Here is a 72,089-nt window from a genome sequence, read left to right as displayed (position 1 = left end):
ATGCAACCTCATCTTTATACACCTGGGCCACTATGCACTAGTCAAGTCCAATTACCTTCTGGTAATTAACTTACACATATTTCTGTGTAAACACTGTTCTTCTGCCTGGAATGCAAATCTTCCCTCCACATTTTATGGCTTATTACTCTCCCTGCCTCTGAACTAGTGTCGCTACTGTGGGAAAGGGTTCTTAAAGCATTCCAAGCCAGTCTTTATCAAACTAGGTTAGTCCTTTAAATTCACTTTGTATCTAATTCATGTGTTTGGGAGGCAAGAACTATGTCTTCTGTTACATGATAAATGTTCAAAAGTTCATTGGATAAAAATAAATTATTTATAGATACTAGGCAAAGGACTACTTGTACTATAAACATTTTAAAATTTTTAATTTATGAAAAACAAAGCTAGTTAAATTATCCCCCATTTTACAGATCAAGGTGTATAGACATAAGTAACTTGCTACTAAGGAAAGAAGCTGGAGTATGAATCCAGTTCTTCAGAATTCCATATCCTTTTGGGAAAATGTTGATACTCTCCTCTTCTGTAGTTTAAATGAAGATTTTTCACTCCAACTACCTGAATTTTTCGAACTGCCTAAGGAAAGGACAAACACTCACTAATGAATTGTGTGAGAAGTCACTTTATACAGAGATCCAAGACAGATTACTGAAGAATAATGAAAAATTTCCTGTACTAAAGAGCCATGAAAAATCCTGGAAGAATTTGCTTCCCTAAAGGCAAGAACATGGTCCATTTGCACTTCCCAAACAGATAGATTAAGGATTTTAGAGCCTGGTTAGAGCCTACTAGCGGTGCTGTTTTTCCTTCAAAGACTATTCCTCAGCATTTTAACTCCTTTAAAACTCAGAGTATTGCTTCCTAAATGATAGCACATATTCACATTCTTCGATAATACTTATTCTGATACACAAGAAAATATTAAGGTCTATGTTCATCCTACCCCATCGCGGCCAACATGGCTGACCCGAGTTCGATTTTTCTGCCCCTCTCGGAGAGCCCAGCAAGCTACCGAGAGTATCTCGCCCGCACGGCAGAGCCTGGCAAGCTCCCCGTGACGTATTCGATATGCCAGACACAGTAACAACAAAGTCTCCAATGGAGACGTTACTGGGCCCGCTCGAGCAAACCATCCCCATCATGCCCAAATATTTTTCTGCTTGTCTTTTCAATCTAATACTAATGTTAAGCTCCATTCTAGAAAAAAAGTCACAATTAAATTATAAATATATTTTAAGTGGGTGATATTTTAGTTTCTGACCTGACTGACTTTTTGCTATTTTGGGAAGATCAAATAGACGTTGCTCACCATGAACTCAATTCTACTATGAGATACTGTTCTGGTTATCACCAGTAAGGATGTCAGTGACCTACACTTTGCATCTGAAAGGACAGAGTGGAAACAGATGCTTTTTTTGCATACATTCCTCTTCATTTAACCCCTTCCTACATTTTTAAACCAGAAATATCTAAAACATATGATTGATGAGGTGAGTTATTCAGTTCTTACATTTTCTCAGTTTGAGAAACCTCCACTCATATAAACTAATTTTTGTACCCATATAAACAAATTTCTGCCATGTATCTCTTAGTTTAAGTCACCAATGGTCGGTTGGAATAAAGAATGATATTTGTTATTAGCCTACCTTCCAAGATTGATTTAAATGTAAACCTATCAGAAATTTAAAAAAAAATAATTCTTATTTGCACATACCAGTGTCATGAAAGTATTAAAAAGCCTATCAAAAGACCATTGCATCATTTTACCTAATAAACATAACCAAAATAATCAGCTATTTCTATAAATAGTTTAACTAGAAAAGATATTTGAAAGCTCATTCTTTGAAAACACTTTTCAGAAAAACCTTTTGCAAAATAGAAGCAATATATTCATTTTTTAGATGCAGGTATCTGTCGATCTGACATCATGCTTGACAAAGGGACATGTGCATTATAAGCCACATCTCCCATTATTTATCTCTGTACTCTGGCACACAGTAAATGCTCCCCAGAAGTTTGATAAATGAATGAATTAAGATAAAGCAGTTATTATAGATGCTCCTTCATCTTCATTAGAGCCTTCGTCTGGAATCTCCAAGATCCCCTGAAAGTTTCTTGGGTCAGATATTCATAAGTCAGATGCCTCACTCTGAAGTCCACAACACAACCAGTTTATTCCTGACCTTGGTCCCTCCTCTTCCCTTCCACAGTCATTTTCTCCCCATTGTCTAGACCAGAGAGATGAGGAAGGAAGAAAGAAGCAAAAGATATGGCAGACAGTCATTTATCTTCTACCATAGTATATGGTGAGTGGGGAAGAGAAAAGTCATTCTGACAAACTACCCAAATCCTTCTAAATTCTAGAGTGCTTTTTCCAGTGCATTGATTTTTGGTGAGTGGGTGGGGAAATTCTGTTAGCTGCTAAAGCAACAGGATATCTCCAAAAACCATGTATCCCAGCACATTGAAACTTTTAAGATCTTTGGACAAAGGAAAATAAAAGAAACATTTTTCAAACTGGCTGTGACAGGAACAAAAAACATATTTATTAAATCCAATGGTAAATTAAATACAATGCAGTGCCCCTGAATCGTGCAGCTGGTACAAGACAGGGAAATAAGTTTTGGTGGACTGCCAGAAAATTTCCACAAATGGGCACTGACCCACAGACTACAGGTTAAAGAATAGGAGCATATTATAACCTGGCCAATGAAATTCTAATAAGTTATCAGGGAAAATGAGACTCAAAAGAATAGGCATTCAAAATGCTAGCCCCATTGATGAAGATAAAAGTTCACCCAGTGCAGAAATTTAGGCTCAGGTTAGATGAGGAATTCTCACCCAAAGGTATATTTTCAAGGGACATTACATTGGATAGAAATATTTTTGGCTGTCACAGCTCAAATGGAGAAGTTGGCATACTATAGGCCAGCGGTGCTGCCAAACACCTGACAGAGCAGGGGATAGCCCCTTGTCACATTAAAAACAATGCAGTACAAAAATGTCAATAGTTCTGAGACTGCCAAACTCTGGGATAAACTAAAGCTTGTCTTCAGAAATTCTGGTCTAGTCATTCATTCATAAAGTTAAGGTGGGCATTTATAAAACATTATATAAAATATATAAAACAAGGAAGGATAAAGCAATAAACTATCAGAAAGTCAGCACAAAGAATTCAATGACACAAATAACTACATAGGAAAATTGAGAGTTCTCCATATCAGAGGTAAAAATTTCAAGCAGAATCAAATCACTCATTCAACAAATATTTACTGAAAAACTGCGAACCATGTTCTTAAAGGACTGTGTGTATGTTTATTCACAGCCAGGCCAGGGAACAAGGAATCACCACAACTGCCCTGTGTTTTGTTTCAGTAACATGAAATATTGAGCTTGAAGTATGGCAACTACAGAGAACTCATCCCTTTACCTGTTAGTTTATAATTTCTTAGTTAAATGCTCTACACAAGCCATCCCTTGCTAACTCAAGGGGTCTATGTAACAAATTTTAAAAAATTCTTACTAAATGTAAGGATTACAAACTTTGCTTGCTTGGAGCAAAATTTGTTAATATTGCTGATCAGTTGAAAATACTGAGCAAAGAAAATTTCTCCCCTGTTCACAATTATCTCATTTATATTACCTGCCTAATGCAAAACCCAAGAATCAAGACATGAATGAATACTTGGTCATTACAGTGATGCATGCCTCTAAAAAATCATTTTATTTATACCTCTATAATATCCTCAAAATTAATTTCTTCTGCTTGAATAAAAATGGAAAATAGCCATGTACTGCCCTAAAATGTCTACAGCTATATTAATAAAACGTTAACTTCTCTAAATTTAAACTTTAAAACCAATTAACTCATCAAATTGTCATTGTTACCTAAAACATTCTAATAAAAACAAAATATCTTGAATAAAAAAGAATCTTTACAAAAAACAGAACATAGAGAGCTGATTTTATTCCTATTATAACAACCATGGTATCACTCTCTCCTAATATTTACTATACCAATTAAGAGAGTATTTGAGATTATTACTAGTTGCAAGGAACTTATTTTCTATATTACCTTTCCCCTTTAATAAAATTATATTTATAAGCAATACTATTATCAATATGAAATAGCCTGTTCCTCATAGCCCCCTATATCACAAACCTTGGATGACCTTTCCCCTTTAATAAAAGTATATTTATAAGCAATACTATTATCAATATGAAATAGCCTGTTCCTCATAGCTCCCTATGTCACAAACCTTGGTGAGGATTTCTACCAAGTACAGGGACTAACTTAAGAATTACCAAGCTAAATTACGACTTCAGGAGTTAAACAGATAGCTTCATGAAGACTACAACTGTCTACACTTAATAAGAAATCAGAAAATTAGAAATAAGAAACGGAACATATCTAACAGAAAGCAACCATAAGAGAAATGGCTTCCATTCTTATTTTTCTGTGCCCAATGTTTTTTAGTTGAAAAGGGAATGTGATTCTTTGTAATACTTCAATAACCCAAAGTCAATTTATCAGATATAATTTTAATCAAAAGGAGGAGATTGAGGACATATAGATAACCTTTCAAAGATTTGTAAGAGTAAAGTCACCACAGTTATTTAAAAGTAAGGGCATTAAAACAAAACATTAAAATCATGTTTCTTTCCTACAACAGCTTTAAAAAAATAACCAGTAAACGATTAGCATACCCCTGAGTTTTGGCTTAAAATCAAGGGCTTTAGGAAAATACTCAAGATATCTCTTGAAGTATTTTTCAAGATATCTCTTGAGTATTTTTAGAGCTGAATATAATTAAATAACAAAAGCCTTAACCCCCCTCCCCACCACGACCAATAAAGTATGTTCCAATTTCAAGCAATGAAAGGTAAAAACATATCTCAAAATCATTAAACTGTTAGTCTTTATTAAAAATAGAATAAAGCAATAACCATTTCTCAACAAACAAAAGTGGCAAACGGCAATCTCTTTATTATGTCAAAAAGTGATGGGTCCACCTAAATTATGGTCACAGTTATTGGTATCCAGAGTTTGCTGTAGTCAACTTCTCTGTTCCAAAGAGAGATAAAGAGACATCCACCAAATTAGTCCTGTCCAACACAGGTAATGTCTGTATTCTCCACAACAGCACTGCCAAAAACCATTGGCTAGGGTCTACTGGCAAACAAAAGTTTCAGCTGCTCCACCTGGCACCAACTATCTATCTGCCAGAATGCAAATGCTGGTATCTAGACTGATGCAAAGACAATCCCTCCACCAGAGAGAGACCTAGGTCAAATGTTATAAGCGACTTCTAAAAACATAGGCTTTGAGAAGTATCCTCCATAATCAGGGTCTAGCAGAAACCAGGAAGAGCTAAAATCCAGGTCAACTAAGTCTGCAGTCTCCTACCAAAGCCAATTGAGCTCAGATAGGATTCAAAGTAACACTTTCGTATCTGCAGAGAAGCCACACAGGGCAGGACATACCGAGTTTCTCATTGTGTTGCCTTAAGTGCAAGCATGTGGACAAAAGCAGAGCTACAACTATGGAAGAGAGAGGGGCTCCCAATATGAGTAAGAAATTCCCAAAGATCTTAAGGAAGTCAGTCTCCAGGCTTTTGCCAATGCTTCTGCTTCTGCTTCTGCTTCTCCTTCTCCTCCTCCTCCTCCTCCTCCTCCTCCTCCTCCTCCTCCTCCTCCTCCTCCTTCTTCTCCTCCTTCTTCTTGCATTAGGAGTCACATCTTTGTGCTCATAAATTACTCCCAGCAGTACTGGTGGGACCATATGGGTTGCCAGGGATCAAACCAGGTAGGTCCCATGCAAGGCAAGTGCCCTACCCACTGTACTATCACTTCAGCTTTGGAACTGACTTCTTCATCTGTTCCAAATTTCTATTGAGACACCATAATTTACAATGCTGTTAATGATAGGGTTTCTCGTGCATCCATCCATCCAACATCACACCCATCAACTTTCCTCCACCCAAGTTCCAAGGACCTCACCCCCACACCTCCCCAACATCTGCCCAAGGTAAACTCAGTTCTGTTGATCAACGCTCAGGTTCTGTTGCCTCTGTCCAGGCATCTTTAAGTTTCAGACCTGGATCTGTATCAGTGGACAAGACAGTGATGGGGACAGCCTGACTCCCCCACTTCCCAGAGGTTACTGTGGCAAAAGTACAAGAGACTAAGAGGCAGACAAGAGACATTAGGAGTGTGTTGTGGGTTCTTACTTTTGTAGCTCGCTGCCCAGGGCTGGTAGCCATAGTAGCCAGTGATGCGCAGGATCCTCTCCTCAATGGATGTGAGCCCCGCTGGTCCACTGGTGAGATCCTCCACGGACCGTGACCATTTCAGATCCTCTTTAATCGCCTCGTCCACCACCAGGTACTTGAGCTGCCGGAGCTGGGGGCTGATGTCAGACAGTCTCCGGGGACTAACATCCGGTGACCTCCTCATGCCACTGAGGCCGCGAGCAGATGAGTGGAGAGGGGTCCAGAACAGAGAAGGGAGAGATTAGGGAGTTGCGGATCCCAAACAGAACCAAAGGTCGGCCGGGCTTTCCCAGGGGCAGGTGCTAGGGCCAGGCCGGCGCGATTCCCCTCTAGCCGTCTACCCACCTCCACCCCAGAGCCCTCAGCAGCCCGGTCCGGACTCTGGTGGCCCGCTCTGGGACGCTCTGGGACAGGACAGGATGGGGCGAAAGGAAGAGAGAATGCCTTAAACTTCGGGAGCTTCGCAGGCGCGCGCCGCCCCTCCCTAGCCCAGATGCCTGCCAAGGGCCAAAGCCGAGCCCAGCCGGCCCGCTCGCTCCCCGGCGCACCCACGCCCGCTACTCACATGGTGATGCTTTTGCCCCTGGGTGTGCCGCCGGGAAACTCTCGGATCCCCATAGACAGCGGCAGAGTGAGGCCGGGAGCTCCCAGACTTGAGGCTGGAGGACCACGGGCCCGAGCCGCCTGCAGCCGCTAAGACCCGACTGGGCTTTGGGCGCGGTGCCCACCGAGGGTCCACCCAGGAGCCGGTGGCGCGGTGCAGCCTCCGCTCGCCCGCGAGGTGCGTTGGTCCGCGAGCACCTCCCGGGCGAGCGGCTCAGCTCGGGCGCGGCACCCCAGCCCGGCTCCAGCCGGCGCCAGGCGCTCGCCGCAGCCAGCGGGCAGAAAGGGGCAGGGCAGGCACCGCGCCCCTCGCGTGTCGCCGCCGGTCCCTCCGCCGCCGCCCCAGCTGTCTTCGGGCGCGGAGCCTGGAGCCCGGGAGAACACTGGGAGCTGCGTGCGCTCCGGAGGCACCTGGGCCGGCGGGATGTGCCCAGCCCCGAAGCGCAGGGGCCAGGAGGGGGCGCTGCTGGCCTTTGTCTATTACAGGCGTGTGCGCTCGGGTCCGAAGCTGGCTCAAGGCTCCTGAGCTCTGCCTGGCGACCCTGGGGTCGGGGCCTGATCCGTGACCAGCTCTGCTAGGACTTGCCAAACCGTGAGGTTCCGTGCTTGGTGGCTGAATTCTGTTTTTCAGCCTCTATCTCTGTCGCAGGCCGTCTCTTCTTTCTCCAGCTCTTGCACTCTCCTCCTCTTCCCTTTTCTCTCTCTTTCTCCTTCTCCTCTCTCTCCCTCTTCATTCTAAAATCTTGAGGCAAATACTCAGAAATAAACCTAGCTACACGTTCCCAAAAGCATGCCCAGAATGCTAAATACATAGAAATAGATGGAAGTGAACTGACTAGTGAATCTATCACTCTGTGCACAATTTTTAGTCAAGTCAGGGCCACAGAACTTAGATTTATCTGCAAAATGCAATTATAAATCTGCTCTCTGTCCTTCAGTTGGTCATTTTTTCAAAATATCTAATCGCGTGTTATTTTTCGGTTACAAAACTGCATGTTTTGTAACAGAGCAATAGTACAGCAGAGAGGGTGTTTGCTCTGCGTGTGGCCGAGGAATCCCTTTCACTGCCTATGGGCCCTGAGCACAAAGCCAGAAGTAAACTCTGAGCACTGCGGAGTGTGACCCAAAACAAAAACAAAAAAGCTACATGTAACATACATATAAGGAAATTTTTAAAATGTGAACAAAAAAATCATCCAGAAACATTACATTGAATCATAAGTGGATTCTGTTTACTATTTAACTGCAAAATATGTTTCTCATGAAAGCAGAATGAAAGTGTAAATATTAATTTATGTTTTGCTTTATATATCAGGGCTGGAGTGATAGCACAGCAGTAGGGCGTTTGCCTTGCAGCCAGCCCCGCCGAGCCGGGTTCGATTCCTCCGCTGCTCTTGGAGAGCCTGGCAAGCTACCAAGACTATCTTGCCAGCACGGCAAAGCCTGGCAAGCTACCTGTGAAGTATTCAATATGCCAAACACAGTAACAACAAATCTCAAAATGGAGACGTTACCGGGCCCACTCAAGCAAATTGATGAACAACGGGAGGACAGTGTTTGTTTTGTTTTTGTTTTATATATCAAAGTTTTGTTTTGCCAGAGAGAACTACAAATGAGAATAATTTCCTCAAATTAATAGAATGACTGCACTCATGAATATAAAGTAACATAATAGGAAACAAACATCTAAGAATAGTATAGATTAGCACCTGGAGGATCGCTCCATCGCTTGGAAGCCTGTCTCATGTGCTGGGAAAAAGGCAGCTGGGATAGAGAAGGGACCACTAAGTAAATTATGCTCGGAGGATTCTCTTGGGGTGGGAAATGTGTGCTGAAAAGAGACTATGGATTAAACATGATGGCTGCTTGTTACCTGTATTGCAAACCATAACACACCTAAAAGGAGAGTGTAAGTAAGAGGGAATGTTCCTACCACAGAGGCAGCGGTTGGGAAGGGGTGGGGGTGGCAGGAGGGATACTGGGAACATTGGTCTTAAAGAATGAGCATTGGTGGAAAAATGGGTACTTGATCATTATATGACTGAAGTATAATCATGAAATTTTATAAGTCTGTAACTGTATCTCATGGTGATTCATCCAAAAAAAAATTATGGAGCCAGAGAGTACAGCAGCTTAGGCACTTGCTACACAGCAAAACCAGGTTTGATCACCAGCACTGAGAACCCAAGCACTACCAGGAGTGATCCCTGAGCACAGAACCAAAAATTAACTATGCCCTGAGCACTGCCATATGTGCCCTCTGCTTCAAAAAACTTATTTTAATAAAGAAAGTCTACATTGGTGGTGGGAAATGTACACTAGTGAACATTGTATGCCTAAAACTCAATCATGAACAACTTTAACTGTGTATCTCATGGTGATTCAATTTAAAAAATTAAATTTTTAAAAGTCTGAAAATAGCTAGAACTTACATCTCACTTGATGCATGGCAAAACTGCTCTTCCTCTCATTCCTTTTCACTATCTCAGCACAGCTCTAGATTCTGCAATTAGATAAGAAGAGACAAAGGCATACTTATCGGAAATAAAGAAATTAAACTTTGCTCACAAATGACATGATCATTTATGCAGAAAACACAAAAAAATGACTGAAATTATCTACATTAATTTGAAACAAATATCAATTATAAAATGTTGCAGAATTAAAAGTTAACACAGAAAAGTGAATCAACATCCTCTATAAGGGAATAAACAAATATAATTGAAATTTTAAATAATACACTTACATTAGGACAAAAATTACATACTTAGCTATGAATATAATAAAACATTAAAAATTTATGAGGGAAAGTATAAAACTGATTTAATTTATCACTAAATAAATCATACAATAATTCATGTGCTTGGATAGGAGAATACAATATTGTGAAGATTCCATCTTCTTCAAATTTGATGCACAGATATGGTGTAATCCTACTTAAAAATCTCAGAAAGTTATTTTGTGAATATCAAGAAACATTTCCTAAACTTTTTATGGAGAGGCAAAAGGCACAGAACAGCCAAAACTTATTAAAGGAAAAAAAAACAAACCAGATTGAAGCACTGACACAACTCAACATCAAGACATACTATCAAGCTACAATGAGCACTATATTAAAGTACTGGTGGGAAAATAAACAAATAGATAAGCGGACCAAAATTAGCACAGAACAGACCTCCACAAATATAACCATGCATTTTTGACAAAAGAGCAAAATCAATTCAATGAAGAAAGTACGGTGTTTTCAACAAATGGAATTGGCTCAACTGAACATCTTTTTTTTTTTTTTGCTTTTTTGGGTCACACCAGGCGATGCTCAGGGGTTCTCCTGGCTCATGCACTCAGGAATTGCACCTGGCGGTGCTCAGGGGACTATCTGGGGTGCTGGGAATCGAACCGGTGTTGGCCATGTTGGCTGCGTGCAAGGCAAACGCCCTACCGGCTGTGCTGTCACTCCAGCACCTTTTTTTCCTATTTTTTTTCTTTATTGAATCACCATGCGGTACAGTTACAAAGCATTCATGTTTGAGTTTCAGTCATACAATGATCAAACACCCATCCCTCCACCAGTGCATATTTTCCACCACCAATGTCCCAGTATCCCCCCACCCCATGCTAGCCCCTCTCCCTGCCCCTATGGCAGACAATTTCCCCCATACTTTCTCTACTCTTGGGCATTATGGTTTGCTCAAATTTTCCCACCACCATTGAGGTCTGCCTGGCAAGTGCAGATGATAGATAATTCATTTTCTATTGTTCACCATGAGTATCATGACAGGTCGCTTGGCCACGAAAGTGGTCACGTGCTTCTGGGATTCTAAAATTGTAAATGGTTGGGGTTGAGAGACATCTCTGTGAGGATCTAATCCATTTTAAAATTCTTTTGGTAGTCTCTGGGTCAAGGCCGTTATGCGATGAGCTGGCTCCCAAGGTAAATAGTGGGCGTGACAGTCAGGACTCCAAGTGGATGGGGAGATGGGGAGGGACAGCCCATCACCACTGCCACGATGTGGCCTGGGGCCTTAGTCTTTGAACCTGCATACCTGTTTTTTGTTTAGTTTAGTTTTGTTTTGTTTTGCTTTTTGGGTCACTCGCGGTGATGCACAGGAGTTACTCCTGGCTCTGCACTCAGGAATTACTCCTGGCGGTGCTTGGGGGACCATATGGGATGCTGGGAATTGAACCCCATGGGCCGCATACAAGGCAAATGTCCTACCCACTGTGCTATTGCTTCAGCCCCATACCTGGGTTTTCATTCAAAGCTTCTGACTGTCAAGGTTTCATCTGGAGTGGGTGAAGAGGGCACACCCACTCCATCAGAGGTGCCCTGGTGAAATTGGCTCTGTACATGGTTAGAAGATCTCTGGCAAGTCACTGTCTTCCAGGATTCACTGCTACATCACTGGATCAAGGCCACTTATGTGTTGAGATGGCGCCCCAAGGCAGATTGTGGGTGTGAGAGCTAGAACCCTCATGGGCAGGGAGAGGGAGAGGGATGGCTCGTCTCTGCTGCTGCCATGTGGCCTGGAGTCAACAGAACATCTTTATGTAAAACAGATCATCCTAAGCTTAACTATATAATGCAAATTCTAAAACTTTTAGAAAATAATGCAAGAGGAAAATATAGACAATCTTGAATTTTGTGATGAATTTTAGATATATCATCAAAGACACCATCCTAAAAAGACAAAAATTCAGTAGATTGAACTTCATTAAAATCAAAAGCTTCTGATATTCAAAAAAAGAGAGAGAGAGAAAGAAAGAAAGAAGGAAGGAAGGAAGGAAGAAAGAAAGAAAAAAAGAAAGAAAGAAAGAAAGAAAGAAAGAAAGAGAAAAGAACAAATACCCCAGAGAATGAAATGGTAAATCAAAGACTAATAACAACAACACAAAGTGCATAAAACATATCTGATAAAAGTCCTTTAAAAATCTTTTTTAAAAAAATCTCCTAAAATTCCACACTAAAAATATCAACAGATCAATTAACAATTGGCAGAAATTGGGCCCCAGAGATAATATAGGGGCTGAAGTACATGCCTTGCGTGAGGTTAACAAATGTTCATTCCCCACCAAGATGCTCTCAGAGCACTGAATACTCAAGCTCTTATATTGACCCATTCAACTAATTTGGCTAAGAATTATGGGAGGCAGGACTGGGCTGCCTGAACACTGCTTGAAATACCTCTCAAATTTGCAAAATATTTAAGTAGCTATGATACAAAATATGATTCATAAGTTGTCAATAGCATATTAAATAGATATTTCATAAAATATAATTACAAATGATTACAAGTTTATGAAATTATGCTCAGCATCACAGACCACTAAGAACTAGGAATCAAAACAATGAATGAGAGACAAACCTAAAAGAACAGAAACAAATCCAAAACACTGACCATGACTAAATGCTGATGAGGATATAGAGCAACAGGAACTCCTAAATCGCTAATAGAAATAGAAATTGGTACAGACACTTTGAAAAACTTTGAATATGGTTTAGTAGTTGTCTTCTTCTTGGTCTTAATTCAAACTGAGTTGAAAATTTGTATCTATGCAAAAACACATCCTGCACATATGAGCTTTATTCATAACTGCCTAAATATGAGAGCAACAAAGATGTTCTTTATCAGTTGAAAATCAATAAGCTGTGATACATCCATATAATTGGTACCATGGTGTTAATTCAAGTAATAATACAAATTAATAAACCATCAACCCCAAGAAGACATAAAGGAAAATTTGATATATATTGAATGTCTTTCAGAAAGTTTGTTTACTTCATTATTCTAATGATATAATACTGTAAAAGAGACAAAATTATGATTATAATAAAATGTAGTACGAGCAGTTTCAGGGAATGATTGAGTAATAAGATAGAATTAATGTGTGAGCACAGTGAATTTTCAGAAACTTGAAACTAATCTAAAAGTAGCACTGTAGCACTGTAGCACTGTCCTCCCACTGTTCATCGATTTGCTCAAGCGGGCCCAATAACATTGTGATACTTGTTACTGTGTTTGGCATATCGAATACCATCACGGGTAGCTTGCCAGGCTTTGCCATGCAGGCAAGATACTCTCAGTCGCTCACCAGGCTCTCCGAGAGGAGCAGAGGAATCAAACTCAGCTTCAATATCATGGAGGGCTTTGCAAACTTTGTCTTCAATGTACCTTATGGATTCCGGTCTGATGTTGAGGTCTTTGATTCATTTTGATCTTACTTTTGTACATGGCGTTAAACAGAGATCTAAGCCCAGTTTTTTGCATGTAGTCGTCCAGTTTTGCCAGCACCATGAAGCCTTTGTTTAAAAGGCTTTCCTTACTCCACTTTGCATTTCTTGCTCCTTTAACAAAGATTAGATGATCACATGTTTGAGGGGAGATGTCAGTATATTCAACCCTGTTTCATAGGTCCGCAGCTCTGCATTTGTTCCAGTACCATGCTGTTTTAATAATTACTGCTTTGTCGTAGGGTTTGAGGTTCGGGAGGTTAATTCCTCCCATTTTCATTTTCCCAAGAATTGCTTTAGCTATTGGGGGGGGGGCTTATTGTTCCATATAAATTTCAGAACTGTTTGCTCCATTTCCTTGAAGAATGTCATGGGTATCCTAATAGGGATCGCATTGAATTTGTACAGTACTTTGGGAAGTATTGCCATTTTGACAATATTAATTCTCCCAATCCATGAATAGGGGATATTTTTCCATTTCCACGCATCCTTTTTTATTTCCAGAAGCAGCATTTGGTAGTTTTCTTTGTACAGGTTCTTTACTTCCTTAGTTAAACTAATTTCAAGGTAGTTGATTTTCTGGCATACAATTGTGAACAGGATTGTTTACTTCATGTCAATTTCTTCTCTCTCACTCTTTGCATAGGGGAAAGCCATGGACTTTTGGGTATTGATTTTATAGCCTGAAACTTCACTATACAAGTCTATCGTTTCTAGGAATTTCTTGGTAGAGGTTTTAGGTTCTCTAAGTATAGTATCATATCATCTGTGAATAGTGAGAGCTTGATTTCTTCCTTTCCTATTTGGATGCCCTTAATCTCTTTTTCTTGCCTAATCGTTATTGCTAATATTTCCAGTACTATGCTGAATAGTAGTGGAAACAGTGGGCATCCTTGTCTCGTCCCTGATCTTAGCGGGAAGGCTCTCAGTTTTTCCCCACTGATGATGATGTTTGCTGTAGCTTGTGGTAGATGGCTTTAACTATATTGAGGAAATTCACCGCTATCCCCAATTTGGCGAAGGTTTTCATCATAAACGGGTGCTGGATCTTGTCAAATGCTTTCTCTGCATCTATTGGTATGATCATATGATTTTTATCTTTTATTTTGTTGATATGATGGATTATGTTCATTGATTTACGAATGTTAAACCATCCTTGCATCCCTGGGATGAATCCCACTTGGTCATGGTGTATGATCTTTTTGATGAGTAGTTGAATTCTATTTGCTAGTATTTTGTTGAGAATCTTTGCATCCGTGTTCATCAGGGATATAGGTCTGTAGTTTTCTTTTTTGTGGTGTCTTTGTTTCCTTTTGGTATTAGGGAGATATGGGCCTCATAGAAACTGTTTGGGAGGATTTCTGTTTTTTTTTGATTTCCTGAAAAAGCTTGCAGTCTTCTGCCACCATGCCTGGCTGTTTCTCGCCTGGGCCCCTTGGAGGGGAGCGGGTTGAGCTTTCCTCCCTGCCCCGACCAGGGCTCCGGCAGCCGAAGACCTCCAGGACCAGCCACCACCATGCTGAGACCACTCTCCGCACACATGAAGGTACTGGCAGAGGGACAAATCCACGCGGGTTCCGGGGCCGAGATCTCCAAGCCTACTCGGATTGGAGTCGAGCATCCTCCACCCAGATCCTCCAAATTCCAGTAGGCGGGGGTCACACCCACCACCTGGCCCCCTGGCGCCGTGTAATCCCATCAACGGCCAAGACTCAGAGACTATAAAATCCAGCTCCCGGACGAGAACAGTGCAGTCTTCTGCCCCCATAAATTCCCATAAATTCTGGTAGCTCGTGCCTTCATTCTCATTTATTTCCAGGTACCTTTTGATTTTGTCCTTGACTTCCTTCCTGACCAACTCATTGTTCAGCAGTGAGTTGTTTAGTTTCCAGGTGTTTGATTTGGTTCTCCGTGTCTGTGTGTGATTCACTTCTGTCCTCAGTGCATCGTGGTCTGAAAAGATTGTTGATACTATTTCTATCTTCCTGATTCTATTGAGGTATGTTTTGTGGCCTAGCACATGGTCTATTTTGGAAAATGTTCCGTGTGCACTGGAGAAGAATGTGTATTCTTTCTTTTTGGGTGTAAAGCCCTGTATGGGTCTATAAGTCCTTTCTCTTCTTTGATTAATAATTTGTGTCAGGGCACAAATATACCATAGTAATGCTTAATGTTGACTATGATGGAAGGTTGTTTGTGCATCTGGAGGTCAGAATTATTTTGAAACTCTCTGTACCTTTCCCTTCAATTTTGTTGTGAACCTAAAATTATTCTTAAAAATATGCTATTTTAAAAATAATATTACACAGTTCACCCACGTCACAATTTTGTTTTCAAAATGTTCTTTTTTACTGACTATATTATGATTTTTATGGTTAATTAACAATCATTGTCTAAAATAAAAGTGTAAGGGTTAAGATGCTTTCCTTGCAAGCAACTGATTCCCAGCTTTATCTGTGGCAAAACATATGGTCTCCTGAACATAGCCACAAGTGATTCATGAGCACAGAGTCAGAAATGAACCCTGACGATAGCTAGGTGTGGTCCCCAAACAAGCAAAAAACAAACAAACAAAAAAACCCATTAAATAGTAAGTGCACTGTCCTGTAGCACTGTCCTCCCATTTTTTCATTGATTTGTTCGAGTGGGCACCAGTAACGTCATCATTATGAGACTTGTTGTTACTCTTTTTGGCATATAGAATACATCACGGGGAGCGTGCCAGGCTCTGCCCTGCAGGCGGAATACTTGGTAGCTTTCCCAGCTCTCTGAGAGGGGGGGAGGAATCAAACCCAGGTCGGCCTCGTGCAAGGCAAACACCCTATCTACTGTGCTATCGCTCCAGCCCAAATAGTAAAATGTAACAAAATATATGTGTTGAGATAAAATAATAACTTCCAAAAGTAATTAGTTACAACAAATTTTTAACCCTCCGTTGTGAAGAACCTTAGTGATAAGTCACTTTCCTTTCATTTCTATCTCAGTTCTTAATTGATTCTTTTTCCCCTTAAATCTGAAATAGAATCATCTTTTTCTTTTTATTTTTTATTAGTGAAACACCATGAGGTACAGTTGTAGATTTACAAATTTTTGTGCTTGGATTTCGGTTATACCATAATCAAATACCCATCCCTCCACCAGTGCCCATTTTCCACCACCATGGATAATATCCCTCCCCCCATCACCCATCCCCCCCTGACACTGTGGCAGGGCATTCCCTTTTGTTCTCTCTCTCCTTTTGGGTGTTGTGATCAGCAAAAGAGGCATTGAGTGGCAAACACGTTCAGTCCAGTCTACTTTCAACCTGCATCTCCCCTCCTGGGAGGATCCTCCAAACACTCTTTATTTGGTACTCCCTTATCTATATGAACTGTCCTTTCCCCTAGAATACCCGACTGGCCTCTAAGCTATGGAGTAATCCCCCTGGTGTTGATCTCAGCTATTCTTGGGTATTAATCTCCTATTTTGTTATTTTATATCCCCCAGATGAATGCAATCTTTCTATGTCTATCCCACTCTTTCTGACTCATTTCGCTTAGCATGATACTTTCCATATTGTACCACTTGTATGTAAATTTCATGACTTCATCTTTTCTAACAGCTACATAGTACTCCATTGTGGAGATGTACCAAAGTTTCTTTAACCAGTCATCTGTTCTTGGGCACTCAGGTTTCTTCCAGTTTCTGGCTATTGTAAAGAGTGCTGCAATGAACAAACAACTGCAGATGTCACTTCAACTACACATTTTTGCCTCTCTGGGATATATTCCCAGGAGTGGTATTGCTGGGTCAAATGGGAGCTCAATTTCTAAATTTTTGAGGAACGTCCATTCTGTTTTCCAAAAGGGCTGAACCAGTCGGCATTCCCACCAACAGTGAAGGAGTGTCCCTTTCTCGCCACATCTGCGCCAGCAATGATTGCTTTTGTTCTTTTGAATGTGGGCCAATCTCTGAGGTGTGAGATGGTATCTCATTGTGGTTTTGATCTGCATCTCCCTGATGATTAATGATGTAGAGCATTTTCTCATGTGCTTTTGCCATTCAGATTTCTTCTTAGAGAAAGTTTCTGTTCATTTCATTGCCCCATTTTTGGATGGGGTTGGATGTTTTCTGCTTGTGGAGTTTGACCAGTATTTTGTATATCCTGGATATCAACCCCTTTTCAGATGTGTATTCGGCGAATATCCTTTCCCATTCTGTAGACTGTCTTTGTATTTTGGTCACTGTTTCTTTGGAGGTGCAGAAGCTTCTTAGTTTAAGATAGTCCCATTTATCTATCTCTGTTTTCACTTGCTCGGCCAGTGGCATGGCATCTTTGAAAATATCATTAGCCTCAATGTCATGGAGGGTTTTGCCAACTTTGTCTTCAATGTACCTTATGGTTTCTGGTCTGATGTTGAGGCTTTAATCCATTTTGATCTTACCTTTGTACATGGTGTTAGGCAGAGTTCTGAGACCATTTTTTTGGCACATAGATGTCCAGTGATGCCAGCACAATTTGTTAAAGAGGCTCTCCTTACTCTACATTTCTTGCGCCTTTATCAAAGATCGGATGATCATATGATTGAGGGGAGATGCCAGTGTATTCAACTTTGTTCCATTGGTCTGCAGTTCTGCCTTTGTTCCAGTACCATGCTGTTTTGATTATTGCCGCTGTGTAGTAAAGTTTGAAGTTAGGGAGGTTGATTCCTCCCATTTTCTTTTCCCCAAGAATTGCTTTAGGTATTCGTGGGGGCTTATTGTTCCATATAAATTTAAGGAGTGTTTGCTCCATTTCTTTGAAGAATGTCATGGGTATCCTTATAGGGATTGCATTGAATTTATACAATGCTTTCGGTAGTATTGCCATTTTGACAATGTTAAGTCTCCCGACCCATGAGCAGGGGATATCTTTCCATTTCCTCATGTCCTCTTTTATTTCCTGAAGTAGCGTTTTGTAGTTTTCTTTGTACAGGTCCTTTACTTCCTTAGTTAAGCTGATTCCTAGGTACTTGATTTTCTGGGGCACAATTGTGAACGGGATTGATTTTTTCATGTAGCTTTCCTCTCTCTCACTGTTTGCGTATAGAAAAAGCCATGGACTTCTGGGTATTGATTTTATAGCCTGCAACTTTACTATACAAGTCTATTGTTTCTAGGAGTTTTTTGGTGGAGGTTATTGGGTTCTCTAAGTAGAGTATCATATCATCTGCGAATAGTCAGAGCTTGATTTCTTCCTTTCCTACCTGGATGCCCTTAATATCTTTTTCTTGCCTAATCGCTGTTGCAAGTACTTCCAGTAAAATATTGAACAGCAGTGGATAGAGTGGGCATCCTTGTCTCGACCCTGACCTTAGGGGGAAGGCTCTCAGTTTTTCCCCATTGAGGATGATGTTTGCTGTAGGTTTGTGGTAGATGGCTTTAACTATATTGAGGAAAGTCCCCTCTATCCCCATTTTGTCTAGGGTTTTCATCATGAATGGGTGCTGGATCTTGTCAAATGCTTTCTCTGCATTTATTGATATGATCATATAATTTTTATGTTTTCTTTTGTTGATATGATGGATTATGTTGATTGATTTCCGAATGTTAATCCTTCCTTGCATCCCTGGGATGAATCCTACTTGGTCATGGTGTATGATCTTTTTGATGAGTAGTTGGATTCTATTTGCTAGTAGTTTGTTGAAGATCATTGCATCCATGTTCATCAGGGATATCGGCCTGTAGTTCTCTTTCTTTGTGTTATCTCTTTCTGCTTTTGGTATCAGTGTGATATTTGCTTCGTAGAAACTGTTCGGAAGTGTATTTGATATTTCAATTTAGTGGAAAAGCTTAAAGAGGATTGGGAGTAAGTCTTCTTTAAAGATTTTGGAAGAATTCACTAGTGAATCCATCTGGGCCAGGGCTTTTGTTCTTGGGGAGACTTTTTATTACCATTTCAATTTCCTTGATGGTGATAGGTCTGTTCAGGTATTCCAGGTCTTATTGGTTCAGCCTTGGGAGTCTGTAGGAGTCTAGGAATTTATCCATTTCCTCGGGGTTTTGATGTTCCGTGGCATAAAGCTTCTCAAAGTATTCCGTGAGGATCCTTTGAATTTCTGTAGTTTCTGTTGTAATGACCCCCTTTTCATTTCTGACTCGGTTTATTAGGGTTTTCTCCTTCCCTTTCTTTGTGTGTTTTGCTAGGGGCTTATCGATCTTGTTAATTTTCTTGAAGAACCAACTCTTAGTTTCATTGATCTTTTGGATTATTTTTTGGGTTTCCATCTCGTTAATCTCTGCTCTGAGTTTTATTATTTCCTTCCTCCTGTTAGAGTTGTGCTCCTTTTGTTGGTCCTTCTCCAAGTTCTTAAGCTGTGCGGTTAGTTTATTTATGTGGGCTCGCTCCTCCTTTCTGAGGAATGCTTGTAGAGCTATAAACTTTGCTCTTAACACAGCTTTTGCTGTGTCACATAAGTTTTGGTAACTCGTGTTCTCATTTTCACTCGTTTCTAGGAATCTTTTGATTTCCTCTTTAATTTCCTGTCTAAGCCACTCGTTGTTCAATAGCGCACTGTTTAATTTCCAGGTGTTTGATTTATTTTTCTGTTTTTGTGTGTGATTTACTTCTAATTTCAGCGCATTATGGTCTGAGAAGATTGTTGATAAAATCTCTATCTTCTTAATTTTATGAAGGCATGTTTTGTGGCTCAGCATGTGGTCTATCTTGGAGAATGTTCCATGTATGCTTGAGAAGAATGTGTATTCAGCTTTTTGTGGATGAATTATACTGTATATGTCTACTAAGTCCCTTTCTCCCATTGTTTCCCTCAGATGAAGTATGTCCTTGCTAAGCTTGAGTCTGGTTGATCTATCAAGAGGTGACAAAGCAGTGTTGAAGTCTCCCACTAGTATTGTGTTGCTATTGTTGCTATTGATGTCTTTTTCCAAATCTATGAGTAGTTGTTTTAAGTACTTTGCTGGTCTCTCATTAGGTGCATATACATTTATTATTGTAAGTTCTTCCTGTTGTACTAATCCTTTGATCAATAGGAAATGGCCTTCACTGTCTCTTTTGACCTTCTTCACTCTGAAATCGATGTGGTCTGATATTAGGATGGCTACCCCAGCTTTTTTCTGGGAGCTGTTTGCCTGTAGGATTGTTTTCCAGCCTTTGACTCTGAGTCTGTGTTTGCTTTGACTATTGAGATGTGTTTCTTGCAGGCAGCAGAATGTTGGGTTCAATTTTCTAATCCATCCTGCCACTCTGTGTCTTTTAATTGGTGCGTTTAGCCCATTGACATTGAGAGAGATTATTGTTATGGGATTTTGTCCCATTGTTCTGTTGAAATTTGGTACATTTGAGGGGCCTGTCTTGCCTTAAAGTAGCCCATTTAGTTGTACTTGTAACCATGGTTTTGCGTCTATGAAGTTCCTGAGCTGTTGTTTGTCTGTGAAACTGTGTGTTGTTCCTTCTATTATGAATGAGAGTCTCGCTGGGTAAAGTATTTTTGGAGAGGCATTTATTTAATTGAGTTTTTTCACTATGTCCCACCACTGTTTTCGGGCCCTGAGGGTTTCATCAGAAAAATCAGCTGTGAATTTTAAGGATGCTCCTTTGTAAGAGATTTCTTTCTTGGATTTTGCTGCTTTCAGAATTTTGTCTCTAAAGTTTTGGTCATTTTGATCAGGATGTGTCTTCGGGTATTTTTATTCGGATTTCTTCAAGCTGGTACCCTTCAGGCCTCCTGGATAGGGTGGGGGGGGAGGTCGATGGACTGCTGGGCCGGTCCCGGAGCTGGACACGCGGCAGGGCCTCCGTGCTGTCTTTCAGTGGGGATCGGTGGGTGGCACGCGACTGGGGTCAGGGGCGGGTCTCGACTGGACTCCTCCAACCCACCTGGATGTGGGGGGGCCGATGGACTGCTGGGCCGGTCCCAGAGCTTGACGCGTGGCAGGGCCTCTGTGCTGTCCTTCCGTGGGGATCGGTGGGTGGCACACGGCTGGGGTCAGGAGCGGGTCTCGGCTGGGCTCCTCCAACCCACCTGGATGGGGGGGGGGGGGGGACAATGGACTGCTGGGTCGATCCCGGAGCTGGTCGCTTCCGTGGGGATCCTCTGAAATAGAATCATCTTAAGATGATCTTTGACTGCCATAAAGAATACTTTCATTGGACCATTTTCAGAAGACCACCTGATGTCAGTGTCAATCACAAGAGTTCCTTAAATTGCTAATTTTGAATCATCATCTCTGAGTATAGGCATGAGGACTCTTAGCAAGTCCCAGTGTGGACTTTATATACTATTGGAGAAACACTGACGTAAATAATGACTGAGTTTGTTAACTCAGAATCCACCCTGCTTTTACAGACACATTTATTGAACCCAAGGAAATGTCTGAACAACCATAGGAGAACAAATTTCTCTTTCTACTTAATCAACACTTTATGACCACTCTAAACCTGGATATGGTCTTTAGATTTTCTGAAACTTAGTTTCCACATCTCTATAAGGGCTGTGACCTAGTTAGATTACTGTGAAGATAAAATATACATCTAAATACTTATAAATTTATAAGATACATCTAAATACTTGGAAGATGGAATAGCCTAATGTCAATACTTAATAGACATGAATTATTATTATAAAGAATGGTAATGATTGAATTTATTTTTTGATCACCATATTAAGCTGCTGACTCACATCTAGTAGATTGATGTTGTGTAAAATCACAGCATAATGTTTACATGTAAGTTGTTAAGCCACATCACTCATTATCTCATTAAAAAAATAGATGATATCATGAAGTTTAGAGTTAGGTATGGAAGGTGAAATACTGGCTGCTTTATTCACCAGTTATATAATTTTGGAAAGTTATTCAATTCCAAGTGCATTGTTTTAACCAACCTCAAGAACATATAAAGACTAAAATAAAGTGTATTAAGAATTTACCAAGGAATAAAATCTGTTTGCTGTTAAATAAATACTAGCCCTAAAAATTATTGTCCCAGTATGGGGATGGATGACAGGCACTGGTGGAGGGATGGGCACTTGATCATTGTATAACTGAAACCCAAGCACAAAATTTGTAAGCCTATAACTGTACCTCATGGTTTTTCACTAATAAAAAAAAGAAAAAAAATTATTGTCATATTTATAAAACGTTTCCCTTGTCAGATGTAGTCATTGCTTTAATTATATAAATATCTAAATTTGTATTTGTAGCATAGTCTAATTTAGATAAATATTAGATGGGAGAGAGAGGGAGAAAGAGAAAGAGAGTCAGAGAGAGAGGAGAGAGAGAGAGAGATGATGATGAGATCAGGAACAAAGCACGACTTCTTCAGAGGGGGGATAATAGAGAGTTAATATGTGAGTGATCCCCAAGATGGAGTTTATCTTTATAAAGATTTTATAGGATTTTTTCAAAATTGTCCCCATTCAGGAGGTTGTCTTCCCTCCTTCCCTTTTTATTGACTCACCACGAGATACAGCTACAAAGCTTTCATGTTTGAGTTTCAGTCATAGAATGATCAAACACCTATCCCTAAACCAGTGCACATTTTCCACCAAATCTCATCCATCACGGTGGAGTCTTGAAAGGACCGTGACTGCAAGTCACAAGCAGTTTATATAGGTTTCAAGGTTGAGCAAGTACTACAATAACAGTGATCAAGCAACAGTACTCAGCGATTCATCAGTATTTGATAACAGTCAGTTTGTGGTTGTTCCAAAAAATGGACATAACCAGTCAGATGATCTAGCAGTTCTTTGGGCAGGTTACTCAACTGGAAATTTACCAGAAATTGCATTTCATTTTCTGGGAAACCGAAACTTAGATCTAGTCAAAACTTAATGTTAGCTGCGGCCTGTCATGGTTTCAGTTTCGTCCTCACAATATGAATAATGAAATACAAAACTTTTATTTATATGAAATGAAAGAGAGGAGATGAGAGAGAGAAATAGAGGAGAGAAAGACAGTTACATGTTCAACAAAGAACAGGGGTTTCTCCAAAGAAAAGAGAAGCGAGAGTACACATGTCAGGTTGAGATATGAGTGAACCCCCAAAATGGAGAATGCTCCTGAGTATGTTTTCACATGATGGCTTGGTCAATCACCCCCACCTCACCAAAGTGCTCTGTTAGTTCCTTAATCCTACATAATTTATCCAGGCAAGTAGTCGCTTTTATATCAGGTTCTGATTCTATAACTCACATTAAATACGTAAGCCTGGGTGTTGCAATCCTTCATGCATGGTCCTTCATCAACATTAGGAACAGCAACCTACCCTTCCAACCAAGAGGAACAGCAACCTACCCTACCAATCAGATATGATCAAGAAGCATAATATAAAGGCCAAATGCAAAGGCAGTTATACATTTTCCTATTGCTCAAACCTCAATCAGCACCTAAAGATTTGCTTTAAAAAAAAAGAAAGAGCCCTTTGGCTGCCCATCAGAGCCGCTCCCTTGTCCCCGCATCCCCCAGGTTAGTCTGCGTGCCTTCCCTCGAACCTGGGACTGGAACACCACCACGCAAGTGTCTTCAGGCCCCGCCCCCCCGACGCTGTGAGGAAAAGGGGATCTGCGTCTGTCTGCCTGTCCCTTTGGCCGCCCATCAGAGCCGCTCCCTTGTCCCCCACCCAGTCTTTACTTCCTGGACAAAAATCAGGTATCCGTGGGGGCATGGCCACTTCAGAGGTGGGCGTGGCTTTAAAAAGCGGGCGTGCCTAATTTTTGGCGGCCGGCCGCTAAGGCGGCCACAGATAGTTCACACACACCAACAAATATTACCCCTCCACATACACAACAACATGAGGAAACAACGCAAATCCCCACCACAGGGAGACCATGAGGAAATAAGTCTAGAAGCCTCAGTAGGTGCTAGCCACCTTAGGGACCTCTCTGACAAGGAATTCAGATATGAAGTCATCAAGATGTTCAATCAACTCGATGAAACAGTCACACACATATCCGCTAAACTGAAAGAGGACATGAAAGAAACAATCAATCGCACAATTGACAAAATACAGCAAGAAATGAGAGCCAAAATTGGAAAGCTTCGCACAGAAATGGCACGCATCACAGATTCCATAGATGAAGTCAAAACCTCACTCACTGCCCTCAAAAATAGAACGACCACAGCTGAGGAAAGAATCAGTGACTTGGAAGATCAGCTGCACCAAGCCAACAGACAACAGCAAACAATGGCAAAGACCTCAAAATAGCTCAAGAGAGAATCAGAGTCCTACGAGATGATTCCAGAAGAAACAACATTAGAATCATTGGACTAACAGAAGCTCAGGGAAACAATCCCAATGAAAAAACCATGCTTAAACAAATAATCGCCAAAAAATACCCAGAGCTCCATAATACAGCCATTCAGATTCAAGAAGCCTGAAGGGTGCCAGCTAAAAGAGACCCCAACAGAAACACCCCAAGACATATTATAGTTAGAATGATCGATGCTGCCGATAGAGACACAATACTACAAGCAGCAAGGGCAAAGAAGGAAATCACATACAAAGGAGCACCCCTGAGATTCACAGGAGACCTCTCAGAGGAAACCCTACAAGCCAGAAGACAGTGGCGAGATATAGTCAAAAAACTCACTGAAATGAATGCTTCACCAAGAATACTCTATCCGGCTAAAGTCTCACTCCAAATAGATGGAAAGCTACACTATTTTCTAGATAAACAGCAGCTCAGGAACTTCATAGACTCAAAACCAAACCTAAAACAAGGAATAAAGGGACTACTATAAGACAAGACAAACCCTACAACCACAACACACCCGCACAGAAACATGACACAAAACCCCATAACCATACTCTCTCTCAATGACAACGGTATCAATTCACCATTGAAGAGACACAGAGTGACAAAATGGATACAGAGACAGAACCCAACATTCTGCTACCTACAAGAAACTCATCTCAACACTCAGAGCAAACACAGACTCAAAGTCAAAGGATGGAAAACAATCCTGCAAGCAAACAGCTCCTGTAAAAAAGCTGGGGTGGCCATACTAGTATCTGACAACATTAATTTCTCCCTGAAAAAGGCTAGAAGGGACAGTGAAGGCCATTTTCTATTCATCAAGGGATACGTACAACAGGAAGAAATCACACACTTAAATATACACGCACCTAATGAGGGATCAGCTAAATATTTAAAACAACTGCTAACAGATTTTAAGGAGGAGATTGCAAGCAGCACAATAGTACTTGGAGAATTCAACATTGCCCTATCACCTCTGGACAGATCAACAAAAACAAAACGCAGCAAGGAATCATTGGCTTTGAAAGAAGAAATAGAAGAGAGAGGACTTATAGACTTATACAGGGCTTTACACCCCAAAAAGAAGGAATACACATTCTTCTCCAGTGCACACGGATCATTTTCCAAAATAGACCAGGTGCTAGGACACAAAACATACCTCAACAAAATAAGGAAGATAGAAATAGTATCAGCCATCTTTTCAGACCATGATGCACTGAGGATAGAAGTGAATCACACACAGACACGGAGAACCAAATCAAACACCTGGAAATTAAACAACTCAATGCTGAACAATGACTGGGTCAGGAACGAAGTCAAGGACGAAATCAAAAGATACTTGGAAACAAATGAGAATGAAGACACGAGCTACCAGAACCTATGGGATGCAGCGAAAGCTGTATTAAGGGGAAAATTTATAGCTCTGCAAGCATATCTTAGGTCTGTAGAAATGGTGCACATAAACAACTTGACCTCACAGCTCAAGTCCTTAGAAAAGGATCAACAGAAAGAGCCTAAATCAGGCAGAAGGAAAGAGATCATAAAACTTAGAGCAGAAATCAATGACATGGAAACCAAAGAAACAATCCGAAAGATCAATGAAACCAAGAGCTGGTTCTTCGAGAGAATAAACAAGATAGATAAACCACTCGCAACACTCACAAAGAAACAGAGAGAGAGACCCCTAATAAACCGAATCAGAAATGAGAAGGGGGATATCAGAACAGAAACCAAAGAAATCAAAAAGATCATCATAGACTACTTTGAAAGTCTGTATGCCACGAAACAAGAGAACCTAGAAGAAATGGACAAACTCCTGGACGCCTATAATCTCCCAAAGCTGAATCAAGAAGACCTGGAGTATCTGAATAGACCTATTAACATCAACGAAATAGAAACTGCAATCAAAAGCCTTCCCCAAAACAAAAGCCCGGGCACAGATGGATTCACTAGCGAATTTTTCCAAACATTTAAAGAGAACCTGCTGCCAGTCCTTCTCAAGCTCTTTCAGGAAATTGAAAAAACGGAAACTCTCCCAGTTTCTATGAAGCCCATATCTCTCTAATACCAAAAGGAAACAAACATACCAAGAGAAAAGAAAACTACAGGCCGATATCCCTGATGAACACGGATGCGAAGATTCTCAACAAAATACTAGCAAATAGAATTCAACTAATAGGTAAAAGGTAAAGGTAAAGGCCCTCCCGTTGATCGTTGATTTGCTCGAGCGGGCCCAGTAACGTCTCCATTGGAGACTTTGTTGTTACTGTGTCTGGCATATCGAATACTCTCGGTAGCTTGCCGGGCTTTCGGAGAGGGGCAGAGGAATCGAACTCGGGTCGGCCATGTTGTCCGCTTGTAAGGCGAACGCCCTACCCGCTGTGCTATCACTCCAGCCCATCCGAATTCAACTACTCATCAAAAAGATCATACACCTTGACCAAGTAGGATTCATCCCGGGGATGCAAGGCTGGTTTAACACTAGGAAATCAATCAATATAATCCACCATATCAACAAAAGAAAAGATAAAAATCATATGATCATATCAATAGATGCAGAGAAAGCATTTGACAAGATCCAGCACCCATTTATGATGAAAACCCTAGCCAAAATGGGGATAGAGGGGACTTTTCTCAATATAGTTAAAGCCATCTAACACAAGCCTACAGCAAGCATCGTCCTCAATGGCGAAAAACTGAGAGCCTTCCCTCTAAGATCAGGGACGAGAGAAGGATGTCCACTCTCTCCACTGCTGTTCAATATAGTACTGGAAGTACTTGCAACAGCGATTAGGCAAGAAAAAGATATTAGGGGCTTCCAGGTAGGAAAGGAAGAAATCAAGCTCTCACTATTCGCAGATGATATGATACTATACTTAGAAAACCCTAAAACCTCTACCAAGAAACTTCTAGAAACAATAGGCTTGTATAGTAAAGTGGCAGGTTATAAAATCAATGCCCAATGTCCATGGCTTTCCTATATGCAAGTAGTGAAAGAGAAGAAAAAGACATGAAGAAAACAATCCCATTCAAAATTGTGCCCCTGAAAATCAAGTACCTAGGAATCACCTTAACTAAGGAAGTAAAGGACCTGTGAAAAGAAAACTACAAAACTCTATTTCAGGAAATAAAAGAGGATACGAGGAAATGGAAAAATATCCCCTGTTCATGGATCGGGAGAGTTAACATTGTCAAAATGGCAATACTTCCCAAAGCACTGTATAAATTCAACGCAATTCCTATTAGGATACCCATGACATTCTTCAAAGAATTGGAGTAAACACTCCTGAAATTCATATGGAACAATAAGCCCCCACGAATAGCTAAAGCAATTCTGGGGAAAAAGAAAATGGGAGGAATCAACCTCCCTAACTTCAAACTCTACTACAAGACAGTAATAATTAAAACAGCATGGTACTGGAACAAAGGCAGAGCTGTAGACCAATGGAACAGGGTTGAATATACTGATGTCCCCCCCCACCCCAAGCATACGAGCATCTAATCTTCGATAAGGGGGCAAGAAAAGAGAAGTCGAGCAGGGAAACCCTCTTTAACAAATTATACTGGCAAAACTGGACGGCTATATGCAAAAAAATGGGCTCAGATCTCTGCCTAACTCCATGTACAAAAGTAAGATCTAAGTGGATTAAAGACCTCAACATCAGACCGGAATCTATAAGATACCTTGAGGAAAATGTTGGCAAAACCCTTCATGACATAGAAGCTAATAGTGTCTTCAAAGATGTCACACCACTGGCCAAGCAAGTGAAAACAGAGATAGACAAATGGGACTATCTTAAACTAAGAAGCTTCTGCACCTCAAAAGAAACAGTAACCAAAATACAAAGACAGTCAACAGAATTGGAAAGGATATTCGCCAACTACACATCTGATAAGGGGTTAATTTCAAGGATATACAAAATACTGGTTCAACTCCACAAAAAGAAAACATTTAACCCCAACAAAAAATGGGGAGATGAAATGAATAGAAACTTTCACAAAGAAGAAATCTGAATGGCTAAAAGACACATGAGAAAATGTTCCACATCATTAATCATCAGGGAGATGCAGATCAAAACCACAATGAGATATCACCTCACACCACAGAGACTGGCCCATATCCACAAGAACAAAAGCAACCGGTACTGGCGCGGATGTGGTGAGAAAGGGATACTCCTTCACTGTTGGTGGGAATGCCGACTGGTTCAGCCCTTCTGGAAAACAGTATGGATGATTCTCAAAAAACTAGAAATTGAGCTCCCATTTGACCCAACAATACCACTCCTGGGAATATATCCCAGAGAGGCAAAAAGGTATAGCCGAAGTGACATCTGCAATTGTCTGTTTATTGCATCACTCTTTACAATAGCCAGAATCTGGAAAAAACCGGAGTGCCCAAGAACAGATGACTGGTTGAAAAAACTCTGGCACATTTACACAATGGAGTACTATGTAGCTGTTAGAAAAGACGAAGTCATGAAGTTTACATACAAGTGGTACTACATGGAAAGTATCATGTTAAGAGAAATGACTCAGAAAGAAAGGGATAGACATAGAAAGATTACATTCATCTGGGGAACATAAAGTAACAAAATAGGAAACTAACACCCAATTATGGCAGAGATTAGTACCAGGAATTTTACTCAATGACCCGGAGGACAACCACACATGTTAGGGGAAAAGGGAGCTCAGAAAGAGAAGGGAACACCAAATAAAGGGTGTTGGGAGGATCCGCCCACGATGGGAGAGCATGCTGAGGGTAGACTGTGATTGCCATGATTGCCACTCAATGCATCTTTTGAAGACCATGGCACTCAAAAGGAGAGAGAGGGAAATGCCCTGCCACAGAGGCAGGGTGGGGTGGGGGCTGGGGGGGGAGGGGATACTGGGATCCATGGTGGTGGGAAATGCGCACTGGTGGAGGGATGGGTGTTTGATCATTGTATAACTGAAACCCAAGCACAAAAATATGTAGGTCTACAACTGTACCTCATGGTCTCTCACTATTATAAAATAAATAGGGGGTATGGTGCCGCCAGCAGGTCAATCTGTACCTGTGAGGCGAGTGCATCAGCAGCCTCATGGCGCCTTCAGACTTCCAGATACCCCAAAATTGCTGCTGTGCCTTTGGCCAGACCCCAAAAACTTGGGGCAAAGTTTACCAAGAAAGTAAACGGCCAAAAGTTAGGTATGTGGGAAACACGCCCACAAACCACCTCCGGCTCAGCTATATAATAGGAGGCAAGGCCTCTTTGGTTCCTGATTGAACTGCTTAATGGACATGATTCCAGAGACTCAGAGATGAATCTCGGAACCCAGTGGCTTTAGGTGGAAATGCGTCTGGTCTCTGCAGTAGGCTACCGGTGCTGGGCCAATCCAGGTGGGAATAGGTTTCGTGCCTTGGCCTACTCCCCCTGGCAGCCCAGTGGTCGCCATCCGTCTGAGGCCACTGGATAGTCACATTTGGGCCCCCAGTGACGAGACACACAGGGCCTCACGGGATGAGGGTGGAGCCGGGCTTGTCCTCCCCACCCCAACGAAACCCCAAGTCATCGCCCACGAACAGCCTCTCTGGCTCCTCATCAAGCTGCTTAATGGCCATGATCCCAGAGACTCCGAAACAAATCTCAAAACCCAGTGGCGTTTGGCAGAAATGCATCTGGACTCCACAGTACGTTACTGTCGCCTGGCCACCCCAGGGAGGAAAGGGTGTTGTCCCTCCGCCTGCTCCCTCTTGGCAACTTGGTGGCTGTCATCCTCCAGAGGCCATTGGACAGTCAGGCTTGGGCCCGCAGTGACGAAACTTGTTGGGTCTCATGGGATGGGGGGGGAGGTGGAGCCGGGCCTGTCCTCCCCACCCTAACGAGACCCCAAGTCATCGCCCACAAATGGCCTCTCTGGCTCCTCATCAAGCTGCTCAACGGCCTTGATCCCAGAGACTCAGAAACAAATCTCGAAGCCCAGCAGCTTTTGTCAGAAATGTGTCCGGACCCCGCAGTAGGTTACTGTCACCAGGCCACCCCAGGGGGGAATGGGTGCTGTCCCTCCGCCTGCTCCCTCTTGGCGACTTGGTGGCTGTCATCCTCCAGAGGCCATTGGACAGTCAGGCTTGGGCCCGCAGTGACGAAACTTGTTGGGTCTCACGGGATGGGGGGGGAGGTGGAACCGGGCCTGTCCTCCCCACAATAACGAGACCCCAAGTCATCGCCCACAAACGGCCTCTCTGGCTCCTCATCAAGCTGCTCAACGGCCTTGATCCCAGAGACTCAGAAACAAATCTCGAAGCCCAGCAGCTTTTGTCAAAAATGTGTCCGGACCCCGCAGTAGGTTACTGTCACCGGGCCACCCCAGGGGGGAACGGGTGCTGTCCCTCCGCCTGCTCCCTCTTGGCGACTTGGTGGCTGTCATCCTCCAGAGGTCATTGGACAGTCAGGCTTGGGCCCGCAGTGATGAAACTTGTTGGGGCTCACGGGATGGGGGGGGAGGTGGAACCGGGCCTGTCCTCCCCACCCTAACGAGACCCCCAAGTCATCGCCCACAAACGGCCTCTCTGGCTCCTCATCAAGCTGATCAACGGCTTTGATCCCAGAGACTCAGAAACAGATCTTGAAACCCAGTGGCTTTTGTCAGAAATGTGTCCGGACCCCACAGTAGGTTACTGTCACTGGGCCACCCCAGGGAGGAAAGGGTTCTGTCCCTCCACCTGCTCCCTCTTGGCGACGTGGTGGCTGTCATCCTCCAGAGGCCATTGGACAGTCAGGCTTGGGCCCGCAGTGACGAAACTTGTTGGGTCTCACAGGATGGGGGGGGGAGGTGGAACCGGGCCTGTCCTCCCCACAATAACGAGACCCTAAGTCATCGCCCACAAACGGCCTCTCTGGCTCCTCATCAAGCTGCTCAACGGCCTTAATCCCTGAGACTCAGAAACAAATCTCGAAGCCCAGCAGCTTTTGTCAAAAATGTGTCCGGACCCCGCAGTAGGTTACTGTCACCGGGCCACCCCAGGGAGGAAAGGGTTCTGTCCCTCCGCCTGCTCCCTCTTGGCGACGTGGTGACTGTCATCCTCCAGAGGCCATTGGACAGTCAGGCTTGGGCCCGCAGTGACGAAACTTGTTGGGTCTCACGGGATGGGGGGGGGGAGGTAGAGCCGGGCCTGTCTTCCCCACCCCAATGAGACCCCAAGTCATCGCCCATGAATGGCCTCTTTGGCTCCTCATCAAGCTGCTCAACGGTCATGATCCCAGAGACTCAGGAGCAGATCTCTAAACCCAGTGGCTTTTGGCAGAAATCCCTCCAGATTTAAGTGTTAAAATTTCAGAACTTCAAAACCACATGGCCCTACTGCAGCCACACGACATCATATGTTATTCATAACCAGCAATAGAACACAAATTGTCTATTGTTGCCTTTTCAGCAGATCTGAGTGTTGGGGTAAAATCTTAAATAATGGTGGGTCTGGTGTCGAAATAGTGAATGTGATCAAAGTAGAGAGAGTGTAATGTGGAAATCATCTGCTCCACAGGCAGGGGGAGGGTGTGGGATGGGGGTATACTGGGATTTTTGGTGGTGGAGAATGGGCACTGGTGAAGGTACGGATGTTTCATTGTATGATTGAGACTTAGACCCAAAAGCTTTGTAACTGCTCTCACGGTGATTCAATAAATAAAATTATAAAAAAATGGAAAAAGAAAAAACAAAGTAAGGTGGAGTTCATGCACAATTCAATCAGCTAATCAGTGGCTGAATAAATAGCAGTACTCCTACAAAAAAAAAATAAAATAAAATAAATAAATAAATAAATAAATAAATAAAAAATAGCCAGGTGTAGCCCAAAGAGACAAACGACACAAAATAACTAAACAAATAAAACCTGTATAATAATGACATAAATGGAAAAAAAATAAAGTGTTTTTCTGAAACATCAAAAAAAAAGCAAGAAAGAATAGTGAATTCAATGACTGAAATGCATCTCACTTCTTTAATTTAGAGACCCTGATCCTTAGCCTTTCCCTACCTATGAGTTTCTATGCCTTGAATTTTTGTTTTGAAAATGTGTAACTGCCTTTGCATTTGGCCTTTATGCTATAATTCTTCCTGATCATATCTGATTGGTAGGGTAGGTTGGTGTTCCTCCTGGTTGGAAGGGTAGGTTGCTGTTCCTAATGTTGATGAAGGACCATGCATGAAGGATTGCAACACCCAGGCTTACGTTTTGGGACCATACCCAGAGGTGCCTAGGGGTTACTCCTGCCTCTTCACTCAGGAATTATTCCTGGAAGGACCTGCCGGGGGGAGGGGGTGATATGAGATGCCGGGAATCAAACCCAGATCTGTCACCTGCAAAGTAAGTGCCCTACCTGCTGCACTATCACTCTAACCCCAGTATGCCTTCAATTTTGTATTTTTTCTTTTTTTTAAAGAAATTTTTAATAGTGAGACATCATGAGGTACAGTTGCAGACTTACACATTTTTGTGCTTGGGTTTCAATTATACAGTGATCAAATACCATCCCTCCAACAGTGCCCACTTCCCACCACCACGGATCCCAGTATCCCTCCCACCCCCCATCCCGCCCCCCATCCTACCCTGCCTCTGTGGCAGGGCATTCCCCTCTGTTCTCTCTCTCCTTTTGGATGCTGTGGTTTGCAAAAGAGGCACTGAGTGGCAATCATACTTGGTCTATAGTCTACTTTCAGCATGATTCTCCCATCCTGGGAGGATCATCCCAACACCCTTTACTTATTGCTCCCTTCTCTATCTGAGCTCCCTTTCCCCCTAGTACGTGTGGTTGGCCTCCAAGTCATAGAGTAAAATTCCTGGTACTAATCTCTGCCATAATTGGGTGTTAAGGCCCTCCCGTTGATCGTCGATTTGCTCGAGCGGGCCCAGTAACGTCTCCATTGGAGACTTTGTTGTTGTTAGTTTCCTATTTTGTTACTTTATGTTCCCCAGATGAATGTAATCTTTCTATGTCTATCCCTTTCTTTCTGAGTCATTTCTCTTAACATGATACTTTCCATGTAGTACCACTTGTATGTAAATTTCGTGACTTCATCTTTTCTAACAGCTACATAGTACTCCATTGTGTAAATGTACCAAAGTTTCTTTAACCAGTAATCTGTTCTCGGGCACTCAGGTTTTTTCCAGATTCTGGCTATTGTAAAGAGTGCTGCAATAAACAGGCAATTTCAGATGTCACTTCGACTATACTTTTTTGCCTCTCTGGGATATATTCCCAGCAGTGGTATTGCTGGATCAAATGGGAGCTCAATTTGTAACTTTTTGAGAATCATCCTTACTGTTTTCCAAAAGGGCTGAACCAGTCGGCATTCCCACCAACAGTGAAGGAGTGTCCCTTTCTCACCACATCTGCGCCAGCATAGATTGCTTTTGTTCTTGTGGATATGGGCTAGTGTCTGTGGTGTGAAGTGATATCTCATTGTGGTTTTGATCTGCATCTCCCTGATGATTAATGATGTGGAACATTTTCTCATGTGCCTTTTAGCCATTCGGATTTCTTCTTTGTGAAAGTTTCTGTTCATTTCATCTCCCCATTTTTTTGAATTTTGTATTTTTCTTAATCCACACTATCGTTTTAGAATTGGTGGACTACATTGCATTGCTGATGCCTCCAGCATATTGCTAAGACTCGCTCTTACTGGGACTCCCTGTCCAGCTCCTATCTTCATTACCTTGTCAAGTCCTTGAATCGTCTTACATTTAATGCTCAGACTCTACAGAAGGCCTTTACTGAGCCTCTCCACATTGGATTAGAACCTTCCTACCCAGCCTTTTAAGTGACTTTTAAAAATATATATTTTAACACATCACAGGAAGTCCTATATTTGGGGCTGGTTGCAATGACTTGAGACATTGAGGGTTTTCTCTTTTTTTTTTTTTTACTTGTTTGTTTTGTTTGGGAGCCAAATCTGGGAGTGCTCAGGGCTTACTCTTGCTTTGAACTTAGGAATTATTTCTGGTGGGTTCAGGAGACCATATGAGATGTTGAGAATGAGTCAACTGTGTGCAAGGAATGTGCCCTACTCATTGTTCTATCTCTCTAGCCCCCAGGACTTTTTTCTTTAAACTGGGGTCACATAAATGTATTGAGCATGTGAGGGGGAAGACAAGGCCATTGATGTGACCTGAAGTTTCAGTGCTCTAGCTAGGTATGTTCACAGTGCTCTTGTGGCTGTGAAAGTTCAGGGATCATTCAAAACTCCACACAGATCAGCCATGTGATTCATCACCTTAATTAGTGTCTCTAGTACTGTGTGTTTTACATAAGAAAGTGACAAACATATTCTATATGCTCAGCCAGTGATAAAATATTATTTGGTCCCTATAACAAAGACAAAGGTTCATTCACAAACCAATTTCACCTATTTTATATGCCCTAACTTGGGTATATTAAAACACTACCTGAGGCCCCAGAGACAGTGCAGCAGCATGGCATTTGCCTTGCATGCAGTCAACCCATGTTCAATTCTAGGTACCACAAATGGCCCCCAGAACCCACCAGGAGTGATCCTTGAGTATAGAGCTAGGAGTAAAACCTTAGCACAGATGTCGTCCAAAAAAATAACAAAAGACTAATTACCTCAGTCTCTCTTAAAATTGAGACCATATTATATATTCTTTCCAAGAGAATATGGGTAGAAGTTTTATAGGCTATTCCCATACTTGAGTATTAAAACTTCTTTAGAAATACTCTACCTGCTCTCCATTTGCTTTGGGATTAGGGACTAAGCATACCACTCTGGGGAAAGAAACTGATCCCTGAGTTTTCACTTACAGGAAAGTTTCTTTAGATAAGCACTCAACCCTTTGAAATGGTTATGAGCAAATTTTAAAACTTTGCATTGCATTAAAGATTATTTTTAATTTATTTATATTTGTTTTGGGGCCATACCTGGCAGTGCTCAGAATTTACTCTTGGCTCTACACTCAGGAATCAGTCTTGGCGAGCTTGGGGAGCCATATGGAGTGGCAGGCATCAAACTAAAGTTGGTTATTTATTTATATGACAAATAAATGCCCTGCTTTCTGTACTATCTCTAAGATATCCCCCCGCCCCAACCCTTTTCTAATTGCTGATGAACAACTAAAACCTACTTCCACTTCAAACTTAAGCAGACAATTTTTATTTTGAAGATTGATCGACTCTTCTTTGTTTTGTTTTTTCCTAATAATTCTTTTCCAATTTTATCGAGGAAGAGTTGCTAGTTGGAATTGAGGCAAACAACATATTTCTACAAAGAACAAAAGGAAAGGGAGAAGTTCTAAATATTTGTGCACAGCCTCTCTGCTCAAGAGTGAAGGTGTCAGTGCCCACAATTCCTGCTCTTGGTCATGTTGGTGATTGATGTTTGTTTTCCTATACAGTAGTTCCAGGAGAATTATGATCACTCTATCATAATCACTCAAAACAACTTCATCTCCTTCAATGATGTCAGTGCGTCCTTGAGGGAAAATTTCCAGTTTCTGCATGTCAGGCTCAAGTGTCCCTCAGGCCCGTCAGGAAGGTCAAGACTTTGTGGGAATTTGCTAATAAATACATTTAATTCAGCAGTTTTTTTCTAGTTATGCTTGTTCTTTAATCCCTTTTATGTTCTCTGCCCAAAACTGAACTGCCTCTACTGATGATAGGAAGGAGCATGGGGGATAGCACAAACTCACATACATACAATTTTGAGTATAATTTCAAGAAATCCACATGCCTTCTGAGTTGACCTAAGACCCTCAAGTTAAGAAATCAAGCCTGAAAGGGAGCACTGAGAGACAGCACAGGGGCTAAAGCATTTGCCTGGCACATTGCTAACACTAGTTTAATCCCTGTCACCACACATAGTCCCCTGAGTCTTTCTAGGAGTAATTCCTGAGCACAGAGCTGGAATTAAGTCCTAAGCACTGCTAGGTGTGCCTCCCTCCCCCATAAATAAATCAAACCTGATAGCATTACTGAGTGATTTATTCCTTTTGCCCAGACTATAATGAGCACTGACTCTGGTCAAATAGTATTAGTCATAGTCAGATGGGCTGGGGCGATAGCACAGCAGGTAGGGCATTTGCCTTGCATACAGCCTGCCCGGGTTAGATTCCTTTGCCCCTCTCAGAGAGCCCAGCTAACTACTGAGAGTATCTCACCCGCAAGGCAAAGCCTGACAAGCTACCCATGACGTATTCAATATGCCAAACATAGTAACAACAAGTATCACAATGTTACTGGACCCACTGGAGCAAATTGATGAACAATGGGAGGACAGTGGACAGTGCTACAGTGCATAGTCAGATAGGAATGAAGCACAGTCACCTCTTTACAAAGACACACTAGCCAGAGGGGAAATAGACATGTTTCAGAGCAATTTTTTAGATGCAATCATTAGTAAAAGCGCTAATTGTGAAAGGAGATTGATTGAAACTTAGAGAACTCAGTTATGACCCTATGTGACAAACTCCTACTAGTTAATTGCATTTAAGGTTCCATAATCACAATTTTGCCACCCTCCAAATGATAAACTTAATGAGACTGATACATGGTAGGCTAAGAAATGAAGATAATCTTAGTGATTATATTAAGGTTTTTAAAATATCCCTCACTGTCCTCTTAAGAAAGAGCACATATGAGACAATTTTTATATGTGTTCTAGTTTTGCTTTATTATTATGCAAAACTATTTAAATTTGTGCTCTTTTATATTAGAATATTCAAAATTTGGCGGAAGTTAGAAAACTGAAATTTTTTTTTCTGGAGATAATTTATCCATGCAGGGGTTGGTGGACAATCAACTTCAATTTTTCCTTCTATATCAATCATAAGAAGGCCAGACAAGTTGGTCCATCAAGCACAGCATAAAGAGGAAACTCTTCTGCGAAAGGAAATCATGCTCCAGAGAGAAAAGGATCTGAGTATTAGATTTAGAGGGGGAAAGAGGGATATGTTTGTGGGCCAAAGCAGCTTCCTATCAAGAGAATAAAAACTGGTTTCCAAAGTCAGAATGCAAAACAATATTTTTAATCACAAATTTAAGTGTAAGTGAATTTAAACAGACAAGTAGGATGTTATCTGGAAAATAGAAAAATTTTAAGTCTTGTCAAGAGAGGGTTGTTGAGTGTCCTATCAGCATGTCTTATTGAGAATCTATTGGCCTGGGCTCACTTAGTGGACAGGAACTGGATCAATTTATTTTCCACATATCTTTCTTCTTTGTTATTTTGTATAAGTGACATCCAGGTATTGGGCTCTAAGTTATAAAATCTAATCATGGCTTGTTTAAATTAGAAGCTGTAATCAAGTCTGTGATTCAGAGGAAGAGATAGACATAATGTAGGAGATTCTCATACACCAAGACAATTCAACGAGGTTTTCATATTAAAGCTTCATTTAAAAAAGTTTTAAATAATCAAACTATTCAACAGAACTGCCAGTGAATAAGTATTTTAAATGATTAGTATCTCCCTCCTTTGTTTTTCCATTATCCATTTAATAAAGATTTGTGGTAGTAAATCTATCCCTTGATAATTCTAATCTATGAGTGTAACATCTTTTTTTTTTAATAACAGACTGTAAGCCATTTTGGTAGAGCCTTAGAGGAGGAGCAAGTCTTGGGAATTAGGAGAACAGTATACTGTTATAGAAATGTTTTTCATGAGAATGGGGCCACTAGAGACAACAATAAAGAATAAAGAAGATCACAGTTTCAATATTTTCCTAGATTTGAGACTATATCTTTAAGGGTGAGATTAAGGTATTATAGAAAATTCCTGGTCAGTGTAGGGAATACCAAAAAGATGTTCATCAAAGCATGAGAAAGAAAAGCTGAAGATTTATAATATAAGAGATTACAAATCTTTGTTACTTCTGACAGCCAGTAAGAGAAAGTCAGTATGCTACCCAGAATTGGAAGCACCATGGAGAAAAAAAAACAAGTGAGAATGAGTGAAGAAGAGAGAGAGAGAGAGAGAGAGAGAGAGAGAGAGAGAGAGAGAGAGAGAGAGAGAGAGAGAGAATTAGCTTATTTTACCTCAATGCTTCAACATTGACCATTGACATTAGAAGCTCAGATGCTGAGAAGGCCATGTCAATGGCAGAAGTCTATTAAGCAGAGTTCATGGCAGGTTAGGTCCTCAGTGATAAGGATCAAACCAATATCAGTAGTCCATGACATGCCTCATAAAGATCAACTCATTTTTCTGTAATGAGTTTCTATGTCCATAACTTGACAGAAAAACTGGAATAATAAATCAGATGATGTAAAAGATGAATTGGCTTAACTAGTTCTCTTGCAGAGAGTTCATTGCTAAGTGAGACTAACTCAGTTCATAAGACCATTGCTAGGTGGCTTTTCTCAAAGTAGATTTCTCTTAAATGACATAAATTACAAATGTATGTCAAATATAAAACCTAGGCATATGTAAAAGGTAAAGCATATGTAATTCTCAGAATTCATAAAAGTTTGAGAACTTTTTTTAAGTTGCCTGAAGTTGCATAAAGTTGGCAATAGTAAAGCAAATCCTGCCAAAGTATAGTTGTTTGGAAATCTCTGTATATCCATCTTCTTAGAGTGCAATTAAAGAAGAAGAAAATCACTTTTCAGAAAAGATAATGATATTGAGTACATGTGACACTGACTTAAGAACTGCTATAGAGAATTTTTTTTAAGTTGCTTCAGAAACAGAAGCATCACACAAGCAGGATAGCATCTGTTAAAGATAGTTGAGGTTGAGACAAAACATTCTGTATTCTCGGCTTTACTTGTTTTTTTCATATCTTTTGTTTTTTTTTTGTGATTGTTTGGGGGCACTCATAGATGTTCAGGGCCTACTTCTGGTACTATACATAGGGAATACTCATGTCAGGGCTTATGATAGATCGAACTGTAGTCTGTCACATGCAAGGCAAGCAACTTTACTCTGTACTGGCTTTCCAGCATGGCTCCTAACTTCATTTTAATTTTTTCGATTAGTTTTGTTTGTTTGTTTGTTTTGGTGAGAGACATACCTGGAAGTGCTTGGAGTCTACTTTTGTATCCTGCTCAGAGGTGGGTCCCATGGGGGTCAAGGGACCATGTGGTATTGAGAAACAAACCCAGGCCTCCTGCAAAAAAAAAGACAAATGCTTGAGGTGTTTCTCAAGTCCTTGGCTCTGACTTCTTAAAAAGGAACAGATAAAGGAGTTTCAAAAAAGGCAACTTAGTTTTTTTGTCAAGTACTTTGTTCTTGCACTTGATACTCCACTTGATCTTAGCCAAAAGGCCAAGAAGGGCAGAGTGATAGCACAGCAGCAGGGCATTTGACTTGCATGTGGCCGACCTGGGTTTGATTCCTTCGTCCCTCTCTGAGAGCCTGGCAAGCTACCAAGAGTATCCCGCCCCCCACGGCAGAGCCTGCCAAGCTCCCCGTGGTGTATTTGATATGCCAAAACCAGTAACAATAAGTCTAACAATGGAGACGTTACTGGTGCCAGCTTGAGCAAATCCATGAACAACAGGATGACTGTGCTACAGTTTGTTTTTGCAGCTATGTCACCTTTGATAGTCTTGAGGATTCAGCTGCATGAAACAAGAGCCCAGAGTAGCATGTGGCTATTGTGCTTAGGGCAGTTTTTCACAGAGGCACTGTTAACTCCCATCTTCCTGCTATGGGCCAACCAACCTTGATCTGGAACATAGAGTAATGGCAAATTATGTTCTTATTTCTCCATACCTTATAAAGGCAAGGTAAAAGGATAGTTTAATAAAGATATCCCATGAGTTCATTAGGAATATAAATACATATTGTTATTTGCATATAATGAAACAACTTAAAATGCTATAAGCTATAAAACTGTGTCATGTGTTATTAGATACTAAGAAAATTCTAGTTGGGGTGAATAATGCAAATTATTCACCATAACTTCTCTTTGTTATGCATTACAAGAGTTCTTTTATCCTTTTACTTATCTTTTGGTTTTTGGAACACACACAACAGTGCTTCAGAGACTACTTCCAACTAGGTGCTTGAGTGACCACATTGTTCTGGGGATCAAAACTAGACTTTTGTATGAATAACATGTACTCCTGTTCATTGAAAAATCTGCCTCACCCAGTTCCAGAGCTCTTTTGTGACTCCTCCCTTTTTCCTACTAATTCTGACCATTCCATCTTCCTTTGGTCATTCAGATATCGTTACTAACATACTAATTCACTAAAGAGATTCCTGGGAGGTTTTATACAATTGCTAGTTAAGAATTTCAAACGTTAAATGTTTTATTGTTAATTTCATTTCTAGATGTCCATCTACTTTTTTTTGTAGAATATCTGTTTATTTTGGTGTGTGTGTAGGGGGGCCTTGACGCAGTTGAAGGTCATATCCAGTAGTACTTGCAGTTTACTTGGGGCTTACTTTTTCAGATCTGAACTCAGGACTAATTTCTGACAATGCTCAGAGGACCACATGTGGTGCTGGAGAGCAAACCCAGGTCAGCAGTGTGTTAGAAAGGCAGTTTATCTGCTATGCTATTGCTCTGGCCCCAGATACTCGTCTACTTCTATTCCTCTCTCCAACCCAGTCTACTGCAACAAGACTTAATCCCTTCTTTATGAAAATAAGTCTAAAAGTCCCTTGACTAATGAAAAGAGAAGAGTAGGTAACCTGAATATATGAAAATATTTCCTTCATTATTTAGAAACTATACTGTCCTTGCATGATTAAATGTTATTATCTCAGAGAACTAGGACACTAAGAATCAGCGCATATTGCCTCCCTAGAGTTTTACTGTTTCATGCCCACAAGGAATAATGTTGTACAAACATCCTATTTCCATTATTTCTACCTATTGCCTCAGAATCTGAGGCCTTATCTAACTACAAAGCAGCCCACAAATCACACATAACTTAAAGACAAGGAGATAGGGTTTGTATGTAATTGGAATGTGTAAAGAACCTGCAATTTGTATCTGTCTCCTACAACTCTCCAAAAAGTTAATATTTGTTAAAAAGTTTAAAAAAATGTTAAAAGTTAAAAAAACAATCAATTTGACTTTATTTCAGCTTAATTAAGCACGTTAGCTAGTTAATTTATCTTGGGGTTAGCCTTGAGTTATTTCCCTCCGTTCAATTTGATAGCTATTGCACAAATTTTTTCTGAACTGCTTTTAAATGTGTTTAGAATAGATAGCAAAAACTTTCCAATATCTTCTGTGGTGAAAATCTATATTCATTAAGTGTGTCTTTGGGTTTGGAAAACATTCAAAAGTCATTTAGAGCAAACTCTGACTAAAATGTGGTTGAGTAAACGGAAACAAAATATTTTCCCCCCAATATTTACTCCTTTAGAAAATTTCAGGAGACAGAGGAAAGGAGTGGGCTCTGCTACAGTCTTTTTCCGTCACACAGAATCTCTCAGATGCTCCACTTTTTACATAAGAATTCGTACATAATAATTTTACATAATAATACATATGATGGAAGAAGATAAAATCTATATAAACAATGCATCATGCCTAAGTAACAAATCTACATAGCATTATTTAACAATTTTGTCACATAATTTTTTCTGAAATTTTCAGGACATTTTTATTTGTCAAATGTTGATTTAATTTTTTTCTTCTTTTTTTTTTTCTTAAATTTTGATTAGTGAAACACCATGAGGTACAGTTGTAGACTTACAATTTTTTGTGCTTGGGTTTCAGTTATACAATGATCGAATACCCATCCCTCCACCAGTGCTCATTCTCCACCACCACAAATCCCAGTATCACTCCAACCCCCTGTTCCCCCATCCCACCCTACTACTGTGGCAGGGCATTCCCTTTTGTTATGTCTCTCCCTTTGAGTGCTGTGGTTTGTAAAAGAGACATTGAGTGGCAATCTTGTTCAGACTATAGTCTACTCTCATTACGCATTTCCCATCCTGAGAGGAACATCCCAACACCCTTTATTTGGTGCTCCCTTCTCTATCTGAGCTGCCTTTTCCCCTAGTGTGTGCAGCTGGCCTCTAAGCCATGGAGTAAACCTCCTGGTATTTATCTCGGCTATTCTTGGGTGTTGTTCTCCCGTTTTGTTACTTTATGTTCCCCAGATGAATGCAATCTTTCTATGTCTATCCCTCTCTTTCTGATTTCGTTTCATTTAGCATGATACTGTCCATGTAGTACCACTTGTATGTAAGTTTCATGACTTCATTCTTTCTGACAGCTACATAGTATTCCATTGGATAAATGTACCAAAGTTTCTTTAACCAGTCATGTGTTCTTGGGCACTCAGGTTTTTTCCAGATTCTAGTTATTGTAAACAGTGCTGCAATGAACAGACAACTGCAGATGTCACTTCGACTCTACTTTTTTGCCTCTCTGGGGTATATTCCCAGGAGTGGAATTGCTGGGTCAAATGGGAGTTCAATTTGTAGTTTTTTGAGAATCTTCCATACTGTTTTCCAGAAGGGCTGAACCAGTCAGTATTCCCACCAGCAGTGAAGGACTGTCCCTTTCTCACCAAATCTGCACCAGCACCGGTTGCTTTTGTTCTTTTGGATGTGGGCCAGTCTCTGTGGTGTGAAATGATATCTCATTGTAGTTTTGATCTGAAGCTCCCTGATGCTTAATGATGTAAAGCGTTTTCTCATGTGTCTTTTAGGCATTCGAATTTCATCTTTGATGAAGTTTCTGTTCATTTTGTCGCCCAATTTTCTGATAGGGCTGGATGTTTTCTTCCTGTGGAGTTCAACCACTACTTTCTATATCCTTGATACCAGCCCCTTGTTGGATGTGTTTTTGTCGAAAATCCTTTCCCATTCCGTGGACTGTCTTTGTATTTTGGTCACGGTTTCTTTTGAGGTTCAGAAGCTCTTTAGTTTAAGGTAGTCCCATTTGTCTATCTCTGTTTTCACTTGCTTAGCCAGTGGCGTGACATCTTTGAAGACACCATTAGCTTCAATGTCATGGAGGGTTTTGTCGACTTTGTCGTCAATGTACAGTATGGATTCCGGTCTGATGTTGAGGTCTGTTAGGTAGAGATCTGAGCCCATTTTTTTGCATGTAGCTGTACAGTTTTTCCAGCACCATTTGTTAAAAAGGCTTTCCTTACTCCACTTCACATTTCTTACTCCTTTATCAAAGATTAGGTGATCATATGTTTGGTGGGGAGATGTCAGTATATTCAACTCTGTTCCATTGGTCTGCTGTTCTGCCTTTGTTCCAGTACCATGCTGTTTTAATTATCACTGCTTTGTAGTAGAGTTTGAAGTTAGGGAGGTTGATTCCTCCCATTTTCTTTTTCCCAAGAATTTCTCTAACTATGCATGGGGGCTTATTGTTCCATATGAATTTCAGGAGTGTTTGCTCCAGTTCTTTGAAGAATGTCATGGGTATCGTAATAGGAATTGCGTTGAATTTGTACAGTGCTTTGGAAAGTATTGCCATTTTGACAATGTTAATCCTACCGATCCATGAACAGGGTATATTTTTCCATTTCCTTGTGTCCTCTTTTATTTCCTGAAGCAGCGTTTTGTAGTTTTCTTTTTACAGGTCCTTTACTTCTTTAGTTAAGCTAATTGCTAGGTAGTTGAATTTCTGGGGCACAGTTGTGAATGGGATGGTTTTCTTCATGTCATTTTCTTCTTTCTCACTATTTGCATATAGGAAAGCCATGGACCTTTGGGTATTGATTTTATAGCCTGAAACTTCACTATACAAGTCTATCGTTTCTAGGAGTTTCTTGGTAGAGGTTTTAGTTTCTCTAAGTATGGTATCATATCATCTGTGAATAGTGAGAGCTTGATTTCTTCCTTTCCTACTTGGATGCCCTTAATACCTTTTTCTTGTCTAATCGCTATTGCAAGTACTTCCAGTACTATATTGAACAGGAGTGAAGAGAGTGGGCATCCTTGTCTGGTCCCTGATCTTAAGGGGAAGGCTCTTAGTTTTTCCCTATTGATGATGATGCTTGTGGTTGATAGCTTTAACTATATTGAGGAAAGTCCTCTCCATCCCCAATTTGATGAGGGTTTCCATCATAAATGGTGCTGGATCTTGTCAAATGCTTTCTCTGCATCTATTGATATAATCATATAATTTTTTATCTTTTCTTTTGTTGATATGATGGATTATGTTGATTGATTTCCGAATGTTAAACCATCCTTGCATCCCAGGAATGAATCCCACTTGGTCATGGTGTATGATCTTTTTGATGAATTGTTGAATTCTATTTGCTAGTATTTGTTGAGAATCTTCGCATCCGTGTTCATCAGGGAAATAGGCCTGTAGTTTTCTTTTTTTGTGGTGTCTTTCTTTCCTTTTGGTATTAGAATGATATGGACCTCATAGAAACTGTTTGGGAGGATTTCTGTTTTTTCAATTTCCTATAAAAGCTTGAGAAGAACTGGTAATAGGTCTTCTTTAAATGTTTGGAAAAACTCGCTACTGAATCCATCTGGACCTGGGCTTTTGTTTTGGGGAAGACTTTTGATTACATTTTCAATTTCCTTGGTGTTAATAGGTCTATTCAGGTACTCTACATCTTCTTGATTCAGCTTTGGGAGATTATAGGAATCCAGGAATTTATCCATTTCTTCTAGGTTCTCTTGTTCCGTGGCATACAGACTTTCAAAGTAGCCTCTGATGATCTTTTGAATTTCTTTGGTTTCTGTTGTGATATCCCCATTCTCATTTCTTATTCGGTTTATTAGGGTTCTCTCTCTCTATTTCTTTGTGAGTGTTGCTAGTGGTTTATCTATCTTATTTATTTTCTCAAAGAACCAGCTCTTGGTTTCATTGATCTTTCGGATTGTTTCTTTGGTTTCCATGTCGTTGATTTCTGCTCTAATCTTTATGATCTCTTTCCTTCTGCCTACTTTGGGGTCCTTCTGTTCATCCTTTTCTAGGATCTTGAGCTGTGAAGTCAAGTTGTTTATGTGCATTCTTTCTTCCATCTTGAGGTATGCTTGGAGAGCTATAAATTTTCCCCTTAAAACGACTTTCGCCACATCCCATAGGTTCTGGTAGCTCGTTTCTTCATTCTCATTTGTTTCCAGGTATCTTTTGATTTCTTCCTTGACTTCCTTCCTGATCCTTTCGTTGCTCAGCATTGAGTTGTTTAGTTTCCAGGTGTTTGATTTGGTTCTCCATGTCTGTGTATGATTCATTTCTATTCTCAGTGCATCATTGTCTGAAAAGATTGTTGGTAGTATTTCTATCTTCCTGATACTACTGAGGTATGTTTTGTGGCCTAGCACATGGTCTATTTTGGAAAATGTTCCATGCACACTGGAGAAGAATGTGTATTCTTTCTTTTGGGGGTTTAAAGCCCTGTACAGGTCTATAAGTCCTTTCTATCCTATTTCTTCTTTCAAAGCCAATGTTTCTTTGCTGAGTTTTGTACTTGTTGATCTATCCAGAGGTGATAGGGTGATGTTGAAGTCTCCAGCTACTATTATGCTGCTAGCAATGTTCTCCTTAATATCTGTTAGCAGTTGTTTCAAGTATTTAGCTGTTCCCTCATTACGTGCATATACATTTAAGAGTGTGATTTCTTCCTGTTGTACGTATCCCTTGATGAAGAGAAAGTGCCCTTCTCTGTCCCTTCTAAGCTTTTTGAGCCTGAAATTAATGCTGTCGGATACTAGTATGGCCACCCCAGCTTTTTTTTTAACTGGGTTGACTTACCCTAACTTATTTTATTTTATTTTTTTCCCTTTATTTAATTTTATTTTTTTTAAAGTTGTAGATTTACAATTTTTTGTGCTTTGGTTTCAATTATACAATGATCAGATACCCATCCCTCCACCAGTGCCCATTTTCCACCACCATGGATAATATCCCTCCCACCCCCATCCCCCCATGCCCCCTGTCTCTGTGGCAGGGCAATCCCCTGTGTTCTCTCTCTCCGTTTGGGTGTTGTGGTCTGCAAAAGAGGCATTGAGTGGCAAACATGTTCAGTCCATAGTCTACTTTCGACATGCATCTCCCCTCCTGGGAGGATCCTCCAAACATCCTTTATTTGGTGCTCCCTTCTCTATCTGAACTGCCCTTTCCTCTAGGATACCCGGCTGGCCTCTAAGTTATGGAGTAATCCTCCTAGTGCTGACTCAGCTATTCTTGGGTATTAATCTCATACTTTGTTACTTTATATCCCCCAGATGAATGCAATCTTTCTATGTCTATCCCTCTCTTTCTGACTCATTTCGCTTAGCATGATACTTTCCATATTGTACCACTTGTATGTAAATTTCATGACTTCATCTTTTCTAACAGCTACATAGTACTCCATTGTGTAGATGTACCAAAGTTTCTTTAACCAGTCATCTGTTCTTGGGCATTCAGGTTTCTTCCAGTTTCTGGCTATTGTAAACAATAAGCCCCCACGAATAGCTAAAGCAATTCTTGGGAAAAAGAAAATGGGAGGAATCAACCTCCCGAACTTCAAACTTTACTACAAAGCAGTAATAATTAAAACAGCATGGTACTGGAACAAAGGCAGAACTGCAGACCAATGGAACAGGGTTGAATACACTGACATCTCCCCTAAATCATATGCTCATCTAATCTTTGATAAAGGTGCAAGTAATGTGAAGTGGAGTAAGGAAAGCCTCTTTAATAAATTGTGTTGGCATCACTGGACGGCTACATGCAAAAAAATAGGCTCAGAACTCTGCCTAACACCATGTATAAAAGTAAGATCAAAATGGATTAAAGACCTCAACATCAGACCAGAAACCATAAGGTACATTGAAGATAAAGTTGGCAAAACCCTCCATGATATTGAAGCTAATGGTATCTTCAAAGATGCCACGCCACTGGCCGAGCAAGTGAAAACAGAGATAGACAAATGGGACTATCTTAAACTAAGAAGCTTCTGCACCTCCAAAGAAACAGTGCCCAAAATACAAAGACAGTCTACAGAATGGGAAAGGATATTCACCGAATACACATCTGACAAGGGGTTGATGTACAAGGATATACAAAATACTGGTTAAACTCCACAAGAAGAAAACATCCAACCCCATCCAAAAATGGGGCAATGAAATGAACAGAAACTTTCTCAAAGAAGAAATCCGAATGGCAAAAAAGCACATGAGAAAATGCTCTACATCATTAATCATCAGGGAGATGCAGATCAAAACCACAATGAGATACCATCTCACACCTCAGAGACTGGCCCACATTCAAAAGAACAAAAGCAACCGATGCTGGCGTGGATGTGGCGAGAAAGGGACACTCCTTCACTGTTGGTGGGAATGTCCACTGGTTCAGCCCTTCTGGAAAACAGTATGGACGATTCTCAAAAAATTAGAAATTGAGCTCCCATTTGACCCAGCAATACCACTCCTGGGAATATATCCCAGAGAGGCAAAAATGTATAGTCGAAGTGACATCAGCACTTGTTTGTTCATTGCACCCCAGCTTTTTTGAGGGAGTTGTTTGCTTGCAGGATTCTTTTCATCCTATTACTTTGAGTCTGTTTTTGCTCTGATTGTTCAGATGAGTTTCTTATAGACAGCAGAATGTTGGTTTCTGTTTCTGGATCCATTTTGCCACTCTGTGTCTCTTTATTGTTGCATTTACCCTTTGACATTAAGGGAAATTATTGTCATGGGATTTTGTGCCATGTTTCTGTAGGGGCTGGTTGTGTTTCTAAGTGTTTTCCTTCTTATCCTACAGGAGTCTCTTCAACCCTTCTTTTAGTTTTGATTTTGAGTCTATTAAGTTCCCTAGCTGTTTTTTATCTCCAAAATGGTGTATAGTTCCATAGAGTTTGAGTGAGAGTTTAGCTGGATAAAGTATTCTTGGTGAGGCATTCATTTCATTGAGTTTTTTCACTATATCCCACCATTGCCTTCGGGCTTTGAGGGTTTCCTCTGATAGGTCTGCTGTAAATCTAAGGGGTCCTCCTTTGAATGTGATTTCCTTCTTTGACCTTGCTGCTTGTAGTTATTGTGTCTCTGTCCATAGCATCCATTGTTCTGATTGATATGTGTTCGAATGTTTTTATTAGGGTCTCTTTTTGCTGGCACCCTTCTGGCTCCTTGGATCTGTATGTCCGCATTCTTTAACTCTGGGAACTTTTTGGCAATGATTTCTTTGACTATGGGTTTTTCATTGGGATTGCCTCCCTGTCCTTCTGGTACTCCAATGATTCTAATGTTGTTCCTCTTGGCGTCAGCCCCTAGGTCTCTGATTCTCCTAAAAGTCATTTTGAGATCTTTTTCCATTGCTTGTTTTTCCCTATTGAATTTTTGTTGTTCATCTTCAAGCTCACTGATCCTCCCTTCAGCTGCACTTATCCTATTGCTAAGGGCACTTACTGAGTTTTTAATTACATCTACCGAGTCCTTTATCTGTGACACTTCCTTCTGTAGCAAAAAAGCTACATTTCTGCTCTCATTTTTTCCTGTATTTTCTCGACTAAATTTTCTATTGTTTCTTTCACTTCTTCTTTTAGTTTTCTGGATATCTCTTCCATTGATTCTTTGAGTAGGTCCTTGAACATCCTTTGCATTTCGTCCTGAAGTTCTTTATCGGGGAGAGCATATTTGTATGCGACCCCAGTTGAGGGTTTGGGAATCTTTTCTTCGTCTTCACCTTGTACTGGAGATTTACGTTGTTTCTTCATGCTGTTTTGTTTGTCTAGTGGTAAACCCCTGGAATTCTCCAGCACTGTTCACTCTTATTGTGGGAAAGGATTCTGGATAAGGCCAGTCGCTGGTGGACACCCTTCTCTCTTTCTAGGGTCTGAGGATCTTTTCTGGCATTTTTTCTCTGGCTTATGACAGGCATCTAGTGAAGGTTTGAAGGAGGTGTTCTATACAGCTTCTATTGCGTATTGGTCTTATGTTAGACTTGGAGTAGGCCAGAGGATTATTATTGTATTGTAGTGTAGGTGGCCGGATTTTTTTCCCCACAGAGTTAGATGGGAAGGGCTGGCGTGAGGGTCCAGAGTGCTGGGGGTGGGAAATATAACTGTGGCCGTGTAAGCCGAGGACACTCCGGAGAAAGCCACGCCCACTTTGGGGAGGCCACGCCCACTTGCAATGGAGACCACGCCCCTACAGTAATGACCACCCCCCGGGCCAGTCAAGATGCTAGTACACAGACCTGTTGTGGGGGGCAGCGATTACATGGACCTGCACTCCCTGCGGAAGTGACTCAGGCTGCTGGAGGGGCCCCTGCCCGGGGGGGGGCCGGCAGTAGCAATGGTTTCTGGGTCCCGAGTTGAGTTGGGGTGGGGAGTGGGTGCCAGCAGTTGTTGATTTAATTTTACTTTCAGATAACATTCAATAAGTAATTGAAACAATAAATAATAAACCAAAATCCTTTGGTTCATCTCTAGAAAATTTTTAAAGAATTGACAGAATGTGTTTAAGTAGTTGACTCATACAGTTGTTTAGGATATTTGGCCTACAATCTGCAGAACTGATGTCCTAATTTTATGTCAAAGACTGACAGGCTGAAGAACTTCCCCCTACGTTGGACTGAGTGATCATAATCTGGCTGTCCTCAAGTTCCTCTGATGCTTACCCAAGTTCTAGAGGGCAACTGCTTTGTTTAGTCAGTCCACACATTTAAATGTTGGTCACAGTCACAGTCACAGTCCTCCCGTTGTTCATCGATTTGCTCGAGCTGGCCCAGTAACGTCTCCATTGTGAGACTTGATGTTACCATGTTTGACATATCGAATACGTCATAGGTAGCTTGCCATGCTTTGCTGGCAGGCGAGATACTCTCGGTAACTTGCCGGGCTGTCCGAGAGGGGCAGAGGAATGGAACTCGGGTCGGCCATATTGGCCGCATGCAAGGCAAATGCCCTACCGCTATGCTATCGCTCCAGCCCATCATCTGCAAACACCCTCACAGATATACTCAGGGTAACGTTTGACCAAATATCTTAAAGCACATTTTCAAATTGATGCATAGAATTAGTCATCATAGCACTATATCTGAACATTTTTCTCATTGTGAAAAAATGTAAATAAAAAGGGGTACAACTTTTTTTTTTTGGTTTTTGGGTCACAACCGGGGATGCACAGAGGTTACTCCTGGCTCATGCACTCAGGACTTACTCCTGGCCGTGCTCAGTGGACCATATGCGATGCTGGGAATCGAGCCCTGGTTAGTAGTGTGCAAGGCTAACGCCCTACCTGCTGTACTATCATTCCAGCCCCAAGGGTACAACTTTTGAAGAAAATATACTTAGAACATCATAGATGTCAAGATGTATAAACTCACCATTTGCAACTCATTATTTTGCAAATAATAATAGAGAAGACCCAAGTTGGAGGAGAGTGTAGTTCTAGAACCAAGTTTTTAAACCCCTATGACAGTACTAATTTCACAGATATAGCTTTATATATAGTCCATGCTATTAATATTTTCCTATGTGGTGGATTTTCATCTTTATGTATTTTTATTGTTTTTGGGATCATTGTAAAACACTTTAGGATATTTAAACCAATAAAAGTTTTGATACTTGATGTTGTGTAAAAATGAAGATGCACAGTTACTTAAAACATCTCTAGAAGTATAGCATCTTTCTAAATATCTTCAAAACTTTTTGTGTCAATCAAGAACATTCCTTTGAATTTTTATCTAAATTACTTATTTTAATATGCCATCTCTTTACTTAGAGAATTGAGTTTAATTGTATTCAAAATTTGATGTCAACTTTTTGTTCTGACTAACAGTTACTCATTTGTATTCTGACATGCACCAACATGCACTCGTTTGCCAGCTGAAGGCACAAATAGTGTTAAGCCTTCTGAAAATTTTCGCTTGAAGTTAGAAAAGGAACACTAAACAAGGAACACTAGATGTTAACTCTGGAATTACACCGCAAATAAACGACATTGAGACATTGATGCAGTCCCTCATTCCTTAGAATATTAGCGAAAGGTGTTGCATCTTATGAGGCATATTATTCCTCACACTTGTTCACAAGAAGCATTTGTATTGTCTCATTGGATTCTCAAATTTACTATGAACTGGATATTGTTTTTGATTCTTTAAATAAGCACTTCCATGTGCAGAAGTCTACAAATAAATAGTGCCTTATTTCTATGCTATTATCCCTCTCTTTCTCAAATCAAGGAGGAAAACTCATCAGCTTGTCGTTACTGTTGAAGCAAAGGAAATAACATTTTGTGTACTCATATATGGTACATATTTGAAAATATTTTTATTATATAATCATTATGGGTGTGAAAAACAATATCTATGATGTGTAAGGATAACACCGTTATATAACATTTATTGACTACTTTTAATTACAGACAAAATGATCTGTAAGCTTAGGGGTAGACTCAAAGACAACAGAAAGCATGAGGTGCATATTTCAGAATTTGAGAAAAGGAAAAACTACAATTTATCTTCTAAAATGGATGGCAGGAGTCAGAGTGATAGCATAGTAGGTAGAGTGTTTGCTTTGCATGTGGCCCCGGTTCGATCCCTAGCAAAAAATTCTTGAGTGTTTTACTGAATCCCCCCTTTCTCTTACATCCCATATCTAAATCAATAAGTCATTTTATCTTTACCTCTGTAGACTATTAGTACCACTCCTATCTTTACTCTAAGAGATTTCCTCTTTTAAGGACTATTGCAACTATCTAGTAACTTCTCTTCTATATTTCAATCCTTGTCCTCCACTCCTTCGTATTGATTTACAAATCAACAGAGTAATCTTATATCATTCAAATTAAGTATTATTTCTCTGCTTTAAAAATCCAGTAGATTTTGTCTAAGTAAAATCCAAAGATTTTACAAAGAACCCAAATGTCCTGTGCTCTTTTTATTAATTATTTACTCTCCTTAAATACAGTTCACTTACTGGCAGCCACACTAAGTTTTTGTTGTTATTGTTGTTGCCTTTTGACAACCCCAGTTCACTCCTGGTTCAAGGCCCCATATTGCCTTTGCATAGCCACTAGACTGAATAATCCTTGAGAGCAGGAAATTTGTCTGTCATTATTGCTATTATATTTCAGATGTTCCACATGAAGAGTAATTATTAACTTATGTCTTATGCTAAGCAAAAATTAATAATATATCAGGGTTGAATCTTTTGCCTGAATCCCAGCCCCCCCCCCCACCCCCCACTAAAAGGCAGCTCCACTTCCCAGTATCTCGCCCAGGAACTGCCCTCATCTGCAAGCCATTGTCCCAAAGCACTCATTTAACTTCTCAAACAAGGCATGAGGACCATTAGTGTTGCCCCCGGAACTAACCTCATGGCATACCTTTAAAATCTCTCGCCACAAAATCATTACTTTACAAAAAGTTACTTCATCTATACCCCACATTTGAGGTATTAACCCAGGCCTCACAGTTCTTTACCTATCCATAACCCATGGTAACATACAAAGACGGCCCCACTGCAGGCGGCAAAACTTACAACAACACACAAGGTAAAATTACAAAACGCAAAGGTTAGAATGGTGAAACAATGCAGAAACTCACCAGGCTTAGTGAGTGAAATTGCAAGCCCAGATGAATCAAATCGTAATAGTGAATTATAAAACCTATCAGATGAAGAAATTGAAATGATGTATAAAGAGCTCAAAGGAGCAATGGAATGCAGTGCTGATAAAATACAAGAGAATATGAGAGCAGAAATGAGGAAAATGAAAATATAAGATAATAAACAAACCTAAAAAACTTTGTAGGTGAAATGAAAAACTCATTAAAAGACCTCAGGAGCAGAGTAACAAGTACTGAGGACAGAATCAATGAGCTCCAAGATGAGGTACAGAGAATCTCTAGACAACAGCAGAAAGTGGATTGAAACCTAAAATAAACCAAAAGATATGAGAAAAGCAGGATGAAACCAAGAGAACTATTATAAGAATCACTGGAATCTCAGAGAGACAGGGCAAAAACCCTGTTGAAAAAGAAACTGTCAAACACATCTTTGCTGAAACGTTCCCAGAGCCAAAGAGCACATGCAAAAAGATTCAGGAAGCTCAAAAGGTACCAGGTAAAAGAAATCCAAATAAAAATACTCCAAGACACATTTTTATCAGAGTGAAGAAAACCATAGACAGAGATTAAATTCTGAAAGCAGCAAGATCAAAGAAAGAAATTGCTTATTAAGGAGCATTCTTAAGATTTAGAGCAGAGTTATCTGATGAAACATTCAAGGCCTGAAGACAGTGGTGGGATACAGTGAAAAAACTCAAGAAATAAATGCCTCACCAAGAATACTTTATCCAGCTTGACTCTTATTCATATCAGAAAGAACACACAATTTCACAGACAAACAACAACGCAGGAATTTCATAGACTCAAAATAATGGTTACAAGTACAGCTAAATGGACTACTTCAAGACAATACAAATCCCTCCAATATACCAAACTTTGTCAGAAAGATGGAACAAAAGCCCATAAGAATAATCTCTCTCAATGTCAATGGACTAAATGCACCAATTAAAATACACAGAGTGACAGGATGGATCTGAAAACTGAACCCAACATTCTAATGCCTGCAAGAAACACATCTGAACAGTCAGAGCAAACACAGACTCAAAGTGAAAGGATAGAAAACAATTCTAAAAACAAACCACTTTCTCAAAAAAACTGGTATTGCCGCTATACTAATATCAGATCACATAGAGTTCATATGAAGCAGGTTACAAGAGAAAGTAAAGATCATTTGTTAATGATCAAAGAATTTAAATATCAGGAAGAACTCAACACTCCTAAATGTATATGCATCTAATGAGGGGCAAGCAAAATTCTTAAAACAACTGCTCACCAATTTGAAGAAAGACACTGATAGCAACACAATAATAGTTGGAGAATAATAGTTGGAGATTTCAACACCATTTATCACCCCTCAATAGATCAACCAGACTCAAGCTCAGCACAGACCTTCTTTAACTTAGGGAAGAAATAGGAGAAAGAGTATATCTATATATCTATATAGATATAGATATATATTTGACATTTCATTTCCCAAAAGTGGAATACACATTCTTCTCAGTGCTCCTGGGACATTCTCCAAGGTAAACCACATGCTGGGCAACAAAACATACCTCCATAAAATTAAGAAGATAGAAATTGTATCAATGATCTTTTCAGACTATGATGTGCTGAAAATAGAAGTGAATCACACACACACATGGAAAATCAAATCAAACAAGTGGAAATTAAACAGCTCAATATTGAACAATCAGTGGCTTAGAGAGGAAATGAAAAGATTCCTGAAAACAAATGAGAATAAAGACACTACTTACCAGAACTTATGGGACACTGCAAATGCTGTGTTTAGAGGAAAGTTTATAGCTCTACAAGCATTCCTCTGGAAAAGAGAGAGAGCTCACATAGGTAACTTAATCTCACAGCTTAAGATCTTAGAGAATGACCAATAAAAGGAGCCCAGACCACCCAGGAAGAAGGGAATAATAAAACTTAGAGCAGAAATTAATCTGAAAGATCAATGAAAATAAGAGCTGGTTCTCTGAGAAAATAAACAAGACTGTTAAACTTCAAATAAGACTCACAAAGAAAGAGAGAGACCCCTAATAAACAGAATGAAAAGAGGGACATCCCAATAGAAGTCACAAAAAAATAAAAAGATCATCAGATATTACTTTCAGAATCTTTATGCCATGAAAGAAGATAACCACAAAGAAATGGATAAATGCATGGACCCTTATAATTTCCCAAGCTATTCCAAGAAGACATGGAATACCTAAACAGACATCACCATCAAGAAAATGTCTTACAAAAAACAAAAGCCCTGGACCAGATGGATTCAATACTGAATTCTTCCAAACCTTTAAAGAGGACTTACTCCCAATCCTGCTCAAGCTTTTCCAATAAGTCAAAGAATCAGAAACACTTACAAACAGTTTCTATGAGGCACATATCACACTCATACCAAAATCAGACAGAGACACACAAAAAAGAGAATTTCAGGCCGATATTCCTGATGAATACAGATGCAAAGATCCTCAGCAAAAATAATAACAAATAGAAGCCAACGACTCATCAAAAAAATCATACACTGTAACCAAGTAGGATTCATCATAGGGATGCAAGGATGGTTCATCTCTTGCAAATCAATCAACATAATACATCATATTAATTAAAGGAAAAATAAAACCATATGATCATATGCAGATTTAACAAGATTCAGATCCCATTTATGATTAAAAACTCTCAGCAAAATGGGAGTCGAAGAAACTTTCCTCATTATAGCCTAAGCCATTTACAACAACCCCACAGCAAGCATTATTCTCAATGGGGTAAAAATAACAGCCTTCCCTCTTATATCAGGAACAAGACAAGGTTGTCCTCTGTCACTACTTCTATTCAATATAGTGCTGGAAGTGCCTGAAATAGCAATTAGGCAAGAAAAATATGTCAAAGGCATCCAGATAGAAAAGGAAGAAGACAAGCTATCACTATTTGCAAATGACATGGTACTATACATAGAATATCCTAAAGACTCTACAGAAAAAAACTCCTAGAAACAATATGTTTTATAGTAAAGTAGCAGGTGTCAAAATCAATACTAATAAGTCTATGGCTTTCCTACTTGCAAATCATGAAAGAGAAGAAAGAGATGTTAATAAAACAACCTCATTCACAATAGTGCCTTTTCTCCTGGGAATATATCCCAGAGGGGCAAAAAAGTATAGTGTAAGTAACATCTGCACTTGTTTGTTCGTTGCAGCACTCTTTACAATAGCCAGAATCTGGAAAAAACCTGAGCGCCCTAGAACAGATGAATGGTTAAAGAAACTTTGGTACATTTAACACAATGGAACGGTATGTAGCTGTTAGAAAAGACAAAGTCATGAAATTTACATACAAGTGGTACTACATGGAAAGTATCATGTTAAGCGAAATGACTCAGAAAGAGAGGAATAGACATAGAAAGATTGCATTCATCTGGGGAACACAAAGTAACAAAATAGGAGACTAACACCCAAGAATGGCTGAGATTAGTACCAGGAATTTTGCTCCATGGCTTGGAGGCCAGCCACACATGCTAGGGGAAAAGGGAGCTCAGATAGAGAAGGGAGAACCAAATAAAGGGTATTGGGAGGATCCTCCCAGGATGGGAGAAGCATGCTGAAAGTAGACTATAGACCAAACATGATTGCCACTCATTGCCTCTTTTGCAAACCGCAACACCCAATAGGGGAGTGAGAACAAAAGGAAATGCCATGTCACAGAGGCAGGGGGGATGGGGGGTGGGGGTGGGAGGGATATTGGGATCCGTGGTGGTGGCAAATGGGCACTAGTGGAGGGATGGGTATTTGATCGTTGTATAATTGAAACCCAAGCACAAAAATTTGTAAGTCTGCAACTGTACCTTATGGTGTCTCACTAATAAAAATTTTTAAAAAAATCAAGTACCTTGTAATCAGCTTAACTAATTAGATGAACGACCTACACAAAGAAAACTACAAAACACTATTTCAAGAAATAAAAGAGGACACTAGGATATGGAGACACATCCCCTTCTAATGAATCGGGGGAATAACATTGTCAAAATAGCAATACTCCTCAAAGCATTTTACAGTTTCAATGTAGTCCCAATCAGGATAACCATGATATTTTTCAAAGAAATAGACAAAATAATCCTGAAATTCAGGTGGAGCAATAAACCCCCAGGAATAGCTAAAGAAATCCTTGGGAAAAGGAAGAGGAGTGGCATCACCTTCCCCAACTTGAAACTGTAAAACAAAGCTGTAGTAATTAAAACAGCATGGTATTGGAATTGAAACAAACCCACAGATCAATTGATCAGAGTGGAATATTCTGACACATACTCTTTAAGATTATGATCACCTAATCTTTGATAAGGGAGCAAGAAATGTGAAGTGTAACAAGGAATGCCTCTTCAAAAAAGTGGTGCTGGGAAAACTGGACAGCTGCATGCAAAAAAACCAAAAAGCTACGTGCAAAAAAATGAACACAGACCCCTATCTAATGACAAGAGCAAAAGTCAGATCAAAATAGATTAAAGACCTCAATATCAGACCTGAGCCCATAAGGTTACACGAAGAAAAATGTAGGAAGAACCCTTCATGATATTGAAGTTAAAGGCATCTTCAAGAATAAAACACCACTGACCAAGAAATTGTAAACAAACATAAACAAGTGGAACTACATGAAACTAAGAAGTTTCTGAACTTATAAAGAAACAGTGACCAAAATACAGAGAGATCTCATGAAATGGGGAAAATTATTTACCAAATATCCATGAGATAGGGGCTTAATATCCGGGATATACAAGACATTAGTAGAATTGTACAATAAAACACCTTCAACTCCATCAAAAACTGGTGAGAAGAAATGAATAGAAACTTCCTCAATAAAGAAATACAAATGACCAAAGGGCACATGAAAAAATGCTCTACAACACAAATTATTAGGAAGATGCAAATCAAAACAACAATTAGACATCATCTTTACAGCACAGAAACTGTACACACTAAAAAAAGAAAACCAAAAAAATAAAACAAAACAAAACAAAACCAGAAAACCGCCAGTGCTGAGGCTGATGTGGAGAGAAAGGAACAATATGGGCATTCTTCCAAAAAATAGAAATTGAATTCCCATATGACTAAGAAATACTACTGGGAATATATCCCAGTGATGTGAAAAACACAGTAGAAATGACCTCTGCATTTGTATTTTTATTGCAGCACTGTTCACAATAGCCAGAATCTGGAAATAACCAGTGTATCCTAGAACAGACAAGTGATTAATGGATCTCTTAACAGAGCAGCTCACTGTAGAGATGCCTCTGGACTTTGTGCCAGGCCTATTTCACCAGGGTGCTTCAGATGGGAGCAGGTGTTTTCCCTCCACCTGCCCCTTAGGAATCCTGTCGGCCGCCATCTTCCAAAACCCGCTGAACAAAAGGAGAGAGAGAATAAAAGGGCCCACAGAGGCAGGGTGGGATGAGGGAGATGGGGGGGTGGGAGGGATACTGGGACCAGTGGTGGTGGAAAATGGGCCACTGGTGAAGGGATGGGTATTTGATCATTGTATAATTGAAACCCAAGCACAAAAATTTGTAAGTCTGCAACTATACCTCATGGTGTTTCACTAATAAAAATTTTAAAAAAAAAACTGAGAAAAAAAAAAACAGGTGAAAAGTCCAGGTATTTGGGATTAGTGATGACAAACTCCAGGACTCATGGGATAGGGAATGGGTTTCTACTTAAAAGAAATTTTAAAAATTTAGAAATCTGGAGCGATAGCACAGCGGGTAGGGCGTTCGCCTTACAAGCGGCCAACATGGCCGGCCCGAGTTCGATTCCTCCGCCCCTCTCGGAGAGCCCGGCAAGCTACCGAGAGTATTGGATATGCCAGACACAGTAACAACAAAAAGTCTCCAATGGAGACGTTACTGGGCCCGCTCGAGCAAATCGACGATCAACGGGAGGGCCTTTACCTTTACCTTTTACCTTAATTTAGAAATTTGGAGAGGACAGTGCTAGAGTGCTTAGAAATTTAAATAAAGAAATTTAAAATATATATTATATATACTTTTATTTATACATGTATATCATAAATATACATGTATACACACATATATACATATATATATATCACTTGTAATCACTTGTCATCCCATTGTTCATCAATTTGCTAAAGCAGGCACCAGTAATGTCTCCATTAATCCCTGTAGCATGCTAGTGTAGCCCAGTGGTGTCTGTTCACTTCAGGAACACAAACACATCAAACCATTCCTTCAAGGTATTTACGAAGAAGTCCAACCATCTTGTAGGTGGGCAACCAGGTGTTCTTTTGACGTCCTGTGGAATCCAGTCAGTAATGGCTCTAGTCCAGTGGTTGTCTCCAAATAACTATATATATATATATATATATATATATATATATATATATATACCACTATCACCTCATTGTTCTTCAATTTGCTCGAGCGGGCCCAGTAATGTCTCAATTTGTCCCTGTCATGTGCAAGTGTAGCCTGATGAAATATTGGGGTGTCCTTCAGGGTCAGGGGAATGAGGACCATTCATTGTTACTGTTTTAGACATATTGAGTACACCACGGGTAGCTTGTCAGGCTCTGCCGTGCGGGTGGGATACTCTTGGTAGCTTGCCGGGCTCTCTGAGACAGATGGAGGTTTTTGGGGCAGCCTCTAATCACCTTTACAGGAGTTTCTAGTCAGGCATATAGGTGGGTATGATACTCTCAGTAGCCTGCCGGGTTCTCTGAGAATGAGAACTAGAGAACAAGAGGTTGCGTGGCCGCATTTGTGGCTGTGCACTTCCGGAAGCTTGGTTTTATAGTCTCTGGATGGCCGTTGATGGGTTACAAGGCAGTTGGTGTGTGTATATATATCTGAGCTATAGAGATAGTACAGAGAGTACTGCACTTGCCTTGCACATACCAATCCAGATTCACTTCCTGCCATCCCATATGGTTCCCTGATCCCTACTAGGAATTATTCCTGTGTGTAAAGCTAGAAGTAAGCCTTGAAAACTCCTGAGTGTGACCTCCAAAAATAAACAAAAAGATATTTATAATAAACTGCTAATTAAATTTAACAGACAACCTAGTGTCAGATCCTCCCCTCCTGTCTGTAGGGGACAGAGGCCTCAGTTTTTGTGTAAAATGTTCTTCTATTCCTGGCATCCTCTCGATGCCCAGAATTCAGCAGCTGAACTGTGATATCATTTTTGCTTTCAAAAGGCAAGTCTCAGCCATAAATTAATGTTGTTGGGCACCCTATGCATTAAATTGAAAAAAGTAATTAAAAAGGGATTCAGTTGGAAATAATTTCTTTGGTGCTGACTTCAGGTATCCACATATATGCCTCTTTGTGATTTTCTCAGTTTCTGTCTTATATACAATCCATACTTGGCACAACATTAAACAAAACTGGTGTGTTTCTTCCCATTCTGAACTCATGATAGCATAGTCTGTGATGCTTTCATTCTTTCCCAACCACATCACTCCAAATCCATAGTATCATGGAAGATCCCAATTGACTTCTGAACAAATACTTCCAGAAGATTTGTTATGGAAGAGAATGTCATTCTATGTCTTAGTCAACCAGCCAAAATAAAAGCAGTTTGAGCAGGACAACACAAGCCTTCTTTGCATGTGTTCACTTAATTGTGATAAACAGATGTGGTAAGAGTTTTTGAAGCTTGTTGAAAGGGATTTGAGAGCAGAAAGTTAAAGCTGTAACCTGTGGGAGAGGGGAGAGTACATGTAGGGGAGATACTCAACAGTCCAGGAGTGCTCTGTTTTTGTGTGTTCAGGAATGCAGAGGATGCTGGGGAGTGAAGGTTATGCTCCCTACCCTAAGGTTTCATGACTTGAAATGCAAGTTAAATAAGAAAGTAAAGGCAATTTTTCTAACAGTCAACATTGCTACATGCATATGCAGCATCATACCTCCTCCCCAAGTTTAAACAAATTTGCTTGACAAATTATTCCAGTGATACTACTATTACTGAAATTTTATAATCACGATCACGATCATGACCACCCTGTTGTTCGTCGATTGCCTCGAGCAGGCCCCAGTAACGTCTCCTTCATCCTAGCCCTGAGATTTTTTTTTAAAGTGCCATATTCAAGGCTCTTTCAGGGTTAGGAGAATGAGACCCATCATTGTTACTGGTATTTGGCGTATTGGGTATACCATGGGGAGTTTGCCAGACTCTGCCGTGTGGGCAGGTTACATTCGGTAGCCTGGCAGTTTATCCCAAGTAGGAATGAGATGATAAGATGATAAGATGCTTCCGGGAGCTGAGTGTGATAATCTCTGGATCCTGGCCGTTGTTGGGGTTACACGGCAGTTGGTGGGTGTAACTGTCTAGCTACTGGCAGGTCCAGTCCCAAACCGTGCAGGCTTGGAGATCTCAGCCCCGGGTCCCACACACCTGGGTTCCTCTGCCAGTTCTTTTATGCGTGAAGCTCATCCAAGTGTGTGGATCGTGGTCCCAGCATGGCCTTGGCTTATAAATTTTATAATGTTAACTTGAAAATGGTAATTAACTGAATATTTTTCTTTTTTCACTCATTAAAAACTTCACATTGATTTGTATAATTTTTACATTTTTATGATTTTAGGTAAAACAAAATGATTGCTTTACCACAATTCATACAAATCAATCATACATTAGAACCAAAAGAAACGGTTAAGTAAAACTAGTTGAGTGCTGCCCAAGAGTGGCAGAATTCAGATAACTATTCAGAGCTCTTCTAAGTATCAGGAAAGAATACATGTCATCTGAGACATGTATTTACACCCGGCCCCTTGTAACGCTCCCCCCATTAGAAACCCTTATCATCAGAAGCCTAAAGTTACACAGATGTAAAATTAACCAAGTGTCTATGAGCCACAACTCTAACTTTATACTAAACACGTTTTCTAATCAATAGATGGTGCATTTTTTAACTTATAATAAGAATTTAAAATGAAAATATATTTAATTTTAATAAAAGCCCATGGGAAGAGGCCCCCATGCTTATACTTTCCCTATGTTTTCCTTCTGATCATAGCAACTGAATATTTTTCTGCTGACTGTCTGAGAACAAAAAGATGATCTTTTTCCCCAGAGGAGGATTAGGAAATTTTTCGTCTCTATAATGACAAAATGAGATTTATGGAAAGTTATATTTCTATGAAGAGGCTTATAGAAAGTGTGTAATGAGTAAATCATAAATACAGAGCATAAATATGGGAAATGTAGAATAAGAGTGACAAAGAAATATTCAAAGAATAAGAGGTCAGACGTGCCCAAGAGAATTTATGCACATGTTGTAAACATTTATATTCAAAACACTATTTAAATGAGGTCAGGACCCATAAAGAAAATCTCCACCCATGATTAAAGGACCAATTACAGTTTCAGCATGTTTTGCATCTCCTACTCTTTTCTGCTTTGCCAAAACTAAGATGAAGATTTTCCAGTGGCTATTTAGAGGTTGTTAGACTTACATTAAGGAATGCATGTGGGTTTCACTATCTGCCTTCTCTTTTTTTTCCCCCCTTAAATAAACGCTATCTTTTGTCAGAATAGTTTATTTCTGTTATTTGCGGTCAATATATAGGTGGATATCTGAGATCTGTCATCAGTAAAAACCAAAGTAGGTAAGTTCAATTATTGAGAAGATCTGGGCTCATCAGAAAAACTTGATACTCAATGCTTGTTCTGAGAAGTGGCCTAAGTCTTTTCCCCAGTTCATCTATGAACAATTATCCTGGAACCAAAGAGGAAGGAAATAAGGTGTTGATTTCATAAAGACAAACCACTGGTATCCCCCATGAATCCACTGAAATCCCCAACTCCCCTACAAACAGTACAGAAACCCTCTCTCTCATCTATCTCTGTGTCTCTTTATGTCTCTGTCTCCTCTCTAATTTTGGTGAATTGCATCTTTCACAAGTGCGAAATCATTTCATTCAAGTTATAATCTTTGTGGGCATAAAATGTAGCTGATAATATCCCCTCATAAGATGTGAGTTCCCTTCCGAATGGGCATCTTGCATAACCTGTCTGGAGCTGAGGTGACAGAACCCAAGCCTAAACAAGTCCTGCTGTACCCCAGGGGTGCTGCGGTTGCTAGATATTCTGACTGCTGCTTCCCAGTTAGATTTGCCAGACCAAAGACATAAAGAGGACTATGTAGAGCCCTAAATTCACCTTCCATTGCCAGAATACTAAACAGTGGTTCTGGCCACATATGCTGCTGCACAAGACCTCTATTCCTTCAAGTTCACTCTAAGGATTCCAATACAGAGTGACAGTACATCAGGTAGGGCTTTCAACTTGCATGCTGCTAACTGGGCTTCCATCCCCAGCATCTCAGATGGTCTCTGGAGCACCACGAGGAGTAATTTCTGAGTGCTGAGCCAGGAATAATCCCTGAGCATCATTGGTTGAGGTCCAAAAAGAAAAATCAATTAATTAATTAATTAATTAAAGACATCAATATTCCTGTGGAAGTTCATAATCTTGTGATGGTACCTTTACTTCACTTCCTTTTGGTCCTGAATAACTAAGAGTGCTATCACAAGAGTGAACTATGAAAATTCACCGTAGAAAATAGCAGACATAATAGGGAAGCTGCATAAAAGTCCAAAAGTCTTCCAAGTCAAATGAGTAAAAATAAAAGCTCTTCCAACACCAACCAGCTCTATAACCTCTCAGATTAAGACTTTAGGGACATCATGATAACTTCTATCATCATTGCATGGACGTCTAAGTGAATGCTTTATGTGATCTCTTATTTGTAAATTATATGTTTGAATTAATTAATGTGGTGTCTCCTTGAGAATGTTCCGTTGCTCTGAAGAATAATGTATATTCAACTCTGAAGTTGGAGGTGCCTGCACATGTCAATTAACCACAGTTCTTCCAATTCTTCTTTTAGAGCTTTGTATCTTTACTAATGTTCTGTAGGGTTCTGTCTGTCTAGTGGCAAAATAGGGGTGTTAAAATGACCCAATATAATCAGTTTTTCATCATTGTGTCATTTTAGGTCTGTGGACATAGACTTCATAAAATTTCTGCCCCTTTTATATTGATAAGAGCTAGGACTTCTTGATCTATTGTTCATTTAATCAGTAGCAATGCACATTTCTAACTCTACTTTCACTAAATTGAATGCTATTTCCCTTAATATTAATATGTCTGTTTCTGCTTTATTTTTTGTCTACCATGAGCTTGTATGATTATTTTCCACCTTTTCTCTCTAAGCCTTTGTTTATCTAATTAATTCAAGTGCATCCAATGACTTTCTGTAAGCAACAAACAGTTCACTTTTGATTTTAATTCATTAACACTCAGGGAAACTATTGATATATATGGATTTGTGACCATTTTTCTATGTAAAATTTGGTTGTTTTGCCATTAAATGTTTTGTGTGTGATTTTATTTAATATTCATTGTAGGGATGGATTAGATGTTGCAAATGTTTCAAGTTCTTGTTTGTCTGAGAATATTATTTCCCCCTCAAACTTGAATAGTAACTATGTAGGACAGAATATTTTCTCACTTAGAGCCTTGAATATATGATTCCATTTCTTTATTGCTTTTATAGCTTTATATGGGAGATATGTTGTTTTATGTTGCCTCTCTTGTATTTTAGTTTTTGCTTCTCTCTTGCCACTTTTAAGTAATTTGTCCCCATCTTTGTTTATTGCCACTTTGAATGCAATATCTTGATACTGTTCTATCTGTGAATTTTATTTGTTTACTCTTTGGGCCTTGAATCTATGCACATCTCCCTCCAAAGACTGAAGAAATTTTCAGCTGTTATTTCTTCAACTACTCTTTCTTCCCCTTTCTCATTTTCCTTTTCTTCTGTTTTCCTATAACTCAAAGATTAATCCTCTTGAAATCTTTCATTAAATATTGTAAATTTTCTTCTGTTTTCATTTACTTTTTTTATTGCCCTTCTTTTTTTGTATGAGGGTTTGAGTTTTGTCTTCTGATAAGGATCGCTGATTGATTTGGCATTCTGAATTCTGTTACCATGACTTGTTAATATATGCTTTATCTCCTTCAATTCAATTCAGTGGATTCTTCAATATTTTGCTTCAGTTGTTCTTTGAGTTGATTGTATTTTTCTTCCAGTGCTTCATTCATTTCCTCTACAACTGTAAAGATGTGGTTTTTTTTTTAAAAAAAAAGAAAAAAAAAGAAAAACCTTGTGGTTTTGAAGTCATCCCTGAATGGTGTCAGAGTTTTAGAGTTTTAGATGGGCTTGAAAACTCCCCTGGCTTCTGTCACTTTGTGCTTTAGGAACTTTTTTCTTTCCTTGTTTTTTTTTCCACTTTTCTTAGTGTTTCATGAGTAGTAACAATGTAACTTCAGATGCAAAAATAACTTAGTGGTGATTAGATAAGCTGGTCAGCTTATCAGACTTATTTATCCTTTTATTTCTAGCTACCTCCAGTGATGCGTGAGCGTATTTCAACAGAATGGACAGGGTAAAACCAGTCCCACATTTTAATGGCAGAGATGCATGAGGGTAAGCTGGGTCTAAATGAGACCATATAGATTTCTAACTTGGCATAGTATGTGTGAATCTGATGTAAAAAGAGTTTCTGGGAGAGTAAATCTGGGAAATACCCAGTGGCTACAGAACAAATGAGGCGGACCTAGTAATGTATAAGGAGTAAAGGTGTCTCAAGTTGTATACCCAGCTATGTACTTTGTGCTGGAGGCATCAAAAATGGGAGCAATTTGTCTCAAGACCCTGATGGTAGATCAAAGTGATGGTCCAAGTGCTGGGTCAGGCACTCATGGAGCTTTAGCTTGTTGTCTGTAGAGTGCTGCTATACAATATGCTTTATTTTATTAAATTTTTTATTGGGGCAGGATTGATAGTACAGTGGGTAGGTTGCTTTACTTGCATGCTGTGAAGAGATGAGCCACATAACAAGCAATGGCAATGCCATGACGGGTGGCAGAAATGAGAAAGATCAACTAGGTTTCAGGTTTAGTTACCGGAACTGAAACAGTTTCAGTTTCCCAGAAATAAAACAGTGCAGAACTAGCCAACCAAGATCCCACCTAGAAAGTTCCTGGACTCAGCAAGTAGGCTCAATCAATCACCATGTGCCATATCAGCAATGGCTAGTGCCAGAAATTGTCTTGTTACCTGCAAAGAATGAGTAGCTTATGTAACCATGTGCTATATAATGTCCTCTGAAACTAGAGTTGGGGGTCCTTGTCCTCAGGTCGCTGCATCTGTGGGGTCTTGGACCCTAACTGGAGCTAGCAATAAAATTCCTTGCCTTTTGGGGCTGGAGTGATAGCATAGCGGGTAAGGCATTCATCTTGCACGCGGCCAGCCCTGGTTTGATTCCCAGCATCCCATATGGTCCCCTGAGCACCGCCAGGAGTAATTCCTGAGTGCAGAGCCAGGAGTAACCCTTGTGCATCGTTGGGTGTGACCCAAAAAGCGGGGAAAAAATTCCTACTTTTGCATCACACATCTCTTCTACCTTGAGCCTGTTTTAACAGGAGCTGACCCATCCTGGAGCCCCTTATGGTACCCAAGCACATCAGGAGTATTACCTGAGCACAGATCCAGGACTGAGCACAGCTGGGTGTGGCCCCTCCCAAAAAATATTTTAATCATTTTCCTGTTTACAAGTAGGGAGGGGCTGGAGCGATAGCACAGCGGTACGGCGTTTGCCTTGCACGCAGCCAACATGGCCGACCCGAGTTCGATTCCTCCGCCCCTCGGGGAGCCCGGCAAGCTACCAAGAGTATCTCGCCCGCACGGCAGAGCCTGGCAAGCTCCCTGTGACCTATTTGATATGCCAAACACAGTAACAACAAAGTCTCCAATGGAGACGGTACTGGGCCCACTCGAGCAAATCGATGAACAATGGGAGGGCCTTTACCTTTTACCTTTACCTTCCTGTTTACATCCTCCATTCCTCCTATGTGACCTCTCATTATGCTCATGATAATTAAACTTTTCACTATGGCTGGAGTGATAGCACAGAGGGTAGGGCGTTTGCCTTGCACGCAGCCAACATTGCCAACCTGAGTTTGATTCCTCTGCCCCTCTCGGAGAGCCTGGCAAGCTACCGAGAATAGCTACCCTGGCAGGCTCCCCGTGACACATTCGATATGCCAAACACAGTAACAACAAGTCTCACAATTTATTGTGAGATGTTACTGGTGCCCACTCGAGCAAATCGATGAACAACGGGAGTACAGTGCTACGGTGCTACAAGTCTTTAATGATCTGCCATCTTATTACCTATTGGGCATATAGCACTTTCGACCTATCCCCTTACTTGACTCTCTGCCTTGAGCATGAAAAGCTTTTTCCAGCCTTAAGAACTTACTCATCATTTTTGAGACTTCTTAAATGATGCAGTCTCTTATCTTTCATGTTTCTATTAAAACAACCCCATAGGAGGAATCCTGCCTGATTGCCTCGGTAGCAATACTGAGTTTAAGTGCTTCTGATTTTTAAACTAGTTAAGTGGAATAAAATAAGTAAGAACATAATTAAATTAACAAGCTCTAGATTCCCACAAGTGTCTGCTAATAAACATACTTTTTACTCTAAAAGGACACAATTTACCAACATAACCATGGAATATTAACAAAAAATATTCATGCATTAATATATAAAGAAAATGTATTTATTAATAAACAAATCATATAGCTACATACTTTTATACAATAAATTAATAATAAAAATATGATTTAAGTCTTAGGGATTTTTAAATTTTATACTATTTACTATTTTTTAGTAATTTTTTTAGTGTAGGAAGTATGGTTTGCAATATTAACTATAACATTTTATGTATACATTTTTCAACATCTCATCCTCTACCAGAATATCTACTTCCATTCATAATGGTATGTGCCCCCTCTCCTCCCTCAATCCAACCACCTCTGTTCCCAAAACTCAGTTCTAAAGATCGTTCTCATATCAAGCATTTAACTAAACTTTAGTGATAAACTAGTGTTAAAGAAATTTTGGAAAACAATTATAGAAAGCAAATTATTGTCTTACTAAGACAAAAACAGTTCAAATTAACAAAAAGTAATGAGTCAGGAATGCACATTATCCAATGATTAAGGGATCAATTCTTCAAGAGGACTTAACCTTACCAACATAAGTTTTTATCAAAATACTATCAGATCTGAAGAATTATTTCTAGCAATACAATAATATGAATGTTTAACACCACATTTTCACTAATAAATACATTAATAGGACATAAAATCAACAAGAAACAGCAGTCTTAAAAAAGGAATTGAAGAAATTGGTCCTAATAAATAAAGAACTCACTTTATCTGACCCCAAAGTTGAATATATATAGTGTGGTAGTGCACATGGGATACACTCCAGGATAGACCACATCTTGAGACCAAAAAAAAATGTGAAAAAAAGTCATCAAGATCAAAGTGATGCTGAATGTCTGATTTTCAGAAATAAACAGATTGACAACCATTGGTTAGGTTCATGAAGAAAATTTTAGATAAGAATGGAATAAAATTAGAAATAAGCAATATAAAAACATAAAAATTCAAATATAGAGAATAAGCAACATGAATGTAACTAACTATTGAGTCGATTAGAAAATTCCACAGAAATAAAATTTCTGGAAATGTGAATAAATGTGAATAAAGACATGAGCCATCAGAACTTATGGGAAATAACAAAAGAGGTACTAAGAGGGAAGTTCATAGCAGTACAGACATATCAGGAAATAATTAAAAACAAAACCCCAAATAAATATCCTATCATACCTTACCAACTAGTAAGAGAAACCCAAATTGAGTAGAAGGGATAAGTAACTATTAGAGCAGCCAAAAATCACACGAAAAAAATCAATGTAAGAAGTGAATGTAGGTGTATATATATCTTTTGAATTTGTGTTTTTATGTTCTTAGGGTTGATAATTAGCAGTGGAATTGCTAAATCAAATAGTAGTTCTATTATTAGTTTTTTTCCAGGGGGGACACATGGAGGAGCTCAGGGTTGAACACCTCTGTGTATGGCATCCTCCAAAACAAAAACAAAAAATTCCAATTGTATTATTAAAATAAAAATAAAATAAATATTTCCTTACAATGTATGAAAATACAACAGGCTTTGAATTTCTAAGACAAACCTAATGGGAGAAAAATAGTGGCATTATCTTACCCAGAATGATCATTCCCATGGGAAATGTACACTAGTGGAAGGATGGGCGTTGGAATTCTACATGACTGAAGTCCAATCATGAAAAGCTTTGTAAGGGTCTATCTCACAGCGATTCAGTTAAAAAGTTAAAAAATATATAGTGGGATGAATCAGGTTCTGTGAATTTTAATAATAATATAAAATAATAGCGCAGTTAATAGAATAAAAGTAGACTTTCAGACACATGGAACAAAACTTAAATCCCAGAAATAAGCCCCTCATAACACATGGGCAGTTAATTTACAACAATGATATGAGCATAAAATGTACAAAAGAAAGTCTCCTCAACAAATAGTTTGGGGGAAACTATACAGCCATGCACATGTAAGAATGAATTTAGACCATTTTATCATGCAATGTACAAAACAAACAACCTCATCAAAAATAGGGTAAGAGGCATGCTGAGCGAGTGAACTGGAAAGTCTCTCCTTGACTAAAGAACACCTAGGTAAGAGGGGACATCTAAGATTTTAAAAGTGTGCCCGAAGTAGAACTGTAACCCAGGGCCAGCATCAAAGCAAGGTCTCTCCCTCACAGGTACAGCGGTGGTGGGGGCATGGCCTCTGGAGTAACTACCGCTCATGTGGCTGCTAGTTAATTTCCCTTTCATAGTGCATTGGACTTATATCTCAGCTTCCACCACCTATCTCTTAAGAGGGCAATTTGGCTACCACAACTACATTAGGTCAATGCCTATTCCAATCAAAATGCTCCCCAAAATCATCAAAATAATGGTGAACACAAGAATGTGTACAAACCTAATCTAAAAGAACACATCTCCTGAAGCTACATTAGAGGCCCCACATAGGCCCCATAAGAACACCAAAGAGGAAGGTATTATCATATTGAGTGAAATGAGTCAGACGGAGAGGGACAAATATAGAAAGACAGCATTAATTTGTAATTATCTCTCTCTATATATATATAAATATAAATATATATATATACATATATATATATATATATATATAATGAAGACTTATATCCACAGGGAAAACAGGGACTAGGAGGGCTGGTCAATGGTTGGAATCAACCACAAGTGTATGTGGGGCAGAGAGTAGGTAAGATAGAGAAGGGAAGAGCATGACAATAATAGCTGGTAATGATCAGGTTGGACAAGAATTTGGTGCAAAAATAGGTTTAAGGGATATTCCTGATAATCTTTCGGTATCAGAATTACATGCCACAATGCCCAAAAGGAAGAGAAAGAGAGAGACAGAGAGAGACAGAGAGACAGAGACAGAGACAGAGATATAACAGAGATAGATAGAGAGAGAGAGAGAGAGAGACAGAGAGAGAGAGAAGAAAAGCACCTGCCATAGAGGCAGGCTTGGAGGTATGGGGGGGTAGGAGGGAACCTGGGGACACTGGTGCTGGAAAATGTAAACTGGTACTGGGAAGGGTGTTGGAACACTGTATGACTGAATCCTAACCATGAAGAGATTTCTGAGGGTCTATCTAACAGTGACTAAAAAAATTGTAAAAATTAAAAAAGAAATAAGGGGAGAGGGACCAAAGAAACAGCCTTAAGGCCTGGAGCACATGCCTTGCATGCACAAAGCTCCAGATTTTATCCTTGTCACCACATAAATCCCCAAACACTACCAGATATAGTCCTGAAGGCCCCTAAGCCACAGTAATGTTGCATTGCTGGGTCAAGCATTGGGGTGGACTTAGCAAAGTCACCCTGAGATTGGCCTGCAGACCACCCTGAGCATTGTTTGGGAGGCTCTCCTAAATAAAATGGAGAATAACTGAAGAAACACACTTCTTCGAAACATACAGATGACCAGCAGACATATTAAAAACTATTCAACATTGTTGATTATCATAAATGCAAATCAAAACAATGGAGATATAACCTCACAAAAGTGAGCAATATATATATATATATATTATATATAAATGCCAGAAACAAGTGCTGACAGGGATGTGAACAAAAAGTGAGCTTCATATTCCTCATGCTGAGAATGTGATTGATTCTACCCAAATAGAAAACATTGTGGATATTTCGTAAAAGTTTATAAATAGGGTCTAGGGAGATAATACAGCAGGTAAGGTAATTACCTCACACCTGATTAACCCGAGTTAGATCCCTGGCACCTCATCCTTGAGCACCACCAGGTGTGATCATTGGGCACAGAGCCAGGAGTAAGTCCTGAACTCCTTCAGGTGTGCCCCACAAAAGTATACTAATAATAGAACTACCATTTGATTTAACAATTCCATTGATAGTTATCAATCCAAAGTAGACAAAAACACAAATTCAAAAGATATATGCGCACCTGCATTCATTGTGCTAGTTACAACAAAAAATTAATGTCTCATTCATTTTTATATTAAAATTTTTCCCAATTTTATTGAGGTACTGTAATTCACAATATCTTCTTTAATAGTTTCATGTATGCAATGTTCTAATATTACACCCACCACAAATGTCAGCATCCTTTGGCCCATGTCTCAAGGTCTCATCCTATTCATTCCCCAACCCCCAATTGATAAATTCATTTCTGTAAGCCAGCTCTCAGGTTTTTAACCATTTGTTACTCTCCTACGATGTTTCTTTGGATTCCAATATGAGAAAAGTAATTCTATATTTTGTCTTTTTCTGACCAACTTTACTCAGATGATACTCTCTAGTTCCATCCATATAGTGAGAAATCAAATAATTTTGTCTTTTCTTAGGTCATGATCATGATCATGATCATCCTGTTATTCGTCAATTGCCTCGAGCAGGCACCAGTAACATCTCCTTCGTCCTAGGCCTGAGATTTTTAAAAGTGCAATATTCAAGGCTTTTTCAGAGTTAGAAGAATGAGACCCATCATTGTTACTGGTATTTGGCATATTGGGTATGCCACGGGGAGTTTGTCAGACTCTGCCAAGTGGGCAGGTTACATTTTTTAGCCTTCCAGGTTGTCCAAAGTAAGAATGAGATAGTAAGATGTTGCGTGGCCACATTTATGGCCGCACACTTCTGGGAGCTGGGTTTTATAGTCTCTGAATCTTGGCCGTTGATGGGATTACACTGTGCTGGGGGTCAGTTGGTGGGTGTGACCCCTGCCTACTGGAAGATGGAGGATCTGGGT

General features: G+C 40.1%; 1 protein-coding gene and 1 non-coding gene across 3 annotated transcripts in view; both read right to left on the bottom strand.

Annotated features, from left to right (window-relative positions):
* The window catches only part of SLC35F3 (solute carrier family 35 member F3), a 631,678-nt gene extending 624,379 nt beyond the window's left edge, over positions 1-7,299 (bottom strand). For both annotated transcript variants that reach the window (XR_008792318.1, XM_056113593.1), the window contains exons 1-2: positions 6,856-7,299; positions 6,249-6,478 (exon numbers count right to left, since the gene is read on the bottom strand). Coding sequence is in view for 1 of the 2 variants with exons in the window: in XM_056113593.1 (XP_055969568.1) it covers positions 6,249-6,478; positions 6,856-6,908 (283 nt within the window). In the remaining variant the exon portion in view is untranslated. The remainder of the gene's footprint in view (positions 1-6,248; positions 6,479-6,855) is intronic.
* Positions 7,300-39,427: 32,128 nt separating this feature from the next.
* Positions 39,428-39,626, bottom strand: LOC130023096 (U2 spliceosomal RNA). Its single transcript, XR_008792410.1, has one exon. It is a non-coding gene; the product is annotated as a U2 spliceosomal RNA (small nuclear RNA).
* Between the last annotated feature and the right edge of the window lie 32,463 nt (positions 39,627-72,089).

The sequence above is a fragment of the Sorex fumeus genome, unplaced genomic scaffold, assembly GCF_029834395.1.
Source record: "Sorex fumeus unplaced genomic scaffold, SorFum_2.1 ptg000021l, whole genome shotgun sequence".
In the NCBI taxonomy this organism is placed as follows: Eukaryota; Metazoa; Chordata; class Mammalia; order Eulipotyphla; family Soricidae; genus Sorex; species Sorex fumeus.
The sequence above is the reverse complement of the archived record's forward strand: the minus strand, read 5'-3'. Positions and strand labels throughout refer to the sequence as shown.